At 43.8% G+C, this 71601-nt stretch overlaps 3 protein-coding genes and 1 long non-coding RNA gene across 4 annotated transcripts; 2 read left to right on the top strand and 2 right to left on the bottom strand.

Annotated features, from left to right (window-relative positions):
* Nucleotides 1–8056: 8056 nt before the first annotated feature.
* On the top strand, nt 8057–12015 carry LOC103697911 (cysteine-rich receptor-like protein kinase 10). Its single transcript, XM_039126249.1, has 6 exons — nt 8057–8183; nt 8298–8416; nt 8546–8752; nt 10918–11168; nt 11375–11525; nt 11662–12015. The coding sequence occupies exons 1-6, from the start codon at nt 8057–8059 to the stop codon at nt 12013–12015; spliced, it is 1209 nt and encodes a 402-aa protein (XP_038982177.1).
* A 1146-nt stretch (nt 12016–13161) lies between these two features.
* On the top strand, nt 13162–14648 carry LOC120110570. Its single transcript, XR_005511687.1, has 2 exons — nt 13162–14268; nt 14401–14648. It is a non-coding gene; the product is annotated as an uncharacterized LOC120110570 (long non-coding RNA).
* A 25888-nt stretch (nt 14649–40536) lies between these two features.
* On the bottom strand, nt 40537–46089 carry LOC103698634 (cysteine-rich receptor-like protein kinase 6). Its single transcript, XM_039125887.1, has 6 exons — nt 44971–46089; nt 42776–42901; nt 42221–42354; nt 41841–42051; nt 41317–41554; nt 40537–41204 (listed from the first exon to the last, which is right to left on the bottom strand). The coding sequence occupies exons 1-6, from the start codon at nt 45803–45805 to the stop codon at nt 41003–41005; spliced, it is 1746 nt and encodes a 581-aa protein (XP_038981815.1). The 5' UTR covers nt 45806–46089; the 3' UTR covers nt 40537–41002.
* Nucleotides 46090–50263: 4174 nt separating this feature from the next.
* Nucleotides 50264–54410, bottom strand: LOC113461548 (cysteine-rich receptor-like protein kinase 10). The gene is made up of 5 exons (XM_039126248.1): nt 54233–54410; nt 52638–52765; nt 52289–52499; nt 51097–51334; nt 50264–51019 (listed from the first exon to the last, which is right to left on the bottom strand). The coding sequence occupies exons 1-5, from the start codon at nt 54408–54410 to the stop codon at nt 50818–50820; spliced, it is 957 nt and encodes a 318-aa protein (XP_038982176.1). The 3' UTR covers nt 50264–50817.
* Nucleotides 54411–71601: the final 17191 nt, after the last annotated feature.

Here is a 71601-nt window from a genome sequence, read left to right as displayed (position 1 = left end):
CAATCTACAATATGTATCAAGGGTCGGCATCATCATCTCTACAATATTGTCATTAAGCTTGGAACGAGCCCAGTCAACCAAGCTCTGCTCCTTGCTCGGGCGAGTCTTGTCCACAGACCGGCGTCCTATTAAGAGCTCAAGAAGGACAACCCCGAAGCTGTAGACATCACTCCTAGCTGTCAAGTGACCTGCTCATAGAATAAAATATGATTCAAAATGAACTCACAACAATTAATTAGAAAAGCAAATGAATGGATGTTGCATTCCATTCTAACAATGAAGGGAAGCGGAAGAAGGCACATAGGTTTTGATAGATTCTACTTATCATGTTGCTCAAAAAAGATCTCATGATCATCATACAAGATTAATCAAAGGAATCTCCAAAATTTTAAAAACATACAAGTCAAATTCCTAAGTACACAATCTACAATATGTATCAAGGGTCGGCATCATCATCTCTACGAGTAGATGAAGTATCATCAACCTACAAGAAAAAAAATATTTTAGAAACTAAAAATACGAAAGTCATCACGCTCATACAAGAATACATTATAATTACATAAAATATTCAAATAGATTTAGTTATGTACCGGAGGAGCAAATCTCTGCAAAAAGGATGAAATATGGTCAAGCTGGTCCTGCAAAGATTGTATCTTCAACTCTTGGCTTTGCTTCAACTCCGCCATATCAGTCATATGACTCTGCCTCATCTCCTCTATCCTTGTCTCATATGACTGCTTTATCTGTGCCATCTCTGTCTTCAAACTACAAACCTCTGTAGTGCTAGTACCTTGTCTGGCATCTTGGGTATATCGGCTCACTGCAGACAGCTGAGTGGGGGTAACTCCGATACCGTAACCCCTCACGCGACCATAACGTTCTGGACCCATCAATTCGGCATAGACCTGAGCCTCGACGCGACTGGCCGCGTCGGATGATGATGACTCCCCGATGCGCTCTGAAATAAGATTTGTAGCTCTTTCCTATATCTCTCTCAAAAAAACAAACAGTCACATTAATAATTTAAAAGAAGTAAAATTAATTAAAAAATTATGATAAAATAAAAAATGAATACATAATACATACAACTATATCTCTCGACTCGTCCCGGACAAAGCTGCCATCTCGGTGAGTGTGGGTCATCTTATAAAACTCTACCTCACCAGGCTCCCTTCCATGCTCTACTATCTACACATACGGAAAGTATATGGGCAAACTATATATCATGATACGTGCTATATGTTAGTAGAGTTTCAAATAGTTTCAAAAGAACTTACGAATTCATTTCTACGTCTCGCATAACTCTTCGAGCCTGAAGTATGAGGAACTGCTTGAGATGCTCGTGCAGCTCTACCAATATTTGAATATGTCTGCCAAAATAAAAGCACACAGTATAATATGATTCATTGTATATATTTGCAATCTATATTAGTAATAAAGATAATAGAAGATATTGAAACAATATACATGACCTGTCCTCTTTCAGAAAACCAGTAGTGAACAAGCTCCCTCCACTGCTGAGGGTATACATCAGGAGGAGTCACACGAGCAACCTCCTCCTCTGTCATACCCTCGCGCTTGAAGTCCGTCTTCAATTTTGCTTTATATTCTTTTCATTTGCGGTTGAGGGACTTTAGCACCCAATCATGGCTCTCTGGAGGGAGTACAAACTTACCCTACAACAAGGTACAGAATGTTATAATAATATTAAACCTCTAAAATAAAATTATGGTACAAAGCAAATTAACATACAGAAGGTGTCGAATTAAAAAAAATAAATTCAATTCATTACCTCTATAAGTTTAAGAAGCTCAACCTTATACGAAGGAAGCATATCATTCCACTTCGTATAGTTGAGCGGACACAGCTGACCCTTGCGTGCAACCGATCCTAAAAAGCTTGATAGTAGACTTCCAGCTCTATTGATGGGCTGCCCCAATTCGTTGCATCGGATGATGATCTTCTCACCCGGAGGAAGCTTCCACACATCTTTTGCTTGAGTGGGTCCCCGTCTCGTCCTCACCGTCCCTTGTCCATCTATTAAAATTAAATAAAATATGTCTTAAAAAGTTGAAGACAAATATGAACATAAAATATGAACTTTAAATCGAATTACCCTGGATCCGGAGCTCATCCTCCGGGCAATCAGCAGGAGGCTCGCGCTGAGATCCTGACTCGTGCTGCTGATGCTCACATGGCTGCTGGGACTGTAGGGACTGATCAGAAGTAGATCCCACCTGAGAATGCTGGAACTCCACATCTCTAAATCGTCTCCCTCGGGGCATATTGTTACCTGGTATGCACAAAAAAGAATCAATATTTGGTTAAATGATAAATTTATACTAAATAAAGTTCCATTGCCATGGAGGCATCATCATCTTGCTAGAAATTTTAATGCTTTCATGGTCGTAAACATATTACTGCATGGTTGTAAGACTTGAAAAGAATGACATCAACTTTTGGTTGTTAGACTTGAAAAGAATGAACCAAATTGGACACGACATGCTACATTATAGATGTTCTTTTTGCTCTGAAAGAGACCACCAAGCTCAATTAATTGACACCACAGTTGGAGAGCATACAGAAATGATATCTGTATTCAAGATGAAGGATATATGTAAATGCAAGTGGGCAACACATACTATGCTATTTTAGTTCTTTTTGTCATGCCACTGCTTCCACTTGTCTAATCCTTGGAAATGAACATTTCTTTTCTTTCTCAGGGCATATATCAGGCAGCTAAGGATTACTGAAAGCAAAGAATCTCTACATAAAAAACAAAGCAAAGAATCTCCAAAACATGGATTGATGTTATGTATGGGAGAATGACTCACCTGCAGATATGATACTGTTCTGTATGGGAGAATGACTCCCCGAGGCCTTCAACGACAGGGTAGTACCTACGCAGACCCAGTCAAGTCCGAACGTCGACTCAAGCCGAGACGGCCTGTAACGACGACCTCGAGCTCCACCTGACGATATTCTGGCCCAGCTCGGAAGTGCCAAGTCACTCACTATAAGCTCTAATTTTACCTGACGGCACTCCGACCAGGTTCGAGATCAAAAAGCATGAAAGCTCCAACGATAGCCTGACCTCGGCCAATGTTATCTTTGGAGCCCGAGCTCGAAACTTCGGCAAGCTTATTCTAGAAGCCGAGCCCAGGGACTTAGCAAAATTTTTCCAGAGGACAAACCTAAAGGCCTAGCGGGACTTCTTCAGAGCCCGAGCTCAAAGACTTAGCGAGTTCTCCTAAAGTCTAAGCTTAAAGCCTTAACATGATCCCTCTTAGAGCTAAAAGCCTAACAGCTTAGCGAATTCTACCGGAATCTAAGTCTAAAGACTTAGCCGAGCTTGAAGACTTGAAGAAATTCGCCAAAAAGGAATCCAACTCAAGCAGCCAAAATAAAGGTTTATCTACTACGCAAATAGAAACAGGCACAAGTTTAGAAAAAGAAAGCTCTTCATTGATAAAGGCCCGAAGGCCAAGTCCAAAATTGAGGTTCGGCCGTATTCGAAGGCCGACCTCATTTACAAAAAAGAGAACAAAGAAAAAGAGGAGGCTAAGTCCTAAGAGGCCGCGGCTTCATCGGCACCGACCTCGGGGTCATCCATGATGATCACTCGGGGGTCCTCGGTGGGAATTGGCTCAGGACCTTCCGTGACGGCCTCAGACGGGGCTTCGTCAGTAGCCTCGGGAACGCCCCCGGCAACTTTCCTAGAGGGAGTCTCTTGAGCCGCTTGCTCGGCCGCGTCAGTCTCGGCCTTGACAACCTCCAACTCAGCCTCGAGGATAGCAGAAACATCAGCCTCGCTCTCCGTGCCGATCCCCATCCTTGGCCGAATGCCCGTGAGATCGAGCTGGGGGCAGAACCGTTGCATCTGCCTCCGGAAGTTTTCGAAGCCCCGGAGGAATCCGTCCACGGCCTCCTCCATCAGATCGCGGAACTTTTCTGATCCCTTGAAGAGTTCCACCGCATCCCGGGCCTATTCCAGTGCCCTCTTCTCTCGGACCTCGGCCTGCTCGACCTTCAGGCGGAGAACCCCGCCCTCATATTTGTAGCCAGCGGCTTCGGCACGGGCCTCGGCCAGACGCGCTTCGGAGGCGCGCAACTCTGACCTCGCCAAAGTGTGTGCTGCCCTCTTCTCTTCGAGTTGATCGACTGCCGATCGCCGCTCGGCCTCGGTAGCCTCCACCCGCGCAACGGCCTCCAGCCGCATGGCCTCAAAATCGGCAAGCCTCTTCTCGGCCATCTCCAGCTGCCTTTGGCCCCTCCGAGCCTCATTCTGGCATTCTGAAGCTATGAACACCAGCGTGTCGATCTCATGGAGATGTTGCAGGAAAAATAACGATAAGTGAAAGTGAAAGAAATGTCAATAACCGAAGCAAACACGAGAAGGCAACTTACCCGGACAGCATTACAATAAGTTTGGTCGACAAGATCACCGAGACTGACGGATTCGAACTCGGCCCGGTCGGCTGGGAGCAACGCGCGGCGAAATACCTCGCGCGCGACATCGCTATCGCGGAGGGCCGAACTGCCCTCGTGGATGGGAGACTACGGGTCGTCGGCCCCCCTTTCGGAGTGATCTCCAACCCCAGAAGAGCTCGAAAAGGTGGCCCCCGACGAGCTCGGCCTGCCCGGGCTCACAACGGCAGGACGAGACCCACCCGGGACCCCAGGGCCCCTGCTCGACTCGGGACCCGAGCGCTGCATACGGACGACCGGCCAACCTGCTCGTTGAGAGATGGGGGCAGGGCAGGCTGGAGGCGCCGAGTCCGTCGCCCTCCTGGAACCCGTGCTCGTGTGCTCGGCGGCTGGGGCCCTTTCCCGGGCAGATCCGGACGTTCCGGCCCCAGAGCCCCTCGCCTCAGCAGGAGAAGGAGTTGAGGCTGATCTGGCCTTCTTTCTGGGCTCGGGAAGAGCCCCGCCAGCCTCGGCCGCCCTCCTCTTCAGTCAGGCGAAAAGCATGGTGTTGCTGGTCACCATGTTGGGAATGTCTGAAAAGAAGAGAAAATTTCTAAGTATCAGATCAGCACCAAAAAAAGAAGAAAAGAAATGAATAAGACAAAAGACACCAAGATGAAGAAGGAGCAGCACGACTGCTCTTACCCTCATGGTGCGCCGAGCTCAAGCCGACGTTCACCAGGGCCTCCTCGCTCAGGAGGTCGGTCAGAAGGATATCCTCCCCGAGGCCATGCAGAGCGTCGAGAACCCTCTGCTCGTCCGCCGAAAGCTGGGGGAGCTTATTGAGGGCCTTCAGCCGGGGATGCCCCCACCTCGGGTCAAATCCCCACGTGAGCTCGGAGGAAAGGAAGAAAAACCTCCCCTTCCACTCATGGATGGAGGAAGGGGCACCTCGGAAAAGTGGCCTACCACCTCGGAAGGCGAGATAGAGCCACTCCCCGTCCGCCGGGTTTGACTTCAACATGAAGCACCGGCGGAAGATATTCACCGAGGTCGGTATCCCATGCGCAAGGCAAAGGGATAGGAACCCGATGATGGTCCTCCACGAGTTCAGAGCGAGTTGTGCTGGGACGAGCTGGTACGCCACCGGCAACTCGTTCACGAACTCGTGAAGAGAAAACCGTAGGCCGGCCCAGAGTGTCTCAACGTACACCCCGATCCGACCTGGAGGAGGTCTCATCATCCGGTTCTCCGACCCCGCAGGGTCGAGACAAAATCCGAGCCGGAAGAAAAATCGGGAACGGACTAGCTTCAGTTCCTCCTCAGTCAGGCTAGATCCGACCTCACCTGGACCACGACCCATCCCAGAAAAGGAAAGACAAAGAAGAAAACAAGAAACGAAGGAAATAAGAAGAAGAAGAAGAAGGATCCCCCGAACCAACGTGGAAAAATAACCTACTGTGAAGTCGCCGGAAACCGCCTCAGGGCGCCGCCGGGAAGGCTCATTCGCGACTGTGAAAGGAGAAAAGAGACGAAGGAGGAAGGGGGAGCAACGAATGCGACGGCCAAATAAGAACTTTTAGGGCCAGATCTGAGGTTTATATAGGACCTCCCGACGGCCCATATCCTTCGAGTCTGGATCCTGCCTTCCGTCCGGATCGTGCCACGTGTCAGCTCCAAAGACCGAAACGACATATTTAATTTGAATCGACGCTTTAAATACAGAATCAAGACGGCGTCCCATCGGATTCCGGAGCCCCATCATGAGCCCACGATGCGAGGCAATCTCAAAAGGCGAAAGGGCGTCGCCCCGTCTCCCCTCATTAAGGATGCCCCAAAGCATGCGGGACGCCGAAATAATTTAAGGCTTACTAGCCCCCATTAATACAATAAAGGTAACTACTTCTTTCGTCCGAGCTCGTAAGCGGCTCGGACTTGGAAGTCGGGGGGTAGTGTTAGAAAAAAACGGACTACCCCAAAACGCATGAATGCATCACCGACACCCGACCTGGAGGCGCCCGACCTGGAGGTACTAGACCTGAAGGCGTCCGACTTCAAGACGCCCCACCAGAGGCCCGACCTCAGGGCCCCCGACCTGGCGCCCTGCTAGGCGCTCGACTCCGAGACACCCGACCCGGGCACCCGACCTCAGCATTCTTGACCTCGGAAGCCCGACCTCACTATCCACCCTCTACGGTCACATCCTTCTGCAGCTCGACCGGGGACCATGCCCTGCAACAATTAATGCGCACGGCCTCTGCTGATCTCCGGCTCGCTCAACAATTAATGCGCATGGCCTCTGCTGATCTTCGAATCACTCAACAATTAATGCGCATGGCCTCTGCTAATCTCCGGCTCACTCAACAATCAATGCGCATGCTGTCTACGGATCTCAAGCTCTCCACGATAAGCAGTTGGCCCACTCAGCCACGTCCGATCAGCCACGACGACTCACTGGCTCCGGCCTGATCTCACACGATCGTACATTAATTCACATGATCATGCTCAATTATGACGGTAACCCGTTCGCCCCATCACATCGCAGGTAATCCTGTACCCCTCTATAAAAGGAAAACCCCTCCCTCTTAGAGGGGCCTGAACTCTGGAGAACCAGAAAATACTCTCTCTCCCTCTACACATTAGCCCCTATGACATTGGCATCGGAGGGCCGGCGCCGGAAACTCCGGCCACTGGTTTTTTGCAGCTCCTCCGGAGGACGCCGCTCGCCGACGGACCGTCACCCGCCATCTCACGCCGGAGCTTCTCCTTTTCAGCCACTGGTCGCCCCCGAGTTCACTTTTCTAGCAACAGCTTTCTTTAGGAATTTTTCCATGTTTGCTTCTTTGCTTATGCGTGGATGCTTGACACCTGACTGTTGACCAATTTGATTTTCAAAATTTTAAAATATTTGATGTAGTTCAACAACTAATTCCTCTCATGTTGGCTATTCTGACGCAAACTTGCAACCCGTAATCCAGCATTATCTCTAAAACCTGCTTTTCACCGGTAACGAGAGCCTTGTACCTGACATGCAATATTTTATTGGATGATTTTAACGCTGATTTGAAGGGAACAAGAAAAATCCTTGAGCCAGAAGACTCAGGAGGACAGGTGGGAAACCTGATGACTAACTTAACAGAGCGGGCGGCATACAGGTCGGCGCGGCTGTTTGCCACAAGAAAGGTCAATAGGACTAGTGCAGTGCACGAGGATCAATCGGAGGATGACTGCCACCAGTGCCTGCAGCGGTCGGTGAACATCATGTCGACTTACTTCCCACGGAGCATTGAAGCGGTGACGGTGGCTTACAGCTGCTTCACGGGCACGCGACGTACTCTTTCAATAATCAATCTGTCGGGGCTGCACCACTGACTCCGCCAGCACCGGAGGTGGATCCCGGCGCTCCGCCGCCTAGAGGAAAGGACTCAGGTAATGCCGAAGCTCGCTTTCTTTCTTCCCAATTAGCATGCATTCATAGCCAGCCCATGAACTCATCAATATTCCGGGCTGGACTCAACATAAAGCTTGATGGGCCCAAAAGTCCAAAACAAACAAAGTCCGAAGGAATCTAAGACGAAAACGAATGACATTAACAATATGCCCTCCTTGGCTTCTTATGTGAACCGTGGGCTGTTATATTTCTGACGAGATGAGCTTAATTAAAATATTAGCATTTGGATCAGGGAAAAAGAACGTAGCCTTGGTCATCCCGTTGGTGGTCCTCTCAGCCATTTTCATCTGTTCATGGAGGAGGAGAACATTTTTAAAAGTATCCCGTAAGTATTGCATACGTCCGGTTTAATTTGTACGGCTTCAAAACAGGACGCAAGCACTTTTTCTTTCGTTAAAAAGCTCTCATGCTGTTCCATGGCGACCGGATATTATTGAAGGTGAGGAAAATAAAGACATTGGAGCTCTGTATTTCGATTTGGGCACACTTAGAGCCGCTACTGATGACTTCTGCGAGACAAACAAACTCGGAGAAGGTGGATTTGGTCCAGTTTATAAGGTACAATTAACATAGGACTTTAAGTCTGGAACCTACTCTATTTCTAATTTATATCGGGAACATAGCTTAATTCCATTCAATTTAAATACAACACACACTCTTTCCTGTTTTCTGCTGTATTCGCAACAGGAAAAACTATCAGATGGCCAGGAAATAGCTGTGAAAAGACTTTCCAGAAGTTCACAGCAAGGACTTCCGGAGTTGAGAAATGAGATTGATTTTGTTGCTAAGCTTGAACACAGAAATCTCGTGAGGCTGTTAGGTTGTTGCCTGGAAGAAAAAGAGAAGCTACTCGTCTACGGGTTTCTCCCAAATACAAGCCTCGACAAATTTCTAATCGGTATTTTTGACATACATTTTTTCATCCTACATAAATCTTGCATTTTTTTTAACAAAGTAAACATTACAAGAAAAAGGGGCTTTGGCGACGTTTTTTAAGGCTTTTACCGACGCTTATAAGTGTCGGTAATTTTTCTAAGCGTCGGCTATGTCGGGGTGGAAAAAAAATTGCTGACGCGTTTGAAAAGCGTTGCTAAAGGTTATTTTTAGCAACGCTTAAAAGCGTCACTAAAATCCGTCTACCAACGCTTTAAGGCGTCGGGTTTAACTCTTTTTAAGTTAGCGACGAGTCGTTATAATTTTTTTTAAAGAAAAAAAATATAAAAATATATTTTCTTACCGCAACCTGAGGGGGGCATCTCCTGCCTCTCAAATCTAAAGATCCCACAAGCGAAATCTCCTTATCTCTTGGATTCCGACGCGGAGGAGGAAACCGCCCCGATCCCCAAGAAAACCGCCGCCGAAGCCATCGCCGTGGCCGCCGTCACCTCTCTCATGATCCCCGCCATCGCCGTGGCCACCGTCGCCTCCCTCATGATCCCCGCCATCTCCGCCGCATCCGCTGTCAGTGCGGGGGCGGGCGATCTGGATGCTTCTTGAATGGAAATGGCGAGCTTGGCGAGATCTTTCTGGATTCTTTTTTGGGACCGGACGGAGGATGCGACCCGAGCCTCGTCGTGCCGCCGGATGGCGGTCTGGAGCTCGGACTGGGTTTCTTTGAGGGAGATGAGGATGGATCGGAAGGAGCCATAGGCATCGGCGAAGCGGAGGAAGTCGTCGAGGAGGCGGTCGGTCCAGGGTGTGGAGGAGCGGCGGTGGAGGGTGTCCTGGGCTTGGGGGAGCTGGAGGAGGTCGTCGAGGGAGGCGTGGAGGAGCTCAATCTGGGCGAGGCCGGCGCAGATCCAGTTCGGGGTGCCGGACTCCGGCTCCGGGCGGGACTGCTAGGACCGGAGGGCGCGGATCTCGTCCTAGAGCGAGGCGAGAAGGCTTCGGCGATCTGCTTTACGATCAGCGGGACAGCGCCCTGAGCTCCGCGAATCTAAGATTGAGAGCACGATCGAGAACAAGGATTCAGAGGTCGAGACATCGAGATCGCGATCTCTATAGAGAGAGAGAGGCGTTGGGTACCTTGGCGGGGGAGAAGGAGGAGGGATCGGGGGCCTGGGTGGCCTGAGAAGGCATGAAGCCGACGCCGGAGAAGAGGGAAGAAGCTCCATCGAACTATCTATGAAGCATGGCCGCTCTCTCTCTCTCTCTCTCGCTTCTTGGGAGGGGGTTAGAGATTTGTAAGGAGAGGCAGGCGGCTAGAGGGGTGAGGGATCGGGAGGCAAGGGGTTAGGAATTTGCAGCGAGGAGGGGGGATAATGGCCTCCGACGATGCTTTCTAAAGCGTCGTTTGGAGGAAAAGAAGAAAAAAAGGGAGATGGCTTCCGCCGACCTTAAAAGCGTTGGCCCATGCAAGATCTTTACCCACAACGGCTTCCGACGACGTTTATAAGCGTCGTTTTAGCCTTATGATTTTCGCGACGCTTATAAGCGTCGTCTTAGGCCAGACCTACTGACGCTTTCTAAAGCGTCGGCAAATTTAAGCGTCGGCCCAAGCAAGATCTTTACTCACAACGGCTTCCGACGACGCTTATAAGCCTCGTTTTAACCTTATGATTTTCGCGATGCTTATAAGCGTCGTCTTAAGCCAGACCTACTGACGCTTTCTAAAGCGTCGGCAAATTTTGGCGCTTAGCAAAAATTACCGATGCTTCTACTTAGCGTCGGCAGCCAAAAGTCGAAAAAGATAGTTTTTCCTGTAGTAGAAACTGCCACTATGTTCCTCTTTTCTTTTTTTAAAAAAAACTGTCATTGCTCTATTCATGAGTCCTATTGAGTCAATTACCAACTTTCATGTCAGACTGGTGAACTGAGCGGTAAATGGAGGTTGGTAAGTAGCAGTAGTCTCTATTTTAGTATACCGTATGGGACAAATCATATAGAATTTTGAGCTGGGCAAAGACAAGTCCAAATATATTTTTTTTCTAATTGATATAATTTGGTTTATATTATGGTATCATTTTACAGGACAACGTTGAATTAAGCCAAAAACCTCATTCTTCTCTCTAATTTGATCATTATGGCATCATTATATATATGCTTTGACTAGATTTTACTTGGATGCTACCGATCCCATCAAACGTGGACTTCTAGACTGGGGAAAGCGCTATAACATTATTGAAGGAATTGCAAGAGGGCTTCTTTACCTGCACCAAGATTCTCGCCTCAAGATTATTCATCGGGATCTAAAAGCAAGTAACATCTTGTTAGATCAGCATATGAATCCTAAGATTTCAGACTTTGGTCTTGCAAAGCTCTCCGAGTCTGAGAAAGAACATGGAAGCACTAGTAAAATTGCCGAGACAAAGTATGCTAAAAGCCTCATTAACTTCCTTATCCTAATCAAGATTTTGATCATTGTGTAATACCTAGCAAACGTTATTAGTCTTTGCTATTATGATAATCTATTGAACTAATAGAATTTTCCTTCATATCTATTTTTCCCTTAATTTTATTTATGGCACTTAACACTGTTGTTGGTTTAACAAATGACAATTGCTTGATGGTGTGCAGTGGATACATGGCACCCGAGTATGCAATGCAAGGGTACTTTTCAAATAAATCAGATGTATTTAGCTTTGGAGTTTTAATTCTAGAAATTGCGACCGGTCAAAGGATCAGCGACTTCCATGGATCAGGGGATTCTACAAATCTCCTAAGCTTTGTATGGACTGCCTCTTAATGAATCTTAGTCATTACCAAGACGTGAAGCAAAAGATAGGGATTATAAATTGCATTCTGTAATCTCTCCAAGCTTATTCTTTTATTATGGCTAATCTTGTTGATTGTTTCTTAAATAGGCATGGGAGCACTGGAGCAAAGGACAGGCGTTGGAAATAATGGATCACAGCCTAGGTGAGCTGTACCATAGGCAAGAAGCTTTGACATGCATTCACATAGGATTACTCTGTACTCAGGAAGATATGAGGAAAAGACCTCGCATGGCATCGGTGGTTCTCATGCTGAGCAATCATTCCGTGACTCTTCCAACGCCTTCAACGCCTGCATACTTTGTTCGAGGTAGAACAACCATTGAGTCAGACGAGGCTTTGAGAACTACCAATTCCACTCCATCTGACTCGTTAACTATATGCAACATGTCAATTACTGACCCGTTAAGAAACTCCATGGATATTTGGATATTTGATCATTGATGAGAACAAGGACAAGCTTTTCCAACGAGGCTGATGATAGATCGAATGTATGAATTGCAACTTGAGTTTCTTTTCTTTCCCTACAGCATGAAGCAATAGTCCGAGGATGATCTGAACTATGGAATAAAAAGCTTACAGGAATATATATATATATATATATATATATATATATATATATATATATATATATATATATATATATATATATATATATATCTCCTGTTGAGTATCTTGTTTTCCCTTATTATCAATATTTGGCTGTGCCATTTTTTCTTTTTACATTGTTGTTTTCTCCTTTTCTTTCTTTTTTTTTTTTCCTCCCTTTCTTCCTGGAAGACTAATGATTGGGCCTCGGAAACACCTTCTCTTAGGCCATTAATATTAGCGGCTCATATATATTACTTTTCACTGGTCTAATGCAATGGCTCATATTGAGTTTATGTTGATTATATTTTTGGCTTAGTCCAGACCTAGCTTAGTTAGAAAGTGAGCTGAGCTCCAACAAAATTTGGAGCTTGACTTATAAATGAGTCAAATTTGGACATGCGTTATTTACAAAACAATAGGAAAACTTAACTTATTTCAATGAAAGCAGGGCTTAGAGCATATGCAAACCGATCTTGAACAGCTGAAGTTAGGCTCAGATCCAACTCGAGCCAAGTTTGAACAGCTTTATCTTTCTTATCATCCAATTTTTTGACTTTTTATTAATTTATTTTTAATATGCATTATATGTGTGTATTAGTATGTGTATGTATACAAAATGCCGAACCTATTTATTTATAGTCGCTTATTGTCTGCATAATTTTCATATGTAGGGAGTTAGGTATCTTTTCATAATTTTCAACTCCCAGCATTCTTAAGAAACAACTAATGTTTTGGATATATTATTATATCTTTCTGGAGGATAAATTAGAATGAACCCAAAATTTCATGCCTCTCTCTCTCTCTCTCTCTCTCTCTCTCTCTCACACACACACACACACACACACACACACACACACATACACACACACACACACACGGAACTTTATGTTCTTGAACCAAACTTGTAAATTGTATCCTTGGTTGGGGCATTTTCGGTGCATCCTAAATTTCAAAATATCGAGCGTGTGCACTCTACCACCGCGGTCTCTCTCTCTCCCACATCCCACCGTTGGTGGAGGAAGAGATAAACCTACCGTGACTTCGAACGATTGAGCTCAATATTCTCCCTTCCTTCAAACTCTTTAGAATCGAAGATCTCCGGCGTCCTACGCCCGATGGCGACGGTACGCGAAACAGCTGACCTCGTCTCTCTGACCTCTTCTTGATCCAACCGTTGCTTCTTCTCTTATATTGTTTTTCTGCTTTTTTTCTTCACCTTCCCCTCTTTCCTGGATTCTTGATTTTCTTGAAATTTGGATTTATTGTTCTCCTCCTTCACACTGTTGAGCCGGATTTCTTTATTTTATTTTATTTTATTTTTTCTGTTGCTAATCCAACCACTTTGTCTTTCTCCGATTTAGATTAGGGTTGTGAAACAATTGTCTTTTCTAACCCCCTTTTAGTACGACATATTGTTGGTCTGAGGAACATGATAGATATGCTTCATTAGCCCTGATATTTTGCGTTGTCCTTGGCTTCAGACCTTCTTGAATTAAAGAAGTTGCATTTCTTTGATAATGGGAAGCTTTTCTTGAAATCTTAGCTTTGCCTGCGTTACGGGAAGAAGGAGCATGTCAACATCCAGACCTCTTTGAATTAAAGAAGTTGCATTTCTCTGATTATGGGAAGCATTTCTTGAAATCTTAGCTTTGCCTGCGTTAAGGGGAGAAGGAGCATGTCAACATTCATACCTTTTTGAATTAAATAAGTTGCTTGTCTTTGATAATGGGAGGCGTTTCTTGAAATCTAGCTTTGCCTGCGTTAATGGAAGAAGGAGCATCTCAACATCCAGACCTTTTTGAATTAGAGAAGTTGCATTTCTTTGATTATGGGAAGCGTTTCTTGAAATCTTAGCTTTTCCTGCGTTAAGGGAAGAAGGGGCATCTCAACAGCCAGACCTTTTTGAATTAAAGAAGTTGCATTTCTTTGATTATGGAAAGCGTCTCTTGAAATCTTAGCTTTGCGTGCGTTAAGGGAAGAAGGAGCATGTCAACAGCCAGGAGGAGATCCTGTTCTCAGAGACAGCGATGCTCAGAAGCAATGCAGTTGCGAAGAAAATCTTTGCCACATGAAAATGCACTGCACCGCACGGTTATTCTTTACCAGGTACAATTTATTTCTTCATCATGTTAGTGAAGCCAAAGATTCAAGATTTCATTTTCGTTGGCTCTCATTCATTGAAGACATGTTTCTTTTTTGCTTGTTAATTACATGATTGTTCTTTTCATGAATGGTTAGGTAGCAAGGAGATATGCCCGAAATATATCATGGGTAATGCTTAGTGTTGTTTGTTGCTTGGCCGCCTCTACAACCAGAATCCTATGTTCCAGAAATGCGCATGCGTGTAATGGAATCTAAAACATGGGTGGAGCATACTCTGGGCAGGAAATTTGCTGGGTTTGTAATTACTTTAAGGTGCCAACCGACCATCACTGTGCTCTCATGCATATATTCAAACTTACAAAAGGCTGGGGTTGCCCAGATGAGTTCTTTGTTGCTTTCGGTAGAAAGAATTTTGACAAAATAGAAACACATAAACAATAACTGCTTATTAAGAAATCACAATTATTATCTGTTGGGGGGAATAAGACTTTCCCCCCCCCCCCAATGACACGAATGCCCCCGAGAAGCCGCACAATCGCCGACCCTGGACAGCCGAAGTCGGCGTCCGACCTCGGAACGCCCGACCTCAAGACATCCGACCTCGAGACCTCCGACCTAGGAAAACCCTGATGTTCAAAGTCTACCCTTATCAGCCACCTACTACGGCCATGCCCCTCTGAGGTCCGGCCGAGGACCATACTCTGACGCCCCCCCGGCATTTATTGCGCATGGCTACTGTAAACCTCCAGTTCACTCAACAATTAATGCGGATCTCCGGCTTACTCCACAATTAATGCGGATCTCCGGCTTACTCCACATTTAATGCGCATGGCTCCTGTCATCTACGGACTCTCAGCTCTCCACGGCAAGTTAGCCCAGCAGAGTCTAGTCAACCATGATAAGTCTCTGATCTCGGCCATACCTCCGACACCAATGCAATAATTCGTCTGGTAGCGTGCAAGCCCAGGTCGTACGACGACCTCACCGCCGACATCAACGCAATGATTCACCTGATCGTGTGCCGACCTGAACAACATGCCGAGCCGTACTACGGCCTCGCCCCGTTACATCACAGGTAAACCGACCCCCGCCTATAAAAGGGAACCTTGGCCCCTCAGGTGGGGGGGTTGGGTAAAATTACGCACCCTACAAACACTATTCTTCTCCTCTCTACACTATTTGCCCCTTCCCTGACTTGAGCGTCGGAGGGCCGGCGCCGGAAAACCCGGCCACCGGCTTGTCTGCAGGCATCCCAGACGGAGGACGCCGCCCGCCGACGGATCGCCGCCCCGCCGTGAGGACCTGCTGCTCCCTCTCTCCGACCACCCCAGACGGAGGACGCCGCCCGCCGACTGGTCGCCGCCCCGCCGTGGTGACCTCCCGCTGCTCCCTCTCCTCGACCGAAGATTGCCCCCGGGTCCAATTTCCAGCAACAGTTGGCGCTAGAGGAAGGGCCCGAGTAGCGATCATGAAGTTGAGAAGCAAGGCAGTCTCCAACATCTCCCGGCGTCCCCCGCAAAGTCCTGGACGCTCCGTCCAGAATTCTCCAACTCCGGCTGACCCAGTTCCTCTGGTCCAGCCGGAACAGTTCAATGCCCTGGTACAGCAAATCCAGGTCCTGGCCGCCGCTGTCCAAGGCTTACGGCGCGAGGAGGCTTTACCAACGCTTCCCCCGCAGGCCCAGGTCCTGCCGGAATTTCCTCCCAACGGCCCGGTTCTCCCAGGCCAGAATTTGCATGGCTCCTCCAGAGCCAACAACGAAGAGCGGACTTCCCCCCAGAGAGAGCTACCGGGGGAAGATTTCAACAGAAGACCCCAGCCTTCTGAGGCTGAGTCAGCCCCGGACCGTCGTGAGCCGGCGCAAACCACTGCGACAATCCCGCGGGTGGGGGAGCTCGATAGAAAGGTTGAGCTAGAAAGGTTGAGCATTTGGAGCGCCAAATTGCAGCGCTTCACAGTAAGAAGGCGAGGCAGGAGGGAGACTTTGAGTTCACTACCAAGTCGCCCTTCTCCTGCCAGATCGAGGATGAGCCGGTTCCCGCAAGGTTCAAAATGCCTCAGGTGGAGCCCTACAGCGGAATCACCGACCCCCTCGACCATTTGGAGAGTTATCGGGCCCTCATGGCCCTACAAGGGTCCTCGGAGGCCATACTTTGCAAGGCCTTCCCAGCAACCCTCCGAGGGACCGCTCGGCTTTGGTTCTCTGGACTGAAGCCGAACACGGTATCCTCTTTTGAGCAACTCGGCAGGCAGTTCGCCACTAATTTTGCTGCCAGCCGACGCCAACGACGGACGTCAGATTCCCTCTTGGACATCAAACAGGAGGGAGAATCCCTTAAGGAGTACCTGGACCGCTTTACCGCCGCCACCTGGGAAGTTCGCGAGCTAGACCAGTTAATAGCTATGTCGGCTTTGAAGACTGGGGTTCGCTCCTACCGATTCCTCTTCTCCATCGAGAAGAGCTTTCCGGCCGACTTCACCGAGATGCTGGCCCGAGCCCGGAAGTACGCCAAGGCCGAGGAGGCGGTCCCCTGCAGGCGGGGAGCAATTGAGCCCGCCTCAAAGAAGCAGAAGAAACGCCGCGAGGAACGCGGCCGACAAAGGAGTCGATCTCCCCGTCGAGAGAAGAATCTCCCCCGGCTGAGGAGCCCGCCCCGGCAGCAGGGACGACCTCAGCAGAGGACCCCTCCTCGATCGAGGTCTCCACCACGGCCTCGGACGTACACGGGGAGGTACGAGAACTACACGCCTGTCAATGCTCCCTGGGCCGAGATCCTGATGGAAATCGAGGGTCAGGACTTCTTCCGACCCCCGCCCCCTATGCGAGACATGGGAGTTCCCCGTAATCCCAGGAAGTACTGTCGCTTCCATCGGGACCGTGGGCACGACACGGAGGACTGCTTCCAGCTCCGGGACGAGATAGAAGCACTCATCCGTCGGAGAGTACTCAACCGGTTCGTGAGGAACCGACATGAGGAAAGGAGGCCGGCGGAGAATACCATACCGTCCGAGAATCCGGACGACAACAGGCCCATTGCCGGCACCATCAACATGATTGGGAGGGCCTCGGCAGGAACGGCCGCCCAGGGAGCACCCCCGAAGCACCCATGCACTGATGAAGTCATCTCGTTCTCGGACGAGGACTTAGAAGGGGTCGAGACCCCTCATGATGACGCTGTGGTCATCTCTATGATTGTAAATAGGTTTGATGTAAAGCGTGTCCTAGTTGACAATGGAAGTTCAGCCAACGTTTTGTATTATTATGCCTACCAAAAAATGGGGTTGCCAGAAGGACATCTCCGGAGAATTAATGCCCCACTGGTTGGGTTCACTGGGGATTCAGTCCCAGTTGAAGGTGAGGCTAGCTTCCTTGTCACAGTTGGCCTCGCTCCCCGGGAGAGCACTGTGAGGACGGACTTCCTGGTGGTCCGTCTGCCCTCGGTCTATAACGCCATCCTTGGGCGCCCAGGGCTAAACGCCCTTCGAGCCGTAGTTTCAACCCGCCATCTGCTCATGCGGTTCCCCACCGGCCAAGGAGTAGGCGAGGTCCGTGGAGACCAGCTGGTTGCCAAGCAATGCTACATGGCAGCCCACGGAGTAAAGCGACCAACCGGGGCAACGATTCAGCCAACGGGCCCCTCATTACCCATAGTGTGGAGTGATTGATTAAAACTCCATTTGATTTTGATGAGCTCAAAGCATTTGAGTATATCTTTTAATTACTAATGAATTCAATTGAGTATTTCAGTGAAAATCCTGTCTAAGTGTCCCAAGACTTGGTTCATAATTGTTGGATAAGTTAAGGAGTCTGTTTGAACCAATGTCTGAGACTCGAGTCGACTCCCGAGTATCACGAGTCGACTCCAAGCGTATCAAGTTCACTGGCACGAGCTCGAGTCGACTCCAGATGCGTACGAGTCGACTCCGACTGTGAACAGACAGAAGAACAGAAAGGATCAACTCAGAACCTGTCAACGAGTCGACTCCTGAAGTGCGCGAGTCGACTCCAATGTTCACCAAGTCGACTCCAGGGAAGTAAGAGTCGACTCCAAGCAGTCACAGGCAGAAAAGTCAGAGAGCAGTTTTCGGGTCTGAGATTCGAGTCGACTCCAGTGGAACGCGAGTCGACTCCGATGGTTGACAGGTCGACTCCAAAGAAAGCAAGAGTCGACTCTCAGCGGTACACAAAGAAAGTCAGAGACCATTTTATGGACTCTGAGATTCGAGTCGACTCCCGCAATACGCGAGTCGACTCCAAGACACCGCGACCCCAAGACAGACAGAAAACCAAGTTACTGCCTCTGAGATTCGAGTCGACTCCCAGACAGCTCGAGTCGACTCCAAGACAGCTTCACGTCAAAAGGCAGAAGACCATCTTTCGGAAACTGAGAGCCGAGTCGACTCCAAGGAAGTTCGAGTCGACTCCAAGACTGGACGAGCCAAAAGACAGAGGATCGGGAGTTCGGGCTCTGAGATTCGAGTCGACTTCCAGGACAGTCGAGTCGACTCGAGTGGACAAAATTCAAAATTGGATCCACGGACTTCAGTGGATGAGCCGACTCCAAAATTGCCAAGTCAGCTCCAGAAGTTGACGAGTCGACTCCAGGTCAAGACGAGTCGACTCCCAGTCGTGAAGGCAACTTTAATTCAAATTTGGAACAGTTGCCGAGTCAACTCCGGAAAAGCTTGAGTCGACTCCCGCTACAGCCGAGTCGACTCCTGATCGCGCGAGTCGACTCCAACCCACCAACGGTCATATTGTCAGGCTGCGCAGAGTGTTCAGAACGGGCAGAAAAAGCACTCTAACGGCTAGTTTCCGTGGGGGTTGGCTTAAATAGCCACAGAGGACTGTAGCAAGGGAGAGAACAACTATTTCACTCCAACTAATCAAGCATTCAAGCTCCGCAATGTGCTCTTCAACGAAAAAGAGGAAGATCTGTATTTACTGCTTCCAACTACATCTTCCCAGCAATTAAAGCCTCCTTCTCCTGCATTCAAGTCGACTACTCTTTCAAGAGGAGACCAGAAGTTTAAGAAGCCATTCCTCATCTCCAATCTAAAAGCGTTTGAGGCTTCTTAACTTCATTTATTGTTCATATTGTTTTCATCTGCTTTTTGAGAAGCTTATTTTCTGTTTTCTTTTTACAACTTGTATTTACTTGGTTCAATCGGGGATTGAATCAAGGGGATTGAGGTTGGTTGGTGAGCCGAGTTAAAACCAACGTGTGTAAGGGTTCGATTGTGATCCCGGAAAAACAATCGGGGGTGGTTCTAGTCGGTGAGCCTGGGAAAACCGACCGAGTTCGTTATGAGCTCGTAAAACAACAAGTTTGGTTGTGAGCTTGGAAAACAACCGGCTGTAATCCAAGGGAATTATAGTGAATTCCCAAGTGAGACTTGGGGAGTGGATGTAGGAGCAAGGGTTAGCTCCGAACCACTATAAAACTTGTGTTTGTGATTGATTGTCTCTCCTTCTTCTCATTTCATATTACTCACAGCACATAGTAATTAATTAAATAACTTGCAATAGTTTTTAATTAATCATCCATAACGTTTTAAATTATCTAAATTATTTTAAAACCCAATTCACCCCCCCTCTTGGGTTGTCTATCTGGGCAACAAGTGGTATCAGAGCCTAAACTCTTCCACCCAAGAGTAAAAGATCGAAATGACAACCCCATTTGGATCTTCCCACATTGAGGGTCAGTCCACCCAAAGACCCCCATTCTTTAATGGGTCTGACTACTCATATTGGAAGGCTAGGATGAGAATATTCATCCAAGCCCAAGACTATGAGATGTGGACTATTGTAGTAAATGGGCCATACATCCCATCCATATATGTAGATGGTGTCAAGGTACCCAAACTAGAAACGGATTGGGATGAACATGACATGAGGAAGGCACAACTAAACTCTAAAGCTATGAATGTGTTTTATTGTGCCTTAGATAGAAATGAATTCAATAGGGTCTCTACTTGCAACTCTGCAAAAGAGATTTGGGATAGACTTGAAGTGACCCATGAGGGCACAAATCAAGTTAAAGAATCCAAAATAAATATACTGGTTCATAAGTATGAACTATTTAGAATGGATTCTAATGAGACAATCACTAGCATGTTCACTAGGTTTACAGACATTGTCAATGGCCTAAAAAGCCTTGGCAAGAGCTATACTAACAGTGATCTTGTCAGAAAAATCCTTCGGTGTCTACCAAGGTCGTGGGAAGCTAAAGTGACGGCAATCCAAGAAGCCAAGGACTTGAACAAGTTACCACTAGAGGAGCTTCTTGGATCCCTAATGACGCACGAGTTAACCATGAAGCAACACAACGAGGAAGAGTCCTCCCATAAGAAAAAGGTAATAGCTCTAAAATCTACTTTATCTAACAAGGACTTATCTTGCAGTAGCAGCAGTGACGAAGAAGAGGATGAGGAAGATGATGGTGAGGCTCTTCTTGTGCGCAAGTTCAAGAGATTCATCAACCACAAGAAGTCCTATCATCAAAGGAGAGGCCCCTCAAATTTCTACCGCAAGGACAAAGGTAAGGAAAGGGAAAACGAGGGGATTGGGTGTTACGAGTGCAAGAAGCCGGGTCACATAAGAGCTGAATGCCCTTTACTGAAAAAGGGGAGCAAGTACAAAAAGAAGAAGGCTCTTGTCACGACTCTATCCGACTCCGACTCATCATCCTCTTCATCGGATGAGGAACAAGAGAAAAAGGCCAATCTCTGCTTCATGGCCAATGAAAGTGAGGTAACATCCGAATCACCTTTAGATTTTACTTTTGATGAGCTTTATGATGCTTTTAATGAATTAATGATAGAATATAAGGCAATAAATCTGAAGAATAAAGAACTAAAAATAGCTAATCAATCATACATACTTAAGTACGATAAATTAGTTAAGGATAAGGACTTAATCACCAAAGAAAATATGGAACTTAAGACAAGCAATAAACTTTTAACTCAAAAGACTAATACCTTAACTAAAGAAAATGAAAGGCTAAATAAAGAAACATTAGAACCCAAAAACCATAAACAAATCCTAAACAAGGATCTCACAAAAGAACTTAATGATCTAAAAGCAGAAAATCAAACACTAACTAAAGAACTTAACAAATACAAACCCTTAGTTGAAAAATTTACCTATAGTTCTGAAAAGTTAAACATGATACTTAATAGTCAACGAGCCGTATTTAATAAAGCGGGGTTAGGATATAAACCAAGAAATAAACAAAAACTTCTTAGTAACTTCTTTGTTAAAGCTGGAGAAACTAAAACTAAGAAAATAACCTGCTTTTGTTGTGGAACTATCGGACATAAGGTAAATGTATGTGACTATAGGAAAAGTAAAACAAAAAGGAAAATAAAAAGAGTATGGGTTCCAAAAGGAACCAACTTGACTAACCATGAAGGACCCAAGAAAATTTGGGTACCTAAGATGACATGATTTGCTTGTGTAGGAGTGTCTTGCAGCCAAGGTCAACAAAAACTGCTGGTATTTGGATAGTGGCTGCTCAAGGCACATGACGGGTGATAAAGATCAATTCTTCACCCTCGAAGCTAAGAAGGGAGGTGCTGTGACTTTTGGAGACAACAACCAAGGTCACATCATTGGTATTGGTAAAGTTCAAATCACCCCTTCTACTTTTATAGATAATGTAAGATATGTTGATGGTCTTAAGCATAACTTGTTAAGCATTAGTCAATTATGTGATAAAGGATATGATGTTATGTTTAAACCATCACTATGCATTATAACAAATCCTAATGATAATAGTTTAGTTTTTAAAGGGATTAGGCGTGGAAATGTATATGTTGTAGACCTAGAAGATCTTGCAAAACATAACCAATGTTTAGTTGTTAATGAAACTAAAGAAAATGATGCTAGTTGGTTATGGCACCGTAAGTTAGGTCATGCAAGCATGGACACAATAACTAAACTAATTAAAAGAGACTCCGTGATAGGTTTGCCAAAATTAAAATTTGAAAAGAACAAAATATGTGAAGCATGTCAATTTGGCAAACAATCTAGGAACTCATTTAAATCCATAAAATGTGTCTCTACTTCTAGACCTCTAGAATTATTACTCATGGATCTATTCGGTCCAACTAGAACAACAAGCCTAGGTGGAAATAAATATGGTCTAGTCATTGTAGATGATTATTCTAGGTACACATGGGTCATGTTCCTAGCACATAAGGATCAAGCATTTTCTGTCTTTAAGAAATTCCATAAAGAAGTAACCAATGATAGAGATAACTCAGTAATAGCTATTAGAAGTGACCATGGTACCGAATTCGAAAATCAGTCATTTGAGGAGTTTTGTAGTAAAAAGGGGATAACCCATAATTTTTCAGCACCTAGGACACCACAACAAAATGGAGTTGTGGAAAGGAAAAATAGAACACTAGAAGAAATGGCTAGAACTATGTTATGTGAAAGTAACCTCCCTAAGTACTTTTGGGGAGAAGCCATTAATACTTCTTGCCATATATTAAATAGAGTTTTGTTAAGACCCATTATAAAGAAAACACCTTATGAACTTTGGAAAAACAGAAAACCAAAAGTTAATTACTTTCATATTTTTGGATGTAGGTGTTTTGTTCATAATAATGGAAAAGATAATCTAGATAAATTTGACTCTAAATCGGATGAAGGAATATTCTTAGGTTATTCTACAACTAGTAAAGCCTATAGAGTCTTTAATAAAAGAACCTTAGTTATAGAAGAATCTATACATGTTGTTTTTGATGACTCTAGTGACATCTCGTCTAGTAAGAAGATTAATTTTGATGATGATGTTGAAATACTTGAAGAAAAGATAGATGAGATGGGATTTCAAGATAATAATCAAAAGTTGATTGAAGGAGAATCATCAAGCCAAGAGGGTATTGTGGATCATGGGCTAACTAAAGCTTGGAGGTATGCTCATGGGCATCCTAAGGAACTAATTCTAGATGATCCATCTCAACCCGTTAGGACTAGAGCATCCCTTAGGAATTTGAATAACCATCTAGCTTTTGTTTCACACTTTGAGCCCAAACATATAGAAGAAGCCGAAAATGATGTAAATTGGATAAATGCAATGCAAGAAGAACTAAACCAATTTACTAGAAACAAAGTGTGGAATCTAGTAGAGAGACCTTCTGAATATCCAATTATAGGTACTAAATGGATATATAAAAATAAGCTAGATGAAAATGGAATTGTTATAAGGAATAAGGCTAGACTAGTAGCAAAGGGTTATAATCAAGAAGAAGGCATAGATTTTGATGAAACCTTTGCTCCCGTAGCTAGACTTGAGGCTATTAGATTATTATTAGCATATGCATGCTCTAAGGACTTCAAACTATATCAAATGGATGTAAAAAGTGCTTTTTTAAATGGGTATATTAATGAGGAGGTATATGTAGAACAACCTCCTGGTTTTGAAAATCATCAATATCCCAATCATGTATATAAACTAAACAAAGCACTTTATGGTTTAAAACAAGCACCTAGAGCATGGTATGAGAGGCTTAGCAAATTTCTATTAGAACATGAATTCTCTAGGGAAAATGTAGATACAACATTATTTCTGAAAAAGCAAAATAAGGATATGTTATTAGTACAGATTTATGTTGATGATATCATTTTCGGTGCTACTAACAATCGCCTCTGCGAAGAGTTTGCTGATTTGATGCAGAGTGAGTTTGAGATGAGCATGATGGGAGAGCTGAACTACTTCCTCGGGCTTCAAATCAAACAGTCTGAAGGAGGCATCTTCATCAATCAAGCTAAATATATCAAGGAGATGCTCAAGAAGTTTGATATGGAGGGAAACAAATCAATCAGCACCCCCATGAGCTCATCATGCAAATTAGACCAAGATGAATCAGGTAAATCTGTAGATCAAAAACTTTATAGAGGTATGATAGGATCTTTACTGTATCTTACTGCAAGTAGACCTGATATTATGTTTAGTGTGTGCATGTGTGCTAGATATCAGGCTAATCCTAAAGAAACACACCTAGCTGCAGTTAAGAGAATTTTTAAATACTTAATAGAAACTAAGAACATAGGGCTATGGTACTCTAAAGAATCTAGCCTAAACTTAATAGGATACACAGATTCAGACTTCGCTGGATGTAAGCTTGATAGAAAAAGTACCAGCGGGTCGTGTCAATTTCTAGGAGAAAACCTTATCTCATAGTTTAGCAAGAAACAAAACTCGGTTGCATTATCCACTGCAGAAGCTGAATATGTTGCAGCCGGGAGTTGTTGTGCTCAAATCTTATGGATTAAACAACAATTAGAAGATTATGGCATTAAACAAGATAAAATTCCCATTAATTGTGATAATACAAGTGCCATAAATCTAACTAAAAATCCAATTCAACATTCAAGAACTAAACACATTGAGATAAGACATCACTTCATAAGAGATCATGTATTGAATGGTGATGTGACACTCCAATTTGTTTGTACTGATAATCAATTAGCAGATATTTTTACAAAACCCCTAAGTGAAGAGAGGTTTAGTGTGCTTAGGAGGGGATTAGGAGTGATTGATCCATCCTAGTGGTAGTTTCCACTAGATTCATTGATTTTGATGATTACAATATGGTTAAAATAGAGTTCCTTTTCAATGATCATCAAATCAGATCTTAATTAGGTGATTTTCCCTCATTTGGCACGATTATAGCATGATTTTTAGGTGCGTGCCAAGGTTAGAGACGACTCGAGTAAGTTACAGAGCCGGTTCCTAAGGGGGAGTCGACTCGCGCATTGGCGGGAGTCGACTCGCAAAGATGGCAGCAGAGGGGGAGTCGACTCGCATATTGTCGGGAGTCGACTCGAGGCCTACAGGCGCATAAGGAGAGTCGACTCGCGCATATTCTGGAGTCGACTCGAGGTCGAGTCGACTCGCGACTCAGTGGAGTCGACTCGCAGTCGGGATCCGACTTTTTAACCCTAGATTTGTCGTTTCGAAAACACTTTTCTCTCAAGCCGCCACTGTTCAAAAAGCCCTAGAGCCGACTCCTAGGTCGTCCCCGATCGTCTCCAACCCTTTTTCCGTCGATTTTTCACCGGTTCTTAGGGTTTTCGTCCATTCCTAGGTCGTCTCCGGTCCGTCCCAGGCTTCCTCCGTCGACCCTTCTCCGTCCTTTAGGTTCTTCATTCCATTTTAGGTCAAAATGCCACGTAAGACCGTGGTTAGGAAGAGGTCCCGTCCCGAGGCCGGTCCCGAGCGGCGCTCCAAGGCGCGGCACGATCCCGCGAGGCAACCACCTCCGGCTCGTTCCCCGCCTGGGGCGGTTCCCGCGAGGCCATTGGCCGGGAAGGTCGTCTCCACCGGGAGGTATGTCGATTTCGACTTCCTCTCCCGGGAAGGTTTCACCATAGGTGAAAGACTTAGGGTCCAGGGCTTAGAGTTCTTCCTTACATTGGACCTCCCCACATATCCAGGGCTCGTTAGAGAGTTTTACGGTACCGTCCATCGGGGAGATGGGGGTATCGAGGGCACAGTAGCCGGTGTCCCTGTGTTTGTCATGGAGGATCTTATTGGCCACATCCTCCACCTTCCACTAGTAGGGGTGGCTCCCACACATCCCGAGGACAGAGTTGAGGCCCTTACGGCCGTTCTCGGGCATCCACCCCAGTCACCCGTAGACGAGGTATCCGCCAGCTCACTACCGATTGAGATGCGGATCCTCTTGAGTATACTGTCTAGGTCCATCTTCCCTAAGACAGGGAGATTTGATTTTGTAAATGAGAGGGACCTAGCTCTTATGTTCTATATGCTTCACGACACCCCAATCAACTTCCCTAAACTCATATATCGATACATGTGTGAGCCCCTAGATAGACCTAGGCTCACCCTCCCATATGGCATGATATTCACCCTTCTGTTTAGGGAGTACGAGGTTCCCATTCCTGAGGGGGAGCCCTTTCGCGCTTTGCGATGGACTGATCGCACGCGTGCGGGGACCCTACACAGGATGGGGTTTCGGAAGAGAGAGGGGGTATGGGTTAGGAAGTCTACCCTCACCGCTCAGACCACCAGACCTTCACCCAGTCCTGAGCCCGATTCAGACTACCCAGACCTTCCAGACCATCCAGACCTTCCATCCACTCCTCCTGCTCCTACCACCTCCGCCGGACCTTCCTCCTCGGCACCACCCTCTATGGCGGTCCGGATTGATCCTGAGCAGCTCCGGGAGCTGCGACAGGAGATAGTCAGAGAGGTGAGGGATGAGCTGCTTCGGGAGCTCCGAGGTGCGGTGCCTGCTCCCACTCCTGCACCCGTATCTTCTCAGTTGGTCCCTTCCTTGACAGCCGTGACTGACATGACGGCTCATGTACGGAAAGAGATCTACAATGTCCGGAGTTTGGTCCAGGCCCAGTTCCAGAGCATGAGTGAGGTCACGAGCACCACTCGACAGATGCGAGAGGACATAGGTCGTGACATGCACACCACCACCGAGGGGGCCGAGCGCTTGTCGAATGTACTCATCGACAAGCTGGACGCACTTCAGACGTCAGTGACTGGGCTTCAGACGTCGGTGACTGAGCTCTCCACTACACATAGCAGAGCCACTACGTCTATTATCACGCAGCTCGGACATGTTACAGATGCAGTCACCCTCCTCATGGAGCAGAGCCGATTGAGAGGAGGAGCACCATCCTCGAGAGGAGGAGCCACATCCTCGAGAGGAGGAGCCACCTCATCGAGAGGGGGAGATACATCGTCGAGGGGGGGATCTTCATCCTCGAGGAGACCATAGATGTTCTTTTTGTTTTGTTTTGTATTGTTTTGCTTTACTTATTGTATGCTCAAATGTATTCACATTCATATCAATACAATGAGTAGACATCTTATCTTCATTTCTGTGCCATTTGATGATTGGTTGTGCCATTTGTGCCATTGATTGTGTGTGATTACCTCCTTTTTGATATGATGACAAAAAGGGGGAGAAATATGTATAAAATATGTAAAAGGGGAGAAACATGGATAAAATATGTAAAAGAAATCAATAAAAAGATAAACTCTTAAAAACACACACAAATTTGTTCTAAGTGGATTTGGTACCTCGAGGCTCATTATCTCTCTTTTGGGGCTCCTAATGGAGTAATCTCCAGAATCTATTCAAGGGATATTCGGAGATTAGCTGAATCTTACTCATGAACAAATTGACAGATTTTTCCCTCTAAAAACCAAAAAAATTCAGTTCAAAAACTTCAAAGCATTAAAAGGAAATTCAGAGAATCAAAACATAGTTGAATGCATATGTTGAGGGGAAGAATCTGAATTTTAATCAAACTAAATCATTAATGACATATAAGCCAAACAATTGATTGCATAATATGAAGGCTTATATAATTCCAAATGAAAGGGGGAGCTTTAACTCCGAAATTTAATGTTTCACTCCTTTCAAGCTTGGATAAATTGAATTACCAGACATTTGAATTCATTTATGGATTTTATTTCATTATTTATTGAGCAATTCATTTTACATATACTCAATGTTTTGTCATCATCAAAAAGGGGGAGATTGTGGAGTGATTGATTAAAACCCCATTTGATTTTGATGAGCTCAAAGCATTTGAGTATATCTTTTAATTACTAATGAATTCAATTGAGTGTTTCAGTGAAAATCCTGTCTAAGTGTCCCAAGACTTGGTTCATAATTGTTGGATAAGTTAAGGAGTCTGTTTGAACCAATGTCTGAGACTCGAGTCGACTCCCGAGTATCATGAGTCGACTCCAAGCGTATCAAGTTCACTGGCACGAGCTCGAGTCGACTCCAGATGCGTACGAGTCGACTCCGACTGAGAACAGACAGAAGAACAGAAAGGATCAACTCAGAACCTGTCAACGAGTCGACTCCTGAAGTGCGCGAGTCGACTCCAATGTTCACCAAGTCGACTCCAGGGAAGTAAGAGTCGACTCCAAGCAGTCACAGGCAGAAAAGTCAGAGAGTAGTTTTCGGGTCTGAGATTCGAGTCGACTCCAGTGGAACGCGAGTCGACTCCGATGGTTGACAGGTCGACTCCAAAGAAAGCAAGAGTCGACTCTCAGCGGTACACAAAGAAATTCAGAGACCATTTTATGGACTCTGTGATTCGAGTCGACTCCCGCAATACGCAAGTCGACTCCAAGACACCGCGACCCCAAGACAGACAGAAAACCAAGTTACTGCCTCTGAGATTCGAGTCGACTCCCAGACAGCTCGAGTCGACTCCAAGACAGCTTCACGTCAAAAGGCAGAAGACCATCTTTCGGAAACTGAGAGCCGAGTCGACTCCAAGGAAGTTCGAGTCGACTCCAAGACTGGACGAGCCAAAAGACAGAGGATCGGAAGTTCGGGCTCTGAGATTCGAGTCGACTCCCAGGACAGTCGAGTCGACTCGAGTGGACAAAATTCAAAATTGGATCCACGGACTTCAGTGGATGAGCCGACTCCAAAATTGCCAAGTCAGCTCCAGAAGTTGACGAGTCGACTCCAGGTCAAGACGAGTCGACTCCCAGTCGTGAAGGCAACTTTAATTCAAATTTGGAACAGTTGCCGAGTCAACTCCGGAAAAGCTTGAGTCGACTCCCGCTACAGCCGAGTCGACTCCTGATCGCGCGAGTCGACTCCAACCCACCAACGGTCATATTGTCAGGCTGCGCAGAGTGTTCAGAACGGGCAGAAAAAGCACTCTAACGGCTAGTTTCCGTGGGGGTTGGCTTAAATAGCCACAGAGGACTGTAGCAAGGGAGAGAACAACTATTTCACTCCAACTAATCAAGCATTCAAGCTCCGCAACGTGCTCTTCAACGAAAAAGAGGAAGATCTGTATTTACTGCTTCCAACTACATCTTCCCAGCAATTAAAGCCTCCTTCTCCTGTATTCAAGTCGACTACTCTTTCAAGAGGAGACCAGAAGTTTAAGAAGCCATTCCTCATCTCCAATCTAAAAGCGTTTGAGGCTTCTTAACTTCATTTATTGTTCATATTGTTTTCATCTGCTTTTTGAGAAGCTCATTTTCTGTTTTCTTTTTACAACTTGTATTTACTTGGTTCAATCGGGGATTGAATCAAGGGGATTGAGGTTGGTTGGTGAGCCGAGTTAAAACCAACGTGTGTAAGGGTTCGATTGTGATCCCGGAAAAACAATCGGGGGTGGTTCTAGTCGGTGAGCCTGGGAAAACCGACCGAGTTCGTTGTGAGCTCGTAAAACAACAAGTTTGGTTGTGAGCTTGGAAAACAACCGGCTGTAATCCAAGGGGATTATAGTGAATTCCCAAGTGAGACTTGGGGAGTGGACGTAGGAGCAAGGGTTAGCTCCGAACCACTATAAAACTTGTGTTTGTGATTGATTGTCTCTCCTTCTTCTCATTTCATATTACTCACAGCACATAGTAATTAATTAAATAACTTGCAATAGTTTTTAATTAATCATCCATAACGTTTTAAATTATCTAAATTATTTTAAAACCCAATTCACCCCCCCCCTCTTGGGTTGTCTATCTGGGCAACACATAGAAACCCTCGATGCGAGGGACACCCCTTGGAAGAAGCAAGTAGAGCCCGGTGAGCTTCTTGTTCAAGTTCCACTACGAGAAAATTTTTCTGAGCTAACTGTGCAGGTCGGCTCCGGCCTTGGCGCCTGCGAGAGGGACCACCTCGTCAGCTTCCTGCGGGACAACGCTGACGTCTTCGCCTGGTCGCCCGCGGACGTGCCAGGAATTGACCCTGAGGTCATGGTCCATCGGCTCCAGGTGAAGCCAACTAGCAGACCTGTGAAGCAGAAGAAAAGGAGCTCCGCCCCAGAACGACAACGGGCTGCGGCCGAGGAGGTGGACAAACTCCTCGGAGCCGGCTTCATCCGGGAGGTCTCCTACCCAGACTGGCTCGCCAACGTAGTCCTCGTAAAGAAGGCCAATGGGAAATGGCGCATGTGCATGGACTACACCGACCTGAACAAGGCCTGCCCGAAAGACAGCTTCCCCCTCCCGAGCATCGACCAGCTCGTCGACTCCATTTCAGGACACCAACTGCTAACTTTTATGGACGCCTTTTCAGGGTATAATTAAATCCGAATGGCGCCGGAAGACGAGGAAAAGACGGCCTTCATCACCGACAAGGGCACCTACTGCTACAAGGTGATGCCCTTCGGCCTGAAGAATGCTGGAGCCACCTATCAGAGGCTGGTCAGCCAAATTTTCAAAGATCAGATTGGCCGAAATATGGAAGTCTACGTGGACGACATGCTGGTGAAAAGCCGAGCGGTGGAGCACCATGTAGCTGACCTCAACGAGACATTCTCCAAGCTCAGGAGATACCGAATGAAGCTCAACCCGGCGAAGTGCGCGTTCGGAGTCACTTCGGGCAAATTCCTGGGTTTCATAGTCACCCAACGTGGAATTGAAGCCAACCCCGAGAAAATCCAAGCGCTGCAAGAAATGGCGCCTCCGAAGACAGTTAAGGAGGTACAGCGGCTCGCAGGGCGAGTCGCCGCCTTGGGAAGGTTCGTCTCCCGGTCAGCTGAGCGCTGCCTCCCTTTCTTCAAGAGCCTCAAACGGCCGAAAGACTTCCGGTGGTCAGAAGAATGCCAGCGAGCCTTTGACGAGCTCCGGAACCTTCTGGCCTCTCCCCCGCTACTTACCAAGCCTCAGAAGGGCGAAGTCCTTTATTTATACCTGGCCGTCTCCCCAGCTGCAGTGAGCTCAGTCCTCATCCGGGAAGAGGACAAGCTCCAAAAGCCGGTCTATTACACCAGCCGGGTTCTCAGGGATGTTGAGACCTGATATTCTAAACTTGAGAAGACCATCTTCGCTCTCATCATCTCGGCTCGGAGACTCAGGCCTTACTTCCAAGCCCACACAATAGCTATACTGACCGACCAGCCTATGAAGCAAATACTGCAAAGGTCGGATCGTGCGGGGAGGATCGCCAAATGGGCGGTCGAGCTCGAGAAATTTGACCTCGAATATCGGCCCAGGCCGGCCATCAAAGCTCAGATACTCGCCGACTTCATCGTGGAATGTACCCTGCCGGACGACTCCGAGTTGCCTCCCGTATCCACGAAGGAAGCACCGAGGCCACCATGGGTCCTACACTCGGACGGGTCTTCAACCTCGGGGGGTAGCGGAGCCGGGCTCATCCTCACCAGTCCAGATGGAGTGGTGGCCGAGCAAGCCTTGCGCCTCGAATTTCCAGCCTCGAACAACGAGGCTGAATACGAGGCTCTCATCGCTGGGCTCAAGCTGGCGAAAGAACTGAAAGTGGAGGACCTAAAAGCCTTCAGCGACTCCCAGCTGGTAGTGAACCAGATCCAAGGAGACTTTGAAGCTAAAGAGCCATCCATGCAAAAGTATCTCCAAAAGGTGCGGGAACTCACGTCTGCCCTAAACTCCTTCAGTATTCAGTACATTCCCAGAGCGGAAAACCTCAGGGCAGACCAGCTGTCCAAATTGGCAACCTCCCGCATGAGCGAGCTTCCCAAGGGAACAACGCTCGAATATCTTCAGGTCCCCAGCACGGAGGAACCTGAGCCCGCCATGTGCATCGACTCCGAGCCAAGCTGGATCGACGGGTTCGTTTGCTATCTCCAAGACGGGACCCTACCTCATGACGAGACAGAAGCTCGCCGAATCAAGCGCCAAGCCCCCCGGTATGTCTTGTACGAGAATAGACTTTATCGTCGATCATTTACTTCTCCCCTGCTCAGATGCCTCCGCCCCTCCGAGGCGGACTACGCTCTCCGAGAGGTCCATGAAGGAATCTGCGGAAATCACCTGGGGGGTCGGGCACTGGCCCATAAGATCCTGCTGCAAGGATATTACTGGCCCACACTTCAGAGGGATGCAACAGATTTCGTCCGCAAGTGCGACCGATGTCAACGGAACGCTAATATCCAGCGCCGACCTTTGGCCCTGCTGACCTCCATCATCGCCCCCTGGCCGTTTGCCCAATGGGGGATCGACATCCTGGGGCCCTTTCCCCTGGCCACCGGACAGAGAAAGTTCCTGATCGTCTCCATCGACTACTTCACCAAATGGGTTGAAGCCGAACCTGTAGCCCGGATCACCGAGCAAAAGATGCGGGACTTCGTATGGAAGTCCATAATTTGCAGATTCGGGCTACCTCGTATCCTTATATCCGACAATGGTCGGCAGTTTGACAATGTCCATTTCAGAAAATTTTGCTCTGAGCTCGGCATTGACCACCGCTTCACCTCGGTTGCCCATCCCCAGACAAACGGGGAGACTGAGGTAACTAACCGTACTATTTTGCAGGGACTCAAGGGTAGGCTTGATCGGTCCAGAGGACAGTGGGTCGAGGACTTGTACAATGTCCTTTGGGCGTACCGGACTACGTTCCGACTGCCCACGGGAGAGACCCCCTTCAACCTAGCATACGGCACTGAGGCCGTCATCCCATTAGAGATCGGCCTGCCTTCTCCAAGGGTGGAGCATTATGACCCCGACACCAATTCCTCCCAGCTCAGGAGCAATTTGGACCTCGTCGAAGAGACACGAGAGGTCGCCCGGGTCCGTATGGCAAGATACCAACAGAGAACGGCCCAATACTACAACTCCAGAGTCAAGCCCAAGCTCTTCAAAGTAGGGGACCTCGTCCTCAGGAGAGCCGAGGCTTCTCAACCGACCGAGCAAGGAAAGCTCGCCCCGAATTGGGAAGGGCCATATCAAATCGCCCGAGTACAACGACCCGGAGCATACAAATTGAAGTCCCTAGAGGGGACCCTGATCCCGCGAAGCTGGAACTCCGAGAATCTACGAATGTACTACCAGTAAAACCCCGAGGGGTTCAAGACAATCAGGGCAATAGACTCAGCCTCTTTTCTGCAAATAATTCTTCCATCTTGATAATCATAATTCTCTTCTAATGTTGGGTCGTCTGTGATCCCCAGATCCCCCGACCGAAATCGGGATGCCTCGAGGTTCGACCGTAGAGTCCCAAACTCCCTCGACCTCGGGAAGTATCGCAGGACGATGAAACATCGACTTGGCGCAAGATTCCCTCGACTTTGCACCGCAGGTCAGCAAAGCGTCCTCAAACCAGCCGACCTGACACAAGACTCCTCGACCAAGGTTGGGGCGCCCCGAGGTCCGACCGTAGGGTCTCAAGCTCCCTCGACCTCGGAAAGAGCTACGAATCAATAAAGCCCTCCCAGATCCTCTTAACTTCGGCGGGTGTCGTCGGGTCCGTGAGAAGCCCGAGTCTCCTAACAAGTCAAAAACGACTCCGAAAGCTGACGAGGAAGGGAAACAACCCACTCCGCCACATGGAGTACAACTCTGGGAATGAAAAAGGTACGTCCAACTCGACGTTCTCCTTGTCAAATTTTATCTACATGATGCTAGCGGAATCTCAGCCAAAATTGGAGCCTTATTTCGTCCAAAATCGGGCTACTCCAATGGGTCGGCTTAAGACCGATCTCCCAACGACATTATGCATGCTCCGCTCGTCAAATCTCCACAACTCGTACAAGTCTTCACAAATTAGGGCCCAACTCGGCCCCCATACCTAGACTCCGATGTCTAGCTGGGAAAATAATCCCGACTGCGGGCGTACCAGTCGAACACAAAGATGCCGAGGCAATCTTTGAAAGTTTCAGCCTTGCTCACCGAAATCTCGGCAGAGTCCGAGAACGATAACTATGAAAACCTTCGGCGATAATTCGACTATTAGCCCGCGCTCCCTACGAAGGACCCGGGAGTCGAGTTCGGAAACCCGACTAGATTCCCCGAATAGCGGCACGAACAGACCTAGCCCGGTCTTACTTGAAGGGCTAAGGCCCGACCCTGATGCCTTGGGAACCTAAAGGCCAGGCACGGCAACTTCTGCGATTCTAAGATCCGAGTTATAGGACTTAGAGAAATTTTCTAGAAACCTAAGCTCGGAGCTCCCTTTGGTCGGGATGACTGGAATCCGAGAAAGCCAAGATATAGCCCACGAAAAAGGGCGACTTCGTTAAGCAGCTCGAAAACTAAAATACAAAGTTAAGAGTCGGAGGAACGATAGATTAAGGCTTTGGCCTCATTCACGACAAAGGATAAGGAAGAAGAACGAAGTAATAAAAGAGACCTTTCATTGATAAGGGGCCGGAAGGCCAATTACAAAATTGGAGGTCGGCCATTCAAAAGCCGACCTCGGATATGATGAAAAAAGAAAAAAAATACGCCGAGTCTTAAGCGGCGGCAGCAACATCCGCGGGGTCGTCCACGGTGATGACCTCGGGACCTTCAGCCGGCACAGGCTCGGGGTCGGTGGCAGGGGCCTCGGGTGCCGCCTCCGGGACGCCGTCCGTCTCGGCCACCCTCGTCGAAGGCTCGGCGTGGTCATGTTCGTACAATCCTGCCTCGGATGTCAAAATGGTAGGAAGGTCTTCCGTGTCGGACCCGTAGCCCAGGTTCATCCTCGGACGGACCGTCGAAAGGTCGAACTGGGGGCAGAACCGGGCCATCTGCTGCCGGAAGTTCTCGAAACCCCGGAGAAACCCGTCCACCGTCTCCTCCTCGAGCATGTCGCGGAACTCCTGCGACCCCTTGAAGAGATCCACGGCGTTCTCGGCTCGCTCGAGTGCCCTCCTCTCCCGGGCCTCGAGCTGCTCGATTTTAAGGCGGGAGACTCCGCCTTCGTACTTGAGGCCCGCAACCTCGGACTGGACCTCCCCCAAGCGCGCCTCCAAAGCGCGCAAGGCCGACCTGGTCAGGGCGTGAGCAGCCCTTTCCTCCTCAAGCGCCTCCGCCATAGCAAGGCGCCCGGCCTCGGTGGCCTCCCCCCGAGCCTCGGACTCGGCCAACGCTGCCTCTAGCTCGGCGATTCTCTTCTTGGCCGGCTCCAACTGCCGGCCGAGCTGTCGGGCTTCCTCTTGACATCCTTGGGCGATAAATACCAAGGTGTCGAGCTCGTGAATATGCTGCAAAGAAAGGAACAGAGAAGATCGTAAGTTGAAAGGCACACAAGTTCGCTAATAATTCTAAGAAAACTAAGAAGAGAACTTACCCGGGCGGTGTTGCGGTAAGTACCGTCAACGACCTCCTCCAACGGAATGTTCCGGAACTCGGCCCGGTCCGCTGGAAGCATCGCACGCCGAAATACAGCGCGTGCGACCTCGGCGTCATGGATGGCCGAGCTCCCCTCGAGAATAGGGGAGCCCGGCTCGACCGATTCTTCCCGGAAAGCCCAGGAAAAGCCCGGCACGCCCGAGCCCGAGGTCCCGGAGCCGCCCGCTTCGGGGCCTCGGGTCGGCTCGGGCCCCGGGCGCTGCGGCCGGATCACGGACGGCTCCCCCCACTGGGCAATGGGGGCAGGGCAAGGAGGGGCCGCTGGGCCCGCATCGCTGACGACCCGCGCCCGCCTCGGGTCGGCTGTGGAGGCCCCCGCCTCGGGGCCACCCGTCCCGGCCGACGTGGAAGCGCCGGCCGACCTCGCCTTCTTCCGAGGCTGGGGCATAGCTCCCCCGGCCTCGGCCTCACGCCTCTTCAGGCGAGAGAAGAGGGACACGTTGCTGGTAGGCATGTGGGGGATATCTGAAACCAAAAATTTCCCAAGTGTTAGACCAATAAAAGCAAAAAGAAAGAACAGACAAGAAGGTAATGCAACTGCTCTTACCCTCGGGGCGCGCCGAGCTCAGACCCACGCTCGCCAAGGCGTCCTCCCGTAGGAGCTCGGTCAGGTCGTACCCCTTTCCGAGGGCCCGCAGAGAGTCCAGAACCCTCAGCTCTCTCCCCGAGGGCTCGGAGAGCTTGTTGAGGGTCTTCAACCGAGGGTGTCCCCACCTCGGATTGAACCCCCACGGCGCCTCGGACGCCAAAAAGAAAAACTTCCCCTTCCACTCATGAATAGAGGAAGGGGCCCCATGAAAAAGCGACATACCGCCTCGGAAGGCGAAGTATAGCCACTCCGCGTCTGCCGGGTTCTTCTTTAATAAGAAACACCGACGGAAGACGCTCACGGTAATCGGGATCCCATGCCCGAGACACAGGGAGAGGAACCCGATGATGGTTCTCCACGAGTTCGGAGCGAGCTGTGCTGGGACGAGTTGGTACTCGACCAGCAAGTCGTTCACGAACCTGTGGACGGGGAACCGTAGGCCAGCCCAGAGGGTCTCGCGGTGAACCGCGATCCGACCTGGGGGCGGCCGCGTCACCCTATCTTCCGGCCCTGCGGTTTTAAGGCGAAACCCGGGCTGGAAGAAAAACCGGAAGCGTATTAACTCCACCTCCTCCCCCGACAAACTTGACCCTACCTCCTCAGGACCGAGACCCATTTTCACAGAGAAACAAAACGAGATTGAAAGCAGAGGAGGAAAAAAGAAGAGGAACCCTAGCAATCACAGGGTAGGGACCTACTGGACATCGCCGGAAATCGCTCCGGGCACCGACGGCAGGAGTTGGACAGGGGATAGAGCAAGGAGGGAGACGGCGAAAATAGAAAAGGCAAAACAACCAAATGGAACTCTTAGGGCGGACTCGAGGGGTTTAAATAGACCCCCTTGACGGCCCAGATTGGCAGGGTCGGTTCCCATCCCCCGGCCGGATTGCGCCACGTGTCGACCTCGGAGGCCGAGGCACCGTATTCACTCCGGATCAATAAATCGGGTACGAAATCGAAATGTTGTCCCATCGGATCTCGGGGCCTCATCATGGGCCCGCAGAATCGAATCGCCTTGAAGAACGAGCGGACGGCACCCCCGCTCCCCTCATTTAATAAGGCCCTGGGGCACGTGGAGCCCCGATGTAGCCTCCAACTCGCCAGATCCATGACCCGGTAACACGAGACCGGGAACGTCCGACCTCAGATCATGCCGCGTGTCCATTTTGAAACGCAAAACGGCACACTCATTGATGAACGGGGAGCCTCGACCACAGGATCAAGGCGCCGTCTCGTCGAGCTCGAGGACCCTCATCATGGGTCCGCCGCACGAAGCGACCTCGGTGATCCAAGAGACATCACCCCCGTTACAGCCGTCTCGAAAAACATAAGGATACAAGCCTCATCATAAGTTCGCTGAATAAAGCAACCTCGAGGCACCAAAAGGCGCAGGTTTCGCCATAAAAACTCCGAGAAACACAAGGGTGCGGACGAGATTCGCCCCCCAACTTTAATGATAGACTTTACTTCCCATGTCTGAGCCCGCAAGCCGCTCGAACTCGGAAGTCGGGGGGTAGTGTTGGGGGAATAAGACTTTTCCCCCCCCAATGACACGAATGCCCCCGAGAAGCCGCACAATCGCCGACCCTGGACAGCCGAAGTCGGCGTCCGACCTCGGAACGCCCGACCTCAAGACATCCGACCTCGAGACCTCCGACCTAGGAAAACCCTGATGTTCAAAGTCTACCCTTATCAGCCACCTACTACGGCCATGCCCCTCTGAGGTCCGGCCGAGGACCATACTCTGACGCCCCCCCCCCGGCATTTATTGCGCATGGCTACTGTAAACCTCCAGTTCACTCAACAATTAATGCGGATTTCCGGCTTACTCCACAATTAATGCGGATCTCCGGCTTACTCCACAATTAATGCGGATCTCCGGCTTACTCCACATTTAATGCGCATGGCTCCTGTCATCTACGGACTCTCAGCTCTCCACGGCAAGTTAGCCCAGCAGAGTCTAGTCAACCATGATAAGTCTCTGATCTCGGCCATACCTCCGACACCAATGCAATAATTCGTCTGGTAGCGTGCAAGCCCAGGTCGTACGACGACCTCACCGCCGACATCAACGCAATGATTCACTTGATCGTGCGCCGACCTGAACAACATGCCGAGCCGTACTACGGCCTCGCCCCGTTACATCACAGGTAAACCGACCCCCGCCTATAAAAGGGAACCTTGGCCCCTCAGGTGGGGGGGTTGGGTAAAATTACGCACCCTACAAACACTATTCTTCTCCTCTCTACACTATTTGCCCCCTCCCTGACTTGAGCGTCGGAGGGCCGGCGCCGGAAAACCCGGCCACCGGCTTGTCTGCAGGCACCCCAGACGGAGGACGCCGCCCGCCGACGGATCGCCGCCCCGCCGTGAGGACCTGCTGCTCCCTCTCTCCGACCACCCCAGATGGAGGACGCCGCCCGCCGACTGGTCGCCGCCCCGCCGTGGTGACCTCCCGCTGCTCCCTCTCCTCGACCGAAGATTCCCCCCGGGTCTAATTTCCAGCAACATTATCTTTCCCAGTTCCTTATCTAATCATTTTGCTTGACTGCAGCCTCACTTGCGAACGTATTTGGGATCATCCAATTTTCGTAATAAAATTGTGATCATATAGTACAGGTGGCGATCATCATACGTGATAAATTGCAGTTTTTCCATATGGGCATAGTTGCATGGGATCCTGAGATGTGGTTTTGAGTCACGTTGAACATGCTAGGAGGCCGATACTGCCTCGACAGAGAGCAAGGCCATAGACCCAGTCCAGGATTTCACCTAGGTTTTGTTGAAGGATTAGGAGGAGAGCAAAGGACCGAGGTTAAGTTGGAAGTTCTGTTGGTGGTCTAGCAGTTTATGCCTCAGCATCTGCAATAGAAAAGTTCTGCAATGGTCACAAGGCCATAAACTGTGGTAATGATGGAAGAAAGCAAAAGGTGGTTGAAAGCACTTTCAAAGAAAGAAGCATTAGCAACCTTGCCTTGGAACCCAACAAGTCATGAATATTAGATTTTAAATGTTGCTAGAACTGCAATTCTTTGCTTTTACTGATGATTTCTATATCTTACAGGGTACAACCAATGATGTGACAGCCTTTCTAATCCTCGGAAGAAGTCAGAAAAAAGACTTAGCGACTCCGATATTTTAAGAGTGGATCAAAAATTTAATACAGTGATGGTGATTAACAGGGGAGGGGAGGCGCCCATTTTTGTTATTTGGAAAATTTTGGCAGTGCGACTACCAATATACTCATGACTAGAGCAGAAAACCACTTAATTAGTATTGGAATAATAACATAAAAGGTTAGCCCTTATATTCACATTTGCTGAAACTTGATTACCAGTCTGAGGATGCACAGCCATTACAGTAATGTTGATGAAACAATATTTCATCTTATTTACTTAGGAGGTTGCTTTATCTGCTGCATTTCATCTGATAATATATGTTGTGCACTTCTAGATTAGCCATGCTTCTATGACAATGTTGAGATAGAATAAATACCCTCATTACCAGTGGAACTGGAATGAGTGCATTGGATGACCATTCAATTGAGGAAAAAGCTGGTGAATTCACGTCTACATGTAGCCACTGGCTTTCGATTAATGCAAATATGCATATTGGGTAATTGCACTTGTTTTAGGAGGTTGAGTGATGTAAACATAGACTAAGACTTGGTCATGGGAAATTTCTACTGAGGGTTACTTCCCTGCTTCAGAAATTCCCCAGAAACTCGAATGGGTACTCACTAGTCACTTCCTAAGTATTTCCTTCAATTTTTTTTAAAATTCTTTTCCTTGTATCCATTGCTGCATCTGCTCCCAGTTTTGGCAACTAAGGTTTAAAGCATGACATACCTAGAGACACGGTGTCGAAGGATGAGCTTCTCATAATGGAATCATCGGAATACAGAACAAAACCATAAACTTCTTGCAAAAATTATGTGCTTGCTTTCTGGTACACCTTACAGATTACTCCTTTGACTTCATAACTTGATTGTTGACTAGGCCGGCCAATATGACTGAATTGATTATGATGTTTATAATTTTTTCCATTAGATTACAGTTTCTTAAATTTACTAACTTTTAGGATGTTTACAATGTGGTAGTAAAATTTGTCTTGGTACCTTTATTTTTTGGTGCTAACAAGGTGACAAAATACTATAAAATTATGAGGGATTGTTCGTTCTTGTAAAACAGAGTGATCAGAGTTTCTTCAAGTCCTCTTATCATGCCTAGTGATTAGTATAATACCAGTTCTATCAGGACAAAAGACATTTTCCTCTGGTCTCTTTCCTCGGCTCTTAGGTTGCTGTAGTTCATACTTTTAATTGCCCAACCGAATTAGAGCAAAGATCATCTTTGCTTTTATGCACTTTCCTTCTCTTGTCTATTTGGATTTGCAATTGTGTATCCACTACCATTCTTCGGTAATTTTGCTTGAGGTTAGGTTTATGTCCTAATTCTCTATACATCATTTTGTTGAACTTTGTTTAAATTCTGGAAGATAAGTAAACATGGTAATAAAGGAAATCAAGTAATAGATTGTCTTGTAAGAGAATGGACAGACATGAGGCACACGCACTGGATTTCCATTGTTTCAGAGGGTCTGATAAAAAATGCGGGTGTTACATCCATGATGAAAAATCTTTATAATTTTGAAGAAAGACCATAATTGTTCAAGATATTCATCAACCTTCTTCTACTTACTTTCATACATTTATCTAGGTTCAAGTTCTGTAATTGACACCTCATTTGGTGACACTGGTACTAACTTGCTTGAAGATTTGTGATGCGTACCTCCAGATAAATCAACTTCATTTGAATAAGCATCTGAATCCATGCCACTCCTTCCAGTGCAAAATGCTGGTCTAGAAGGAGCCGGGAGAGACACAGAGATACTGCTAAGCATCACAACAACTTGAAACATGTTGGGTCTATCAGATGGATTTTCCTGGACACACAATAGGCCAATCTGAACACATCTTAACACTTCGCTTCTTGGGCAATGGTTGCCTAAAAAAGGATCTAATATCTCCAAAATTGTTCCTTTGACCCACTGCTTCCAGACCTGCATGAAATGAATTTATTCAGTCATCTAGGACAGAACAACAGATGTATTTATGCAATTGAAAACTCACATAGCTCACTATATCTTCAGAATATTCAGAATTAGAAAAATCACTGTTCTTTCTGCCTGTCACGATCTCTAAAACCAGAACACCAAAGCTGTATACATCTGACTTGATAGAAAACTGCCCATGCATGACATACTCCGGTGCCATATACCCACTGTAATAAGATTAGTATATTATTTAAAATACTCTTTAATCAACCATCATTGGAATGCATAGGTTATTCTTCCAGATGGAGAATGCATAGGTTATTCAAGAGTTCTACTTACAATGTTCCAACAACTTGGTTTGTGGTGCACTGAGTTTGGTCTCCACCAAAAAGCCTAGCCAAACCAAAATCTGAAATCTTTGGGTTCAAATCTGCATCTAATAAGATATTGCTGGCTTTTAAATCCCGATGAATAATTTTTAATTGAGATTCTTCGTGCAGGTACTGTAGGCCTCGAGAAATCCCGCCAATGATCTTGTTCCTTTTTCCCCAGTTTAGTTGTTCACGCTTCTCACGATCTATGTGATACAAACTTGATAATCAATTAAGGATGATCAATTAAGGCAATACATGTTAGAGTAAGTCCAAAGAGGGCTTGAACATAAGATGGTCAGACATTTGTTTCTTCTGCACTAACAAAATGGTTACACTAGAAACACAACTAGATTTAGTTGGAAGAGGAGAGCCTAGATTTAAACAAACACCAAAGTTGGAGATTCAGTATTAAGTTATAGTTCAACTATATTATGGTTGCTACACACGTTTCTAAAGATGGTCAATTTTGAGTGGAAGAAGAAATTATACCAAAAAGAATGGTGTCCAGGCTTCTGTTAGGCACATATTCATAAACAAGCAACTTCTCTTGTTCTTCCAAGCAAACACCCAGAAGCCTTACAAGATTCCTGTGCTGGAGTTTTGCAACTAAAACTAGCTCATTTCTCAGCTCTCTGAATCCTTGTGATGAAGTAGCTGATAACCTCTTCACTGCTATTTCTCGTCCATCAGGTAGTAGTCCCTATACATAATTATAAGGTTAACATGAATTATATAGAACTAGAAGAAATTAAAGATAAATATAGAACTGATTTGGATCAAGAAGATTACGTATGTTAAATTTTTATATTGGAGTACAATTTTATTAAGATTAGATATAGAGAAGTTGACGCAATAGGCTACCATGATACCTTGTAAACTGCACCAAAGCCACCTTCTCCAAGTTTGTTCTCTTCAGAAAAGTTAGCTGTTGCAAATCGTAGTGTAGATATATCAAGTAATAGGGACTCAACACTTGCGATTTCCTTCGGGCTACTCCCATCTACTGAAAGTGCACAGAATTTTGAAGCTATTGTCAAAAATTTCTTTTGAATCTTACAAATAATGATAACAAGATGAGATAATTGGACCAGGACAAAAATTCGGAAAATGATGTCGCTCAATTAAACCAAGTCAGCTCTAAATCAAGACCAATATATAGGTCATTGCCTTCGAAGGCAGTGACTTGTGGACTGCTGAACCTAGTTTTTACAGGCTTATTAAAGGCCGTTGAAATAAATAATCAAGCAATGCACACTTTTTATTGCTTACAGTAAGCCCTTCATAACTTCTATAACAACTTCACCTAAGATTTCATCCTTTTCCCCTCTTGGTAGAACTTTTTCAAGCTCTCCAACAAAAATGTAAAGAAAAGAATTGGATATTTTGTGAAACAATAGAAAGCATTTAATTCATGGGTTACTTACATGGTAACTTTACAAATGGCTTCCTCCTCCTCGTGATGCAAATGCAAATTATGGAGATCAGCACGAATGCAGTTACGAGAGGTATAGCAATAGCAAGGACCATACCGGTGGCCTTTTTCTTCTTTCCTGCATTGATAAATGGCCACTTTCATCTGCATTTCTGTATCAACATGGCACATCGAGGATAACAAGACATGGAGCCATTGGTTAAGACGTACATCATATTAGTGCATCTTTATTGTGTGTTACAAATGTTTGCGGCATGTATGGTAATTGAGGTCAATCATATTGTGGGAAAGCTTTTATTAGTATTTACTCTATAAACCTTATGATTCTTGTCTGACAGTTTTGTTGACTAGAGTGTCTCGGATAAGTGGATTGAGTTTGGATACTTTGTGGTGAATGTTTTACACCATAGAGGTTGTATAGTCCTCGATGATTGCCACATCATCTGATTGTGGAGACATACAACTGTCAAATACGGCATCGTGTTGCATTCCAAATGTTGTACTTCACTATTGAATGCTAAATAGCTGTCTGTCTCCATGATCGAATGACATGGCGGTGATTAAGGTTTGTACAGTTCTCTTTGGTGCAAAACACGCACCGTAGAGGATCCCGACTCAAGCGAATTAGATGTGAAGCATAACTAGGGTTCCAAAATGGATTGCCATTTAAAAGGAATCCATGTGCAAACTTTTCATGTTCGAAGGTTAGTAATCAGCATGCGATCTTATGGAAGTGTTAATTTGGTGCAATTATGATAGTGTGAACTACCTTTGATCAAACAAGATATACTGGTGCTAGCTAGCAAACCCTTAAATTAAAGAAAAGGTTCTCTACTTTGGCTAGTTTGTGGAAATGACCCTTGTATCTTACAGCACCAAGCATTAGTGCCTCGCTCTCTTGTTTATATAATATTGCTTTCTTTTTCTTTTTTTTACTAGAGGCCAATTAGGAAGAGTTGATCTTTATTGTTACTTTAAAGGGTTTTATGTATGTATACCCTTCTAAATATACGAAATTATATAAATATCCTCGTAAAATTACTATTTGCATGTATATTCTTCTTTTTTTTGTATATATACATATACCATTTCATGTCGTTAAAAAATAAACGGCTTAAAATTAAAATGACTGAAATATCCTTATGGATAGATATGAAAAAAAAAGTTGTAAGGGTATACACATAAATAGCAACTTTATGAGGATATTTTTGCAATTTCTTATATTTAGAAAGATGTATATTTAAATAATCTATTAAAAAAACAAAACTCGGTTGAAATTTGCCAAGTCTTTTATGATTCAATTGGATCGATAAGTCAAAAAAAGATCGAGTCACATTTTGGTAATGATATTTACCATTGATTTTGATATAATTATTATTATTAAATCTATGACATCTACATATTCTTCATTATTTTTAAAAGATTAAAGGATATCAAATTTAAATTAATTATAGATGTTTAGATTTGTAAAATATTTGTTAGTGATTTGTAAATATTGAGTTTTTTTTTTGAGGCAAGAATTTTGCAAAAGCAACATGATTTATTCTATAAGAGTTGATATTAACATGATTTAATATTTTTTGTTATTTTTTTTATTAATGAATTATCTTTACTAGATTTTGATCATTTTTTAATAAATTTTTTTTAAGTGTATGCCCTCCTAAATATGTGTAATTGCATGAATACCTTCTCAAAGTTGCTACTTGCATCTATATCCATATAAAATTTTCTTTTTGCATGTCTACATGTAAGGGTATTTCAGCCATTTCAATTTTAAATTGTTTATTTTTTAAAAGTGTTGGTTAGTATTATGTAAAAAAAAGTAAAAAAAAGGGTATACATGCAAAATTAAATATTTTATAAGGATATACATATAAATAGCAATTTTATGAGAATATTCATATAATTTTATATATTTTAAAGGTATACATGGCAAAAAAAAAAAAAAATCTACTTTAAATCACCTAATACTTCTCAACTAAATTATGTAGAGACATGCCTTTAGCGGAAAAAACAAAAAGAAAATGTAGCCATTAAACTCAAATCGATAGGATATTAGTAAACAGATTAGAAATGATTGGATCTCAAACAGAGTAGGAAGGACTCATCTATTCCCTATTAAGTCGCCGTCGATAAACTGATGCTATTGAAACTAGTTTACTAGTACCGGTCGGCTACTACCCTTACCTTCTTCCTCAGGTGTTTTGGTAGGTGGAGGCACTACCGGCGCCGGTGCGTTCTCCGGCGGCTCCTCAAGTCTTAGCGACGGTGCCCCGTCGAAGAACTTGTATATCTCGTACCTAAAATTGCAGCTTGCTGCGACCACCCTCCCTCCCTCCTTCCCCTCTAGCTGTGTCGGTCTTGGCTCAAGGATATTTTGGAGGCACTGCTGGCACTGGCTCGGCGATAGGTCCTGTGTGCACTGCACCAGACCATATATCTGAGGAAAAGGAGCCTTGGTGGAATTCACCATCTGCCCGGTGGCGAACCTCCTCGTCGAGTTGGAGACGGCCCAATCGGTGATCGCGCTCATAAGCTCGTCCACAATCTTGGCGAACCGGCTGGCGTCGGTCACGTTTTTGACGTTCCACTTGATCTCCCGCACCGAGGTGGCGACGGTCGAGAAGAAGCGCTGGTTGGAGTAGCGAAGGAGGCAGTCATCGTAGCCTACGATGGCGCCTTTGTTGTACGCGCAGAGCTGGGGGGCGTCTTGGATCGCGTCGCCGCTGAGGCAGGAGCGGCAGACCGAGGCATTGGTGTCGCCGCGGCACATGGCGAGGCCGTAGATTTGGTCAGGGATCTGGCCGACGGTGGCGTTGAGGAAGCCACCGGAGAGAGAAGTGTTGGATGCGAGGGAACGGAGGAGGAGGTTGAGGTTGGTCTCATAAGTGCTGTTGGCGGCGTAGTTGCCGGTGCTGCCACAGTGTGTGTAGATGGGATCGCCGGCAGTGGGAGGGGAAAGGAATATGAGGAAGAGAAGGCATAGGAAGAAAGGGAAGGAAACATGGCGAAATGATACCATGGACTACGGTTACAGCGGGAACACACAGTGCTTCTGAGCACGACAGAGCAAAGCTGTTAAGTATGGCTGGCTGTGGAAACAGGGTGCGAGCTAGAGGAAACTGTGAGGCGACGCGTTCGAAGGAAGCTGGAAATGCCTTGGGAACGAGAAACGACTAAGAGCAGCAGCGGTCGACTTGGTCGTCGTTTTATTTTGCGATTTACCATGCCTACGAGGATGCGACTCTGAGGCAGCGTTGGCCCAATATGACCACTTAGATTATGGCGAATTAGGGTTCAGTCCAGTGGCATGGCTCATGGATTCGATCAATAGGTGTTAAAGACCAGATGCTATGGCCTTGCCAAATTGCATTTGTATCTCGGCATTCATGATTTTGCCTACTCAAACCAGAAACAATCCACAAGGGCCCTGGAATGCCCACCATAAGATCGGCAGGTGTTCTCATGTTTGTAAAATTTGCAACCTAAATCTCACGTTTGTCCCAGTCAAGTTCCATGTTAAATAAATAGCAAATACAAACACGCACTCTTTTTTTTGGGTACAAAGCACGCCATCTCGTGGAAGAAAATGAAAGGAGTGGTCTGTTAGACCTGAGGAAAGGTTGTTGGTCAACATAGGTGGGCTTAAAAAACTATGTATGAACAACAGGATTCCATTCAACTTGCGGAAAAGAGGGACAAAAGTACTCCGTGGACTCTAGAAAGCATCGTGTAGGCCGTTTAATATGGCACCTTATCAGCTAGTATAAGAATCTTAAAGCAGATGCCAGAGGGGACCAGACGGGAACCAACATAGAAGGTTCCGTTAAATCTCCAGAGGACAAACTCACCTCGTCCCTCCGATCTCGTTGATCCAACTGCTTCTTGCTTCTTCTTTTTTTTAAAGAAAAGAGAAAAAAAATCCCCTTTTTTCTTTCACTTTGTACCTGATCAATTTCTTAGGGTCCCGTGGGTGGTCGTACATTCTTGATCCCAATTTTTTTTAGGATTTCTCTTGCTTTGTTAAATAATTATCTTTTCTAGTAACACCTCTAAATTGATACATTGGTAGTCTGAAATCTGAATAACTTGATGTGCTTCATTCCGTCTTTGTCGCTGTCTCTATGCGTTGCCATTGGCTGCAGCGGAATCGAACGCTCATGAGATCCTGTCCGAATTCCAGAAGCTGTAAACTTTTCTGACAACGAGAAGCGCTTGTTGCAAGCTTGGTTGATTCAGATTGTTGCTTGGGTTAAGGGGAGACTGTGAATGTTAACAGCCAGGAAGAGATCGATTTCATCTTTGGCTAAAGTGATGCTCAGGAATATTGGAGCTGCAAAGAAAATTTTCACCACATAGAGTTCCAATGCACCATGGTTGTTATTTAACATCTAGGACTTATTTTTGTTTGTGTTACCAAACAAAAATTTTAGGATTTCATGTTTATTAAATCGTATTGATTGAAGACAAGTTTCACGAGATGGATAACACTAAAGACCATGAACTTTGGATTTTCGCTGGCTAGTTAATTGAATGATTCATTTTCTTGACGGTTAGGTAGCAAGGGGATATGCCCAAGATGTATTGTGGTTAATGCTTAATGTTGCATTTTGCAAGATTCCCTCAGCACAATTAGTATTCAGTGCTACATCTAGAACTTACGTGGCTAGGAGTTTGTGTGGGTGTGCAAGAGCCCTAACTGGGCTCAAAAGATATTTGAGACATGGATAACATAGGTGCTCGTCACAAAATTTGCTGGGTTAAATAGTAAGTTTTAGGTGTTAGATAACCATGGCTATATATTTGTTAGGGATGGCAACATGTCGGAAATAGATCGGCTATCACTACAACAATAAAGAGTTGTCGCGACTCTATATTACCGACGCTAAATAAAAACGTCGGCATTTTTTTTTTCCCGACAGTAACCGCCGACGCTTGTAAAGAGTGTCGGTAAAAAAACCATTACTGACGCTTATAAGCGTCGGCATAGATAAAAATACGACGACGCTTATAAGCATCGTCGGACTTCACTCCTCCCACCACAAAACCTAATCGATCCCCTCCCCTCACATCCCACAGCCCTAAATCCTCAGCCCTTCTGTCCCCTTCCGGCGACCGACCCCTTCCGTCCTCAGCCCTTTTCACCGATCTCCGCCGCATCTCCTTCCCCTCTCCCCTCTCCGTTGGCCTCCTCTTCGTGGACGACTTCAAGATGCAGTGGGTAGATATACTCAAGATGCTAGATAGAGTAGTAGTACTGCAGAGGTTAATGATCTGAAGGCAGAGATAAAGGAGTTGAAGCAGAGCCACCAGACAAAGATGCAATCTTTGAGGGCTCAGATTAATCAGATTACATCTTTGTTGCATCAGTTTGTCCCTCCTCAAGTAAATTACTACATCTACTTGAACATTTTGCATAAGTATCATATTTTTCTTAAAGAGCTTAATAATTCTCGTATTCTTAACTTCTTAAGTTTTTTTATTACAGGTTCCTGATACTTCATCTGCACATAGAGATGGTGATGCCAGCGACCCTTGAAGCATTTATTTTGGAGTTTTATATGTATTTTTTATGCTTTTTGAAGTACATTGTAAACGTAAATTGATAGTATGAATGTAATTTGACAATATGAATGTTTAGATAAATATGTTTGATTTTGTGTATATCTCACTTAGTATGTGTGGCTTTGATTTCGTAAACAGGATTTAAAAATTTTTAAATTTTTTTTTTTTAAAAATAATATTCTAACGACGCTTTAAAGCGTCGTTAAAATTCCGACCAGAAATCAATTAGCGACGCTTTAAAGCGTCGGTAAGTTAGAATTAGCGATGCTTTAAAGCGTCGGTAAATCGAACATTTACTGACGCTATAAAGCGTTGTTAAATTGCAATTTGCGATGCTTTAAAGCGTCGCTATGGTTTAAATTACCGACGCTAAAAGCGTCGGTAAAGCGTCGCTAATTTTCGACGCTCTTGGAAGCGTCGGAAAATATTTTCTCCACTGTAGCATAGGCGACGCTTTACCGATGCTTAGGAAAGCGTCGGGATGGTTTTTAGCGACGCTTAAAAGCGTCGCTAAAGGCCAAAAATCGCGTCGCTAATGCCCAATATTCTTGTAGTGAACTTTGCTTATTTTTTTTTTTGAAGATCGACGAATCAAATGATATTTCTGTTCCAATTTCTGCCCTCATGCTATTATCTGTTCCTGCCCCATAATTGCCTCAGAGCGGGGCGGGGCAGGTAGAGTTAAGGAAAGGGGTAGGGCAAGTAAAATTAAATGAGGTAGGTTGGATGGGTTGAGTCAGTTAAAGTTACAAAATCAATTTTTTTCTTACATATAAATCAATTTATTTATTTATTTTTTTGCCTTGAGGGAGAAATTTGTGAAGATATATATATATATATATATATATATATATATATATATATATATATATATATATATAGAGAGAGAGAGAGAGAGAGAGAGAGAGAGAGAGATCGGGTTCGGAGTGGGTTTTACCATTATCCATATCTGCCCCGGATCTATTACGGGTTAGGTGAAATCTGCTCCATTCAAATTGGGTTGGGTCGGGTGCCTGATGGGGCGGACTAAATTGCAAGCCCAAGTGTTTGGCCATTCCTGCTAGGTTTAGACCTAAAAACATTGTATTTTTTTTCGGGAGGGGGTGAGGGGCAGGCATATGAGCTTTTGGTTGCCTTAGGTCGAAGGAATTTTGAATGCCATGGATCAGCTCTTAATTGATTAAATCATAACTATTATGTGAAAACAGAAAGATGTAAACAAAGTTCACAAGTATTTAGTGATCACATATAGCTAAAGACGTGAAATCTCGTCACAAGTATTGAAAAGTAAAAGAACATGCTTGGTCACACTGACCAGTAATTTCACCCAATGCCTTATTGCCAATTGGCAGCGCATTTTACCAAGTATTTTTTGTGGCATTTAAATTTTTACGATAAATAATGTACAAACATTGAGTCTCCCTTTAAAAGCTAGCTATCAAAGTAAAACTTTCATGAGTTGTCTTGTGGCATATTTTAAAAAGTCAAAGAAGTTAAAACTTTATGCCGAATCACTGATGCTTCCTTTCCTATACTTTGAAAGACAAGCTTATATGATGAGATTAATGTAACAAATTGCTGTCATGCAGAAATTAAAATGCAATTATTTTCATAGCAAGTGGATATCTATTTGGCAGCTAGGCCATTTCAATAACTTCCTTCTGAAGTAGCATAATAATAATTCTAAGTTTCTGAGTTAGCTTTTCATGCCTTGCCCCCCCAAAAATAGCAAAATATGTAATAATCATAACTTTGAAAGATGCCCCTTGGAACTTATGATTTGAAATGTATATAGAACTCTTTAGGAATAATGAAGGCCAATATCTGGTTAAACTTTTTCTTTCTGATGTAAATATCTAGTTAACCTAGGGAAAGGAAAAGAATATATTGTACAATTACTGTCTCATCATGTATAATAAGGTATTTTTGATTATCTTGCTTACACATCAAACATATTAAACTATCTATATGTAATTTGTGAAGTCCATATATAATTCCAAAACTACAAAAGCAACCAGCCATCTAGATTTGAAAGGCAGGCTGATGGAATACAAACATTTACTAGTACAGTTGTTTCTCCCCCTATCGAGGGTTTAGTTCGGTAATTGATGCCTCATTTGAAGAGAATAGAGTCGATGTACTTGTAGACTGCTCATGTTTACCTCTAGATGGACCGGCATCTTCAACAAATCCATATGACTCTGTCATGGCATTTGCATAAAAAAATGCAGGCTGTGAGGGAGTTTGGAGTTTCATTTTGTACCGGTTGAGCATCAAAAAAACTGATAACATGTTTGGCCCGTCACTTGGATTTTCCTGTACAGATAACAGCCCAATGTTGATGCATCTCAAGATTTCGTGGCTTGAATAATTTTCAGCCATGCTTGGATCAACTAATTTCAGTGCTGTCTCATTGGTCCAACATTGCCATGCCTGTTAAAAGTCTGTTAGAATATGGCGTAGTCATCTCTAGACATATATCATAGTAGAAAATGTAAATGTGAATTTTGTAGTACTTACATAGCTTAGAAGATTCATCACATTTCCAGGGTCATAGAAACTATTGTTCCTTCTTCCGCTGACAATTTCCAAAACTAATACACCAAAACTAAAAACATCTGACTTAAGGGAAATACTCCCATGTATAGCATACTCTGGTGCCATATATCCACTGCAAACCATTAACAATCGAATAATATGAACCATTAAGGCTTAAAGCACAGTGAAATTTAGGCTTCAAAAACTTACTATGTTCCTACAACTTTAGTTGTCTTGCTTTCAGTATGGTCTCCACCAAAAAGTCTTGCCAATCCAAAGTATGCAATCTTGGGATTCATGCTTGCATCTAACAAAATGTTGCTAGCTTTCAGATCTCGATGAATAATTCGTACTCTAGAATCTTCATGAATATACAATAGTCCCCTAGCAATCCCTTGAATGATGTTGTGCCGTTGTTCCCAGTTTAGCTGTTCACTTTTGGCTGCATCTAGTTAATCCAGATAGAGCATGTTTAATGTTATGTACCACTGCCAAAAATGGTTAATTTATTAATTTATAGAGATCAAATTGTATGCTAACCGAAAGAGCATTGCTGGTTTAGTTGGTTAGCACAAACCTATTAACGTATATAATGTATGCTTATACGGTACCAGTTACTTCTCACTTCTTCCTCAGTTTCTTTTGACTATCCAATTTGACCTTGAGTAGTTCTACATGCTCAGCCTTCCTGAGAAACCAAAACAAACAAAACTCTGGGATTATGTATCACCTACTACGGAACTTCTTTTGAGTGAATTTTGTTCAGAACTTCCTATTATTTTTAAAGTTTTTTTGGGGCTCTTGTTTTGTAAATATGAGTGTCTTTTCTATGTATTTTGGAGTACCTGTATGCATCTTTTGTGAGCATGTTCATTTTATATACTCATTTTGGCATATGTTAAGAATATAGTCATGTTTTCATATCTAGCAAACATTATTGTGTGCCTTCACAATCTTATGCTATGTGTTTATATTATGAAATTTTCTTTTTGCTTTGTTAGCTTCATAGATTTTCTTACTAAGCCTATTAATCTTTAGATTAATTGGCAGGGATTTTAGCAGACCAGTTTTGACCTCAAATGTCAAACTTACATGTGTGTACTCTTTAAGTCATAGATGTTCTGTACTATATTTTGGGTCTAATTTTGGTATATGGTTCATTATAAAGTTAACAATTGTAACCATTTGTAAGCATAAACAAGAAGACTTATCCCATCTAGTTTGGGTCACGTATTTAGGGATCTTATAATGTCATTGGTCCATATCCAAGCCAAGCAGTCTGAAATGATGAAGTCATTTCTCATATGAAAAATTAAACCTTAAATTACTGAATATGTTTCAGCAGACTTTGCAAGCAAGGTTTGTTAGGGACTTGGAGATATCTAAGCAATGGAAAAAGTACCAAATATAAATGTGTCGAGGCTCTTATTCTGGATGTATTCATAGACAAGCAACTGCTCTTGCATTTCCAAGCAATAACCCAACACTCTTACAAGATTCTTATGGTGAAGCTGAGCAACAAAGTCCACTTCATTTCTTAATTGTTCCAGTCCTTGCCCTGAACTTTTTGAAAGCCTCTTTACAGCTATGTCCTGTCCATCTGATAATGTTCCCTGTTAGAAAGCATAAGAGAACTAGGTATTTTATCAATTTGTAACAGAAAATTAGAAGATAGCACCATACGCTGTTTATTATTGAAATTAATGAATCTTTGTCTAAACAGCCAGTAGCTTATACTAATCCATTACTACCTTATAAACTGTGCCAAAACCACCCTCTCCAAGCTTATTTGCACTGGAGAAATTATTAGTGGCTTCTTTGATTGTAGGCAAATCAAATAGCAGAGAACTTTTCCTTGTAATATCATTGATGTCTTCCCCTATTAACAAAAGAATAAGCAAGATGAAAAAACCTCTGCAGTGTGCACAAAGAAATATTTAATGAAAGAATGTGAAGGAAATAGTAGAAGAATTCACAGGGCATTCTGGATATGAATATCATTGCCCAACAATGTTGCTGATAAATATAGCATGTTTTATAGGTGATTTATTCCTCACTTACATAGACTACATTGGTTTTTCAAAGTATTATTTTACTAAATAAATAAATAATAAACAACCAGTTATCTTGTTTGATCATTACATGAAACCTAGCATGGTCCCCATTGTTTAGGTGGCCACCTGAGCACCTAGGTACCTTTGGCACTTGTTGCATACATGGATACTAGCTAGTGCGGCCATCCAAGCACCTACCTGGGTATTTGCACATAACCACTATCTAGTTCTTGAAGGTGCACCTAAGATGGATATTTAAGGTTGCACTACCTTGTACTACTATCTAAATGTTTTTTATGATTTTTGAAAAAATTAAATAATATAATCATTATCATAAAATTTATCTGTATGTGACAGTTACTACATTTCATACAAATTTAGTGAATCATTGTGTAATTTAACGCCAATAACAGACCTATGTCCTTGGTATACCACGAAGGACCTTAAAGGGGTTGCTGCCCAGGTTTCCCTTATTGTTCTGACAACGTTGTGCATCCACAGAGTCTGGCAGATATTTGGGTATAGATGCAATAAGAGAATCCATTTGTAGTTATTGAACCAAAGACTGTTTAAATTGATACGCCAGCAAAGGAAGGCCATAGAACCATGCAAATCTGATGTCTAGTGTAAAGCACATTCAATGCACATGGTGATGCATGTGATGAAATATGGATGACCAGGATTTAGGGCATGTATTAATCCATGATGATGGGTTTCTTGTTCATTTATGGTTGATCAAATTATTTTCCATCTTTTCTCCAGAACGGTGATACATTTTGGGAATTCAATCACCCATTTACCATCATAGCTTATTCTTTGGCTACTCTATAACCAATGACAAGAATTTGAGAATGTCTGTTGGCTACTTACCGTTTCTTTTCTTTATAGCCTTCTGTCTCCACAAGCAAATGCAAACAAAGCATGCTAGCATGAGTATGACTACCATAAGGGCGAAAACAATAATGCTGAGTTCTTGCTACGTTCTTTTCTTGTCCTGCACCAAGTGAAAATTTCATGTATAGCTGTCCTTTTGGTTATATCATTTGAATATTTGGTTAAGAGATGTTAAAGGCTATAATTAACAAACACGAATGTGGCAAGTCTACTTTCCTCAATGTTGTAAAATAGATTGCACGACTCAGATGACATAAATAATATGATTGAAACATAAATAATATGTTTGTCCACACAAATGTGCCTGTGAGTGCAAACAGAAAATACTTTATAGGTTATATAATTCTATTCTTTAGTTTTAAGATTCTTAATCATAAGAGTTTCTTATTTTGTCTAACAGAACCTCTTTCCATGGACAGGAGCTTTTTCTTTTTGAACCTCAATTGCAGGTTGTGCTAGCTTCTTGGTACTTATCTTGGTCTTCACATTGTCTATTGGAACTTTCATTTTCTCTACAGGAATAACTGGGTTCCTCCCATTGAGAGCATTGACAGGAGACTTGTTAGGATCCCTCATATGCCATGAAAATTTCGAAATAATTTTCAGATTGCAGCGGAAAACATATGCGGGATCCGTTCATCGCATGAACGTATTTTAAAACCTTTCGTTTGTAGATAGATTAGAATTAAATTATTTAAAACCATTTTTAAAATCATTAAGAAGATCAGATCTTCACCTTGTGCGGGTAGATGGTCTCCGCAAATCTGATTTACGTGGTATTTGATGAAGGTTCAGTGGAAGCCGCACACGCATCCGGCCTCTACAGGTATCCACACGAAGTATTGAACCGATCGAAGCCTTTGTATCTCCCCGGGGTGCTAGCTCCCTTGCAGAGATAACTCTTGATGGCTGATATCCTCCCTTCTGCAATCAACTCTTGATTGTTTTTGAGAGGAAGAACAAAGATAAAGGGAGAAGATGATAACACTCTTTGCAGCCTTTTCTATCGTTCTTGCGGTGGAAGAAGGAATCAAGGAGGAGGAGCCCACAACACCACCACCTTTTTTTTTTTTTATGGTTGCGGCTGATAACAAGAGGAGAATGGAGGGGCTTCACGGCACAAAAGGAGAGGGTAGAAAAAACTTCACGGCAGCCCCCTTTTTATTCCTTTTTTAAGATAAAGTTGGAGCTCCTAAAATTTAGGAGCTCCATTCTTATCCATTATTTAAGAGGAGGGGCGTGGGCCCCTCCTCCTTTTCTTCCCGTGAAATGCCAAGGGAGGGGTGTACGCCCCTCCCTCTTACATCATGCACGCCTCCACTTGATCTAATCAAGTGGAGGTTAGGGGCTTAATCTTAGGAGGTTTAGTCTCTTTCAAAAAGGACTAAGTGCACCCCTTTCTTTTTATTCCAAATCCTAATCTAACTAGGATTTAATTGAAGAAAGACTCCATTGAACTCTTCAATCCTAATCCAATTAGGAGTTTTTTAATTAATTAAATTAAAATTTAGAATTAATTAAGACTTAAGAAAATCCTAATCTAATCAGGACTTGTTCAAATTTCAGCCCTAAGACAATTAGGACTTTAGAAATCCTATTCCAAGTAGGACTCTAATTTAATTTGAAATCCTAATCCAATTAGGACTTCATGAATCCCACTCCAAGTAGGACTCATAATCAAGTCTAATTAATTAAATCTAATTAATTAAATTGCAATCCGATTGCAATTATTCCTTCTTCCAACCACTAACTCTTAGCGGGTTATCCATTTATCAATCTAATTGATTATTTGTGATTCCTAATCACATTCAACCATCGGATCGGTCAATACCTCTAATGTGTGTGACCCCATAGGTTCTATTTTGACTGGTAGTGAGATATATTGCGATCTCTATCACAATATCATTGAAAACTCCTTTCAATGGGTTGAAACAATTCCAACTCAACTCATCAAGATTCATCGACCATCAAGATGATCCCTGTGAGTCTCACCATCCACCAGTGACACCTAGCAGTATGTAGTGGCTACCCAGCAGAACAGAATGATGAACCTCTAGGTGCAGTTATCGTATGATACAGTCCTTCTATCATGGATCCCTACAGACCGAAGGTCATGGATAACTCGTCAAACCCCGTCGTCTGTCATATGTCTAGATTTATTCGACTTGAGTTCGATAGTGAAAAACTCTTTCTCCACTGTATTTACTGCCCTGGCCAAGGTCTTAGAACTCAGTCTAATAAATCACATAGGATCTCTCCTCTTCTATCAAGGTCGATAGATTCCATGTAAGTGCATACCCTACTCCTACAGTGAACCTACTGCAGCCAATCTACACAACAAGGACCCATATGACTAGAGACCATGTATATGTGCAGTCAAACTACAATAACCTCACTGTGAATAGCCGAAGCACCGCAGGTCAAAGGACCAGTCACACTACTGCAACATCAAGCAAGTCACTGACGAGTGGATAGACATCCAAGTGACTTCTTGTCTTGGTCACGCTCAGTACCCTTGTTCTCTAACAAGCACCTGCACTCTCACTTCAGTGTCCCTACACTGTAGACTCGAGTCTCGTCCATCCATAAGGAAAGCGATCTGTGCACTGATCGGATCGATCACCGTCCTTGTGATGATCCATTGATCAGGAGCATTTAGAAATTAATCACCAATGATACATAGCTCAAATTTTCAACTCTTGAGAATATGTATCATCATCTTATTAATTTCTTGGACGATTCATAGACATAAACAATATGAATGAAAAGATGCCCATTTATTATTCAATAATAATAAAGTCAAGTACAAATTTATGTCCCAGAATAAATAATGTGTCTGCCAGATTGGCTTCTAGGGCATACATCTAACAATCTCCCACTTGCACTAAAGCCAATCAGCCATATATCTATGTCCCATCTTCTCAAGGTGGGCTTCAGTCTTCTGCTGACTTAGCTGTTTAGTGAGCGGATCTGCCACGTTGTCCGTGGAGTCTACTCTCTGTACCTCGACATATTTCTTCTCGAGATAGTCGCGTATGAGGTGGAAACGCCGCTTTATGTGCTTGGACTTCTGATGAGACCTTGGCTCCTTAGCGAGAGCTATGGCGCCATTATTATCGCAGTAGAGTGTGATGGCATCTGATGGCATTACATCTAGCTCTGCAATGAATTTCTTGAACCAGAAGGCTTCCTTTGCAGCTTCAGAGGCAGCGATATACTCAGCTTCCATGGTAGAATCAGCGATGATCGGTTGTTTGGAACTCTTCCAATTTACCGCACCACCATTGCACAAGAACACATATCCAGATGTAGACTTTCTATCATCAATATCAGTCATAAAGTCTGAATCTGTGTATCCTTCTACCTTTAACTCCGATGCTCCTCCAAAGACCAAGAACAAATCTTTAGTTCTTCTTAAGTACTTAAGAATGTTCTTCACAGCTGTCCAGTGCTCTTCGCCTGGATTCGACTGATATCTGCTAGTGACACTCACAGCAAGGGCTATATCAGGTCGTGTACACAGCATGGCATACATGAGGTTTCCTATTGCAGAAGCATAAGGAATCATGCTCATGCGTTGAATCTCTTCAGATGTGTTGGGGCACATCTTCTTGGAGAGATGAATCCCATGCCTAAGGGGTAATAGACCCCTCTTGGAGTTTTCCATACTGAACCTCTTCAGTACCTCCTCTATGTACATCTTCTGTGATAGGCTAAGCAACCTCTTAGATCTATCTCTATAGATCTTAATCTCCAAAATGTAGGATGCTTCCCCAAGGTCTTTCATGGAGAACTCTTTTGACAACCAGACCTTGATCGAGGTTAGCATGGGAACATTATTCCCAATCAAGAGGATGTCATCCACATATAGTACGAGGAACACGATAGCACTCCCACTAACATTCTTGTAAACACACGGTTCCTCTTCGTTCTTGATGAAATCAAACGATTTGATCGCATCATTGAAACGAGTGTTCCAACTCCGAGATGCTTGCTTTAGTCCATAGATGGACCTTTGCAGCTTGCAGACCTTGTGATCTTCATCACTGGAAGTGAAACCCAAAGGCTGCTCCATATAGATATCTTCATCAAGATATCCATTCAGGAAAGCAGTTTTCACATCCATCTGCCATATTTCATAATCATGAAACGCTACGATGGCAAGCAATGTTCGAATGGATTTTAGCATGGCTACAGGTGAAAAAGTCTCCTGATAGTCAATGCCTTCGCGCTGACTATACCCTTTCGCCACTAGCCTTGCCTTATAGGTCTCTACCTTCCCATCCGAACCTATCTTCCTTTTATAGATCCATTTGCATCCAATAGGTACTATACCTTCTGGTGGATCTACTAAGGTTCAGACTTGGTTGGAATACATGGAGTCTATCTCTGACTTCATGGCTTCCAGCCATTTCTCGGAATCGATATCAGATATCGCCTCGTTGTAGGTATTGGGATCCTGTACATGTTCCCTATCTCCCATGAGAAATATTTCCTCGGTATCCTCTACTAGTATACCTAAGTATCTATCAGGAGGATGGGAGACCCTACTAGATCTACGAGGTGGAGGAGGTACTACGTGTACTGGCTTTGTATGAATAGGTTGTATAGGATCCATAACTCGTTGCTTTTCAGAGACTTTCTCTTCAAGCTCAATTTTTCTCCCACTGCCTCTATCAAGGATAAACTGTTTTTCCAGGAAGACGGCATGTCGGCTCACAAATATATTGTGATCATCTGAGACGTAAAAATTGTATCCTAATGACTCTTTAGGATATCCAATGAAACGAGCACTTATGGTCCTAGGCTCTAACTTATCTGCCTGTTGTCGCTTGACATGGGCCGGACATCCCCAAATCTTGAGATGACCAAGACTCTGTTTCTTACCATGCCATATCTCATACGGTGTGGTAGGAACGGATTTAGAGGGAACTCTATTCAACAAGTAAATTGCGGATAATAAGGCATCTCCCCAAAGAAACATAGGCAGATCTGTGAAGCTCATCATGGATCGGACCATATCCAATAGAGTCTGATTCCTCCTTTCTGACACCCCGTTGAGTTGAGGTGTACCCGAAGGCGTCCATTGTGAGACTATGCCATTCTCCTTGAGATAGTCTCAAAATTTTCCACTAAGGTATTCTCCTCCTCGATCTGATCGAAGAACCTTAAGGGTTTTTCCGGTCAGTTTTTCTACTTCATTTATGAACTCTTTGAACTTTTCAAAAGATTTGTATCTCATAAGATACACATACCCATATCGTGAATAGTCATCGGTAAAGGTAATGAAGTATGAATAACGACCCCTGGCTAGCACATCGAATGGGCCACATACATCAGTGTATACCAGGATAAGTATTTTAGTGGTCCTCTCCCCATGTCCTACAAAAGGTAATCTAACCATTTTTCCTTGAAGACAGGACTCACAAACTGGATATGACTCGGAAGTCAATGGGCCAAGAAGCCCATCTTTCTCCATTTTGTTCATTCTGTCCTCTCCAATATGGCCAAGCCTGAGGTGCCACAAATACTTCTGGTTTATCTCATCTCTAGATCTTTTAGATCCTATGGCACTCACTACTTGCTCAGACACATTCACAGACACATCAATATGCAAGTGATAGAGACTGTCAATCATGAAACCACGTGCAACTAATTTATTTCTGAAATAAATAGAACAGCAGTCTTTATCAAATGTCATAACATGACCATCCTGTGCTAAACATGAAACAGAAATCAAATTTCTGCTAGCAGCAGGGACATAATAACAATCTCTAAGTAATAAACTAAATCCAGACGATAATCGCAGAGGATAGGTGCCCACAGCTACAGCAATAACTCTTGCCCCGTTGCCAACCCGAAGGGTCACTGCACCTTCCGCCAGCCTCCTACTTTCCTTTAGACCCTGCATAGTAGTGCACAAATGAGCACTAGAACCAGAACCCAACTAGAAGTAGAAGAAACCGTAAGGTTAGTTTCAATAACGAGCAAGTCTAGCATACCTTCAGAAGGTGTGTCCTTTTTGTTCTTCAGGCTCTCGAGGTATGAAGGGCAGTTTCTTTTTCAGTGGCCGTCGACGTTGCAGTGGAAACATTTTCCTTTGTCATTGGCCTTTTTCTTATGAACTTCCTTCTTAGGCTTTTTGTCTTTCTTGTGCTTCTTTGCAGGCTTCTTTTTCTTCCAAGTAGACTTTCTCTTGGAACCAGAAGTCAGCTCAGCAGCCAGAACAGAGCCCCTTGAACCTTTCAAGGCCCCTTCAGCAGTTACCAACATATTCAACAATTCGGTCTTAGTGCATTCAATTTTATTCATATGGTAGTTTACTATAAACTGACCAAATGAATCAGGAAGGGATTGCAGGATCAGATCTATCTGCAGTTCCTTATGCATGGACATACCGAGCTTCTCAAGCTCCTCGAGGTCCTTGATCATAGTCAGATAATGATCATGGACAAACTGCCCCTCGCGCATCTTTGCCTTGAAGAGCCTCTTGGACACTTCAAAGCGTGCAGTGCGGCTCTACTCACCATACAACTCTTGCAGATGAGCCAGTATTTCCCTAGCAGTCTTCATGTTCTCATGCTGGCATTGAAGTTCATTAGTCATGGATGCCATGATGTAGCACTTGACCCTAATGTCGTCATCTGTCCACTTTTGATGCGTCTCACACTGATCATCAGTAGGACATGCTGGTAACCTAGGGATATCGTTCTCGAGCACATACCCTAGTTTCTCACAATTCAGAACAATTTTCAGGTTTCTAAGCCAGTCTTTATAGTTGGTTCCGGTCAGTCGATTGGTCTCAAGGATACGGGTCAAAGGGTTTGAAGCTGACATTGTGATCTGTAAAGAGTAAAGATTCTAGTTAGACTTTGTACTTGAACTTAATTTGTTCTAGGGACTTTTAAAACAAATATGCTCCCACTATTTTCTCGAATCCCTCATACTCCCCTGATGGAGAAACGAAAAACCTACGTGACTAGGATTTTTAGTGGGTACTGCGGTCTCACCGATTTACATGCCGCCTCACCTAACAGTTATTGGTGACATATAAATGGATGAGTGTACAACTCTTGCACAATGCTTCTCAAGCATATTGCAGTGGTACTTGGTCTCTAAGTGATGAAGACCTCACCTAACAGTTATTGGCCCTAGTACTTAGTTAAGTCGGACCCACCGTATAACTGCAGAAATAAAGTCGTCATTGGGTCCTCACCTAACAGTTATTGGTGCCCAACCCCACCTTTACCCCACAACATCTCATGTCTAATAGAGAGGTCCAGTCCCCCGATGCAACTTGCCCACTGTGTCCAGCCGAGACAAATCAACACCGAAAAGACCTTAGCAGCTCTACTACGGTGGAAGACCTATGGACTTAATATTGCATAATCAAGTCTTAGTGTTTGCAACTTGAGTTCTTCATAAGAGGTAATCGAACAATTGGCCAGGTAAGCAGGTGGGAGGCTCCCCTTACTCAGAGAGTAAGGTCCTAATTAAGTAACCACCTTATAGGCTTGCCTAGACACCAATTAGATCAATTAATCTAATATGACTAACTCATGTTGGTTCACCCTCGACTGATTAGGGAGGTTTCGATTTAGGTCTCACTCGATCGCGTATTCACATCTCATGCAAATATAATTCTACCGCATAGACATAAGCATTAAACATCCAGGCATTTATCAAAATAAAATTAAATGGTGATGATCATGGATCCAGGATGGGGTCATTTTACAAGCACATGCACGTCAATTGGTTTGATCGTCTTCAACTCTTGACTCGATCTTGATCCCTTAGGTTCAATTGTGATCAACTTCTTGATCCATCTTCAATCAACCCTTGACCGCGCATGTTGAGCTTGTTGATGTACATATCGATCAACCATCAACGTGCAACACACATCACAGATTACATCCCAGATTGCTTTAAAAATTAAATAAAAATAAAATAATAAATTACAACCCTTTTTATGAGACACGTAGGTCTCTAATACATGAATTTAAGATGCACGCAGGCATCTGAAAATTAAAATTACATGCATCACAGAACATCGCAGAATATTTCAGCACATTCAAAGGGTCCATCCATGATCATCACCATACGCATTACATGCATAAAAATTATTTTCAGATCTGTAATTTAATTGATTATTCTATCTCATGACTTGCTGATCATGCTAGATTTGACTCTAAATATTTGTAATCACATTATCAAAGCATTAGAATCATTAATCTAAGCATCTAAATATTAGTATGCAGAAAAATCAGCAAGCTGAAAATTCTGCATACATAAATTTCAGCAAGCATAATCCATTAAATTTTAGATCTAAAATGCCTTGAAAAATTTAATTCTAATCTTAATCTACATAACCATGGCTCTGATACCACTGTTAGGATCCCTCATATGCCATGAAAATCTCGAAATAATTTTCAGATTGCAGCGGAAAACATATGCGGGATCCGTTCATCGCATGAACGTATTTTAAAACCTTTCCTTTGTAGATAGATTAGAATTAAATTATTTAAAACCATTTTTAAAATCATTAAGAAGATCAGATCTTCACCTTGTGCGGGTAGATGGTCTCCGTAAATCTGATTTACGTGGTATTTGATGAAGGTTCAGTGGAAGTCGCACACGCGTCCGGCCTCTACAGGTATCCACACGAAGTATTGAACCGATCGAAGCCTTCGTATCTCCCCGGGGTGCTAGCTCCCTTGCAAAGACAACTCTTGATGGTTGATATCCTCCCTTCTGCAATCAACTCTTGATTGTTTTTGAGAGGAAGAACAAAGATAAAGGGAGAAGATGATAACACCCTTTGCAGCCTTTTCTATCGTTCTTGCTGTGGAAGAAGGAATCAAGGAGGAGGAGCCCACAACACCACCACCTTTTTTTTTTTTATGGCTTGCGGCTGATAACAAGAGGAGAATGGAGGGGCTTCACGGCACAAAAGGAGAGGGTAGAAAAAACTTCACGGCAGCCCCCTTTTTATTCCTTTTTTAAGATAAAGTTGGAGCTCCTAAAATTTAGGAGCTCCATTCTTATCCATTATTTAAGAGGAGGGGCGTGGGCCCCTCCTCCTTTTCTTCCCGTGAAATGCCAAGGGAAGGGTGTACGCCCCTCCCTCCTTATGTTACATCATGCACGCCTCCACTTGATCTAATCAAGTGGAGGTTAGGGGCTTAATCTTAGGAGGTTTAGTCTCTTTCAAAAAGGACTAAGTGCACCCCTTTCTTTTTATTCCAAATCCTAATCCAATTAGGATTTAATTGAACAAAGACTCTATTGAACTCTTCAATCCTAATCCAATTAGGAGTCTTTTAATTAATTAGATTAAAATTTAGAATTAATTAGGACTTAAGAAAATCCTAATCTAATCAGGACTTGTTCAAATTTCAGCCCTAAGACAATTAGGACTTTAGAAATCCTATTCCAAGTAGGACTCTAATTTAATTTGAAATCCTAATCCAATTAGGACTTCATAAATTCCACTCCAAGTAGGACTCATGATCAAGTCCAATTAATTAAATCTAATTAATTAAATTGCAATCCGATTGCAATTATTCCTTCTTCCAACCACTAACTATTAGCGGGTTATCCATTTATCAATCTAATTGATTATTTGTGATTCCTAATCACATTCAACCATCGGATCGGTCAATACCTCTAATGTGTGTGACCCCATAGGTTCTATTCTGACTGGTAGTGAGATATATTGCGATCTCTATCACAATATCATTGAAAACTCCTTTCAATGGGTTGAAACAATTCCAACTCAACTCATCAGGATTCATCGACCATCAAGATGATCCCTGTGAGTCTCACCATCCACCAGTGACACCTAGCAGTATGTAGTGGCTACCCAGCAGAATAGAATGATGAACCTCTAGGTGCAGTTATCGTATGATACAGTCCTTCTATCATGGATCCCTATAGACCGGAGGTCATGGATAACTCGTCAAACCCCGTCGTCTGTCATATGTCCAGATTTATTCGACTTGAGTTCGATAGTGGAAAACTCTTTCTCCACTATATTTACTGCCCTGGCCAAGGTCTTAGAACTCAGTCTAATAAATCACATAGGATCTCTCCTCTTCTATCAAGGTCGATAGATTCCATGTAAGTGCATACCCTACTCCTACAGTGAACCTACTGCAGCCAATCTACACAACAAGGACCCATATGACTAGAGACCATGTATATGTGCAGTCAAACTACAATAACCTCACTGTGAATAGCCGAAGCACCGCAGGTCAAAGGACCAGTCACACTACTGCAACATCAAGCAAGTCACTGACGAGTGGATAGACATCCAAGTGACTTCTTGTCTTGGTCACGCTCAGTACCCTTGTTCTCTAACAAGCACCTGCACTCTCACTTCAGTGTCCCTACACTGTAGACTCGAGTCTCGTCCATCCATAAGGAAAGCGATCTGTGCACTGATCGGATCGATCACCGTCCTTGTGATGATCCATTGATCAGGAGCATTTAGAAATTAATCACCAATGATACATAGCTCAAATTCTCAACTCTTGAGAATATGTATCATCATCTTATTAATTTCTTGGACGATTCATAGACACATAAATAATATGAATGAAAAGATGCCCATTTATTATTCAATAATAATAAAGTCAAGTACAAATTTATGTCCCAGAATAAATAATGTGTCTGCCAGATTGGCTTCTAGGGCATACATCTAACAAGACTCACATCTGGAAAGATAAACTCCTCGCTTTCAGAGGTAGGCTTATGTTTGATGAATATTATTCTTTCTTCTTTTCCAACCTTATGCCAGCCTCCTTTGTTTCAAGCTGGGTTATCAAGAGAACTGACTCCGTTAAGCATTATTTCTTTTGGAAAGGCTGAGAATAAGTTTGGTCGGGATTGTGTTTAGCAAAATGGAGTGTGTTTTATAGGCATAAAATGAAGGGTGTTTTTTTTTTTTTTGGTTTGAAGAACTTGAGAAATATGAATCTGGCTATCCTCAGTAGTTTTATTTTGAAGGTTTGGGAAAAGGAAGGAGTAAAAAAACATAGATCAATTATTATTGTAGAAGTCCTAGTTCAGGGGACTGGTACTTGTCTTTGCTTGCCTCAGTTTTCTGGAAAGACACCCTGAAGATGGAGAACTTTTCCAGATATGTGATTATTTTCTGTGTGTTGGTAAAGAAGTTTTGGCTTGACTTCTGGTTAGACAAGATCACTCCAATAGACTTATTTCCTAATCTCTTTTGGATCTATGAGGGAGTGGGCTCTCAGAATTGGGCATTTTATTTAGAAATCATTAGTTAAGTTCTTAAATCTACAAATAATCCTATTGGAAGTTCAAGCAGTGACTTCCAAGGATGGTAGAAGATGAAGATGGAAATCATCTAGAATCTGATCTGTGAAGTCCTTCAACTGCTTTCTTCTTCAATAATTGTTAAACACATTCTCACCAAACAGCTGTGGAGATATTCTATCACAGAAAAATACAAGATTTCCATGTGATGGGCCATCAACATCATATAGTTAACAGAAGGAAACCTGAGGGGGAATTGGTGTACACATCAAAGTTGTCTTCTTTGTAATCATTAACCATCTTGTCTGAGAGATCTGTTTTATATGCTATTTATCTTTATTCAAGCATGGTTTCAAGATCCGTGGCTAGCTAGGTAGATTTTAATTCCTTATGATTGGAATGGAGGTCAAAGAAATTATTGTGGAATTCATGAGAAGGTTGATTCTGCTGGTCATAACAGTTTGTTGGTTCTTTTGGAAGGAAAGAAACAGTCATCTACTAATGAAGAAAAAGACCTTCCAATTTAGGTCTCTCAATCATATTTTAAAAGGGCTTGGAGTTTCAGTACTACAGGCATTGTATTGGATGTTGAAGGGTCTATTGCCCCACTTGCAGGGTTTAAGGGTACCTTCTTGTTCATTCTGGCTTACTTGGTCTTAGCTAAATCTTTTCTGAACATTTTATCTACTCCATGAAAAGTTTGGTTGGTTTTATCCCACCCTTTTCTCCGAAAAAATGAAGATTGCTTTATTTGCTAATTCAACTAAAGCCAGTTTGTTATTATATTATTAGGATAAGAAGGCACAGGATATGGTGTTAGTGTTGTGTAAAAAAGTGTCTAGATGCAATACACACATTTTAGAGGTCAGATTCTTACTTGTAGTAAATGCATTATATGATGGAGGAGGAAGGGATGGTATTATTGATGGTGGAATTGGATCTAGAGGAGGTGATGAAACTGTCCAAAATGAAGCTGGCTCAAAGAAGTGGGTCATGTTGTACTTCAAAATACAGCTTATTTCTAGAAGTGTCGCTTGTCACGGATTAAGCATTTCAGGCAATTTCATCAAAATATTTGGTGCAAACCTTTCCCTACTGAAGGGAGCCTAAAGAGCTAGAGATCTGTGGAATTCTCTAGAAGCCTACAGATGTAGCAAGAAGGATAGATATTTTTCTAAGCTTTTATAGAAGTTGCTGTAAGAATCCTAACCATTAGAATTATGCCACTTTTACGTAATCCTAACCATCTATTGTACTTGGTAGATCCTATGAAAGGAAGGGAGGTCTCACTGGCCAAACCACCAAGGGAGGAGTTGAGAGTTCTCTAGTAAATACTACTCTTCATTCTCCCAAATTCTCTCTCTCGTGTGTTCTTCTCCTCTCTTTCTGAAAGTTCTAGCTTAAGGTGCTAGAGTGATAGGCTAACTTAGAAATCATTGTAGCCAAGCAAGGCTTCTAAGTGCCGCATGGGAACTCGAGGAAATACGAAGCCCGCGACATCCTGCCTGTGCTGCATAGCAGCAATCATGAAGAGTGCCACAAGAGTGTCTAAGGCATTGGAGGCATTGTTTCCTTGATAGATGATATATATAAAGTGCATTGAACCAGCCCATATAGTTCTCTAGATCTTGTAACATTTAAGTTTTCGGTGGCAAACATGAGAGAGAAGAATTTGAAAGATGCCATTTAGAAATCTCAATCATCATTTTTCCTAGTTGCGGATCAAATCTTTTTCCCTCTGTAACATTGATTGTATCCCACATGTGAACTCTTGGAGACTCGTCCAACTTATATAGTTCCTCTGGTATTGATGTGTTCCTAGTTACATATCCTAGTTACATATCCTGATGGTATTGATGTGTTCCTCTGGTATTATATAGTTCCGGTAAGAGAATGGTATTTGGGATGCCCCTGAGAGACTGCTTCGCTCATAAACTAGGATTTCTCAGCTGTCCCGGTTGGTATTGGTCAGGACAGACCAGGAAGCTATCTGGGTCCCTTGGTACCAAACAGATAGGTGGATCCCTCTCTTTTTTCTGAAAAAAAGTGGGTTCTCTTTTATCTCCTCTTGTTCATCCACAGAAGGGAGGAAAAGTGAGAAATACAGGAAGAGAGGAAGGACAAGCAGGGAGAAAAGAGAAAGAGGAGAGGAAAAAGTCAAACCCCATAAATCTATCTATGGACTTCAAAATTCTATCGAGGATTTTAAAATATGTAAAAATGCACTAATATTTTATTAAAAACAATAAAAGTTATAAAATTGAAGAAAAAATTTAGGACAAAGGAAAAGTGGCATAATCTAGGATGCCAGCTTGTTATGAGTGTTGGGATAGAAATGCCCCAGTATTGTACTGACCTGGGACCAAACTGAGGTGGGTACCACTACTGAGACTTGAATCTTTGTTAACCTTCATTCATAAACTCCAATTTTCAGAGTTTATGTTGGAAATTCAGTCATCTGTCTATTTGTTGCAAACAGAATAATCTGAAATTCACTATACTTGCAATTGCATTTGGTACCCCTTTCTTTTTGAACGTACCAGAAACTATAGGTGTCATTACACAGAGATACTTAGCATAGGCTGGAAGTGAGAAACGAAGATCCTTTTGGCATCTGCAAAGGCAGTTTATGTATTTATAGAAACTACTAAAGCACACAAGAAAAGTTTCCAATACTATTGTTCATTCCTTAAATATCTATCTGCCTTCTTGACCTGGTAAAAACTTACATAGTTCATTCCTTTGTCCATTGACACAGGTGAGGCTTGATTTAACCTGGACCCCTGCAAATCTCTGAACTTTGTGATAATCCAAATTCTGAGTGCATATCAACTTTATGAAGCCATTTTATGTCCTAACTAATGTCAACATCCTTTTGTACCTTAACAATTGCTGAAATACTCATAAAAATCGAGTAAAAGTGATGCTGCAAGGATCAATTTGGATTCTATGTATACTTCAAAAAATTATGGAGTAGCTACAAACTCTGAAGTATCGCTATACAGGGGGTGTACCAGTCTATGTCATTTAAGGATTGGGTCTCCATTTTTGCTACTAGCATATCAATCAGCCATATTGCCTTGGGAAAGGAGTTAGAAGCTTTACAAGGTGTCTTTTGGGTGTTGGCACACGCATACGTTGTCAGCTTCTTCTCAATCTGCAAAACCTGGTAGATCTCAATAATGTAGAGCTGAAATTTCAGAGACCTCATTCAGAACATCTAGTCGTAGTCTAGCTTAATATCTTGCAACTATCACCTCTTCAAACTCATAAACCTCTGTTTACATGGACGGTTCCTAGAATTCCCAGTACCTGTCCATGCTATTGAATAGTCATTAGTGAAACCCGTGAAATTGGATAAATAGTGACAGCTGATGGCCCATGAGGAGAAATTGCATGCGGCCACCTCATTTCTGTTTCTCAGCTTGTATGGCTCCGGGAGACTAACATAAAACTCACTGTTTAAGTTTTTAGATTGGAAGCCTTTTCATTTCCTCCAAAAGTTTTTAAACGAATGTTTAACTCAAAGCATAATTCTTTAATTTTATCGGTAGGCCACTTGAAACTCCCATTTTAGTTATAGAATGAATTACGGCAGATAAAATTTACTAATCTTAAAGTAATTATTTTGTAAGAGTTACCTTTCTCGACTTGATTAACCTTGTTTGGGTGCATTATTTTGCGAGACCTCTCTAAAAAGATGAAGTCTCTATTATGAAGAATTTACTAATCTATTTAAGTTTTCATAAAATTAAGCAGGCCATGCATTGGAAAATTTATTAAATTTCCCCTTGTTACCTCAGCAATTTTGATGGTCCTCTATGATGCTCCATCAAAGCTGATAGGGAGCAATCTCATGACCATTTTGGAGCAAGTTCTAACTTGATCGTGCTTCACACTAATACCTGGTTTGTCAGTTTAAAGAGGCATTTGTTGAAGACTGATTCAAACTTTGACAGCATGTTTTTCGGAAGGCTTATCTCTTTGTTAGTTGGTTTCTAGGCGAAACTTATCTCTTTGCTAGTTTGTTTCTAGATAGGACTTATCTCTTAGTTTTCTGGTTTATGGTTCTTATCTGGTTGTTTAGTGTTTCCACTGGTTGTAAGCCTATAAAGAGGCATTATCTGTTATGAAGTTTGTGTGCTGAAAAATATCCTCTGTTTTCCTCTGTTTCTAGAAAATAAAACAAGTCTTCCATTCATATTTGTTATCTATCACTACTTCTTCCCAACAATTTGTGGTATCAGAGCTTGGTTTCGATCATACTTGGGCGAAACATTGCAAGTGAAAGGAGATCTCTGCAAATCAGATTTAAGCTTATCTCAATTGCAAAGAGGGTAAGCATTTCCTGCACACCAGTTGTTTGATAAAAATCCTGAGAAGGCAAACATGGCAGCAAATGGTAATCTCATGTCTATTTCTCAACCTTCCCTTCCTATTTTCAAAGGTGATTGTTATGAGTTTTGGAGCATTAAAATGAAAACCTTATTTATGTCTCAAGACTTATGGGATTTGATTGAGTATGGTTACATAGAAGGGGATCTAGAGCAAATGACTGCAGCTCAGAGGAATCAATTGAGAGAAGCCAAAAAGAAGGACTCAAAAGCATTGTTCTTCATTCAACAAGCTCTGCATGAGACAATCTTTTCCAGAATTGCAGCAGCAACTACTTCAAGGGAAGCATGGATGATATTGTAAAGGGAGTTTCAAGGCTCGTCGAAGGTAATTGCTGTAAAACTTCAATCCATTCGTCGAAGCTTTGAAACATTGCTTATGAAAAATAATGAATCCATACAAGAGTTTCTATCTCGAGCCTCTGCTTTAGTTAGCCAAATGCAAGCATATGGTGAGAAGATTTCTGATCAAACTATTGTAGAAAAAGTCTTAAGAAGCTTAACTCCAAAGTTTGATCATGTTGTTGCTGCAATGAAGGAATCTAAAGACTTATCTGTTTTTTCATTTGATGAACTAATGGGTTCTTTGCAAGCTCATGAACAAAGGTTGAATAGGCCAACTGAAAAGTCTGAGGAGAAAGCATTCCAGGTGAAAGGTGAATCATCTACTCAAAAAGACAAGCATGAAAATTCAGCAGGAAGAGGACGTGGTAGAGGTGGCTTTCGAGGCAGAGGCCGTGGCAGAAGCAGAGGCAGAGGACGGTTCGATCGGCAAGCTGAAACTAGGCAGTTTTCCAATGAGCAGAGAAGCTATAAAAATGGTGTTCAATGCTATCATTGCAAGAAATTCGGACATGTACAAGCAGATTGCTGGCATAGAGAGAAGCAAGTGAACTATGCAGAAGAAAATGCCATGTTGATGCCAATGAGGTTTCAAATGACGTTTGGTTTGTGGACAACGGTTGCTCCAATCATATGTGTGGCATGAAGTCAATGTTCAAGGAGCTTGATGAAACTCAAAAGAAGACAGTAAGGCTTGGCGATGATAAGCAAATTCAAGTTGAAGGAAAAGGAACTGTTGCAGTCAAGACTAGCCATGGTAAAGTAAAATTACTTTATAATGTTCATTTTGTTCCTGGTTTGGCACATAATTTGTTAAGTGTTGGGCAACTAATGGCTAGTGGATATTCAATATTGTTTGATGATGAGTCATGTGTTATTAAAGATAAAAATTCAGGGCAGGTATTGGTAAATGTTCGCATGACAAAAAATAACATGTTTTCGCTTGAAGTTTCAAATGTGGAGAATTATGCTCCTCCTGCTGGTCAAAAAGCTGAATCAAAATTATGGCATCTACGGTATGGGCATTTGAACTTAAAAGGCATGAAATTATTGAGTCAGAAAGGTATGGTTCTTGGACTGCCCAAAATTGATTCTTTGGATTTATGTGAAGAATGCATTTATGGTAAACAAACAAGAAAATCATTTCCAGTTGGAAAATCTTGGAGGGCTTCTAGTTGCCTTGAATTAATACATGCTGATTTGTGTGGGCCTATGAACACCGAATCATTTGGTGGGAGTTGATATTTTTTGCTTTTTACTGATGATTGCAGTCATATGAGCTGGGTGTATTTTTTGAAGTACAAGTCAGAAACTTTTGAGAATTTCAAAAAGTTTAAGGCCTTGGTTGAGAAGCAAAATGATACTAGCATAAAGACTCTTCGCACAGATAGGGGCGGTGAGTTTTTGTCTAATGAATTTAACCATTTTTGTGAAGAACATGGCATTCGCAGGGAGTTGACAGCACCCTACATGCCGGAGCAAAACGGAGTTGCTGAGTGCAAGAATCGCACTGTTGTTGAAATGGCAAGGAGCTTACTAAAAGCCAAGGAGCTTCCAAATCAGTTTTGGGCAGAAGCAGTTGCTACAGCAGTTTATCTTTTGAATATTTCACCAACAAAGGCTGTTCTAAACCAAATGCCATATGAAGCTTGGAGAGGTACAAAGCCTTTTGTAAGTCACTTAAGAATTTTTGGTTGTATTGGCTATGCTTTGGTAAATTTGCAGAGTCATCATAAGCTAGATAAAAA

This window comes from Phoenix dactylifera, chromosome 4 (genome assembly GCF_009389715.1).
Source record: "Phoenix dactylifera cultivar Barhee BC4 chromosome 4, palm_55x_up_171113_PBpolish2nd_filt_p, whole genome shotgun sequence".
NCBI lineage: Eukaryota > Viridiplantae > Streptophyta > Magnoliopsida > Arecales > Arecaceae > Phoenix > Phoenix dactylifera.
The sequence above is the reverse complement of the archived record's forward strand: the minus strand, read 5'-3'. Positions and strand labels throughout refer to the sequence as shown.

What these genes read in the sequence shown, in the direction of transcription:
- LOC103697911 (XM_039126249.1), top strand. Translation starts at nt 8,057, where the DNA reads ATGAGCTTAATTAAAATATTAGCATTTGGATCAGGGAAAAAGAACGTA. An exon ending in GATTTGGTCCAGTTTATAAG is followed by an intron (nt 8,417 to 8,545) that starts GTACAATTAACA and finishes TATTCGCAACAG; the next exon opens with GAAAAACTATCAGATGGCCA. An exon ending in CAAGCCTCGACAAATTTCTA is followed by an intron (nt 8,753 to 10,917) that starts ATCGGTATTTTT and finishes ACTAGATTTTAC; the next exon opens with TTGGATGCTACCGATCCCAT.
- LOC113461548 (XM_039126248.1), bottom strand. Translation starts at nt 54,410, where the DNA reads ATGAGGGATCCTAACAAGTCTCCTGTCAATGCTCTCAATGGGAGGAAC. An exon ending in TGTCCATGGAAAGAGGTTCT is followed by an intron (nt 52,766 to 54,232) that starts GTTAGACAAAAT and finishes TTTTGTTAATAG; the next exon opens with GGGAAGACATCAATGATATT. An exon ending in GTTTTGGCACAGTTTATAAG is followed by an intron (nt 52,500 to 52,637) that starts GTAGTAATGGAT and finishes GCTTTCTAACAG; the next exon opens with GGAACATTATCAGATGGACA.
- LOC103698634 (XM_039125887.1), bottom strand. Translation starts at nt 45,805, where the DNA reads ATGGTATCATTTCGCCATGTTTCCTTCCCTTTCTTCCTATGCCTTCTC. An exon ending in CAAAACACCTGAGGAAGAAG is followed by an intron (nt 42,902 to 44,970) that starts GTAAGGGTAGTA and finishes TTATCAATGCAG; the next exon opens with GAAAGAAGAAAAAGGCCACC. An exon ending in AACCAAGTTGTTGGAACATT is followed by an intron (nt 41,205 to 41,316) that starts GTAAGTAGAACT and finishes ATCTTATTACAG; the next exon opens with TGGGTATATGGCACCGGAGT.